The sequence below is a fragment of the Lithobates pipiens genome, unplaced genomic scaffold (genome assembly GCF_037356315.1).
Source record: "Lithobates pipiens isolate NorthernLeopardFrog02 unplaced genomic scaffold, aLitPip1_a1.2 Scaffold_22, whole genome shotgun sequence".
NCBI classification, from domain to species: Eukaryota; Metazoa; Chordata; class Amphibia; order Anura; family Ranidae; genus Lithobates; species Lithobates pipiens.
The window spans coordinates 12,583,098-12,655,186 of NW_027507784.1; the positions used below are offsets into that span (position 1 = coordinate 12,583,098).

Consider the following 72,089-nt stretch of genomic DNA (forward strand, 5'->3'; position numbering starts at 1 on the left):
GTTAGTGCAAATAAAAAAAGTATCACGGACAGTACTCAAGTTTCTCTGTCACAATTGCACTGATACGGCTACAATCACCTCAAGTAGGTTTACATCAGGAACTGAATACAAAGTCTGGAAGGGATATTTTCCAGGAAGACCCAACAGATTTAGGCCCCTTTTCACCTTGGGGCGGTGCAGCCGTCGGCGGTAAAGCAGCGCTATATTTAGCGCTGCTTTACCCTAATGACCAGGCCATCTTTTGCAATATTTTTTTTACGATTCGGCACTGCGTCGCTTTAACTGACAATTGCGCGGTCGTGCGACGTTGTACCCAAATAAAATTTCCCTCTTTTTCCTCACAAATAGAGCTTTCTTTCGGTGGTATTTGATCACCTCTGCGATTTTTTTTTTTTGCACTATGAACAAAAAAAGAGCGTCAATTTTGAAAAAAATTAATAAATAAATAAATATTTTATATTTTGTGTATGCAACACAAGTTTCGGACAAAATCCGTCAGGCAAAATCCGATGGATTTTGTTGTCAGAATGTCCGACCCGTGTGTACAAGGGCTAAGAGGTGAGAGCATAAGTGGTGGCACGAGACTTATAGGCCACTTTGTGTTGGTCTATCACATAAAATCCCAATAAAATACATTTACATTTTTGGTTGTAACATGACAAAATATGGAAAATTTCAAGGGGTATAAATACTTTTTCAAGGCACTGTATATCGAATCACATTGCAATATCGTCTGTTGGTGTGGGTGTTTAACCATCACAGGCGGCACTTATTTTGAACATTTGTTCAAATCCGAGCCGCAAACTCTACTAAAGTCTATGGGACTTAAAAAATCAAAAGTTTTGAAGGCTTATATGCAAGCAATTGGCCATAAAAGGGGTATGGGGACTAGGGTTCTGCCCTGGGGGGGCATGTATTGTAATGACAAAAACCCACATCATACATTGAGTCAGTCTGTTTCTTGAACAGATAGAATAGCTTTATTTGAAAAGGTGGAGTTCTTATATTGCAAAACAGATATGTGGAGTGTAGCATGGATGGTACAGACTGGTGTAGGATTATACAAGGATGACGGAATGTGTAATTCGATAGATAACCCGAGACATACTCCTAAAAGGAGAGGCATTCTATCACAAGGAGAGATACATTCCACAGGGAGGAGTGAGGAGTATATTGGTTCTAACATACGTTTCTAGACTCCTAAAGCAGAGTTCCACCCAAAAATGGAACTTCTGCTTTAAATGCTGGTGACCCCCCCCCCCAACATGCCACATTTGGCATGTCATTTTCTTTGGGGGGGAGCGGGTACCCAGTTTTTACAGGCACCCAGCTCCCACTTCTTCCTTTGGCTCCGGGGGGCGCCAGAAGGAAGTTCACCTCTCCCCCTCCCTGCAATCTTCTGGGACACGTCACAGGTCGCAGAAGATTTCCCGGCCGTTCTCAGCGCGGCTTGCGCATGCGCAGTGCGCGCCCGGCTGTGCCTTCACACAGTTAGAAAGCTGGCGCCGTGGAAAAGATGGGAAGAGGAGCGGGGCTTTGTGCACCCGCATCACTGAACTGTGGGACAGGTGAGCGTCTGATTATTAAAAGTCAGCAGCTACACCCCTTTTAGCTGCTGACTTTTAAATGGGTGGAACGCCGCTTTAAGTGGGCTGGGCCGGAAAGGAGCATTTGTCTTGTAGACACGCCCCCCCTTCTATGACAATGCAGTGAGAGGCGTACCTCCCCTGCAGCATTTTTATTGGATAGCTGTGACCAATGGTACTTTACCATTGGTCCAAGGCTCCAAGCTGTCCATTGAGCTCAGTGACTCTGACAAGAAGTGAGGAGAGGCTCTGTGAGATCTCATCCTCTCAGTCTGCTGCAAACAAAGTGTGCCAGCTTGTATTTAACCACTTGCCGACCAGCGCACGCCGATGTACGTCCTATTTTTGAAGAGGGATATCTCGGTAACAGCAGCAGCTGCTGCCACAACCGAGATATCCATCTCTTCAGGCGCCGGTCTGCTGTACGATAACGGTGGTCTCCGTGGCGGATTCGCCATGAGATCACCACTATCGGCAGCGGGAGAGGTGCCAACCTCCCTCCCGCACCTTCCGCCGCTTACCGGAGCCGTCGGTAGCGGCGGAGGCGATCGGGTCCTTTCGTTAGCTGGGTATGGAGACGAGTGAGGCTAAAGCCGCGTACACACGTAGCCGTCTGTCCGACGTACTTAGTCTGGCGGACTTCCCGCCCGACTGTCCGTCGGACTTTCCGAACGGGCTACTTACCCACACACGGCACTTTTTCAGCGGACTAATACGGCGTACTAAGTCCGCCGTACTATCCGCCGTACTTTTGAAATGATCGGACTCGCCCACACACGCGGAGGAAAGTCCGCTCATTTCGAGCGCATCTCCAGGTAGGCGGGGCCCACGAAGGAGACATCGCTGGCCCCGCCGCCTGGTATGTACTTAAAGGGGAACCCCAACGCCAAAAAAAAAATCGGCGAGGGGTCCCCAAGTTGACAACAGACCCTTGTCCGAGCACGCTACCCGGCCGGGCCAGGAAAGGAGGGGCGAGCGAGCACCCCCCATCCTGAGCCGTACCAGGCCACGTGCCCTCAACATGGGGGGTGCCTTGGGGAAGGGGGGGCCGCGTGGCCTCCCCACCCCAAAGCACCTTGTCCCCATGTTGATGAGGACAAGGGCCTCTTCCTGACAACCCTGGCCGTTGGTTGTCGGGGTCTGCGGGCGGGGGGCTTATCGGAATCCAGGAGCCCCCTTTAATAAGGGGGCCCCCGGATACCGGCCCCCCACCCTATGTGAATGAGTATGGGGTACAATGTACCCCTACCCATTCACCTGTAAAATAAAGTACAAAAAAAAAAAAACACACAAGATAAAATAATTTATTGCACAGCTCCGGGGGTCTTCCGTCTTCGGGGGTCTTCTCGCCGGACTCCTCCGCTATCTTCTTGTAGCTCTTTTACTAGCGGAGGAGCCCGGCATTCTTCTTCGTCGCCGCGGCCTCTTCTTCCGACTTCGGGGGTCTTGTCCTCCTCTTCGGTTCTTCTGTCGCCACCGCCGCCTTCCGTTCTTCTGTTCTTGTCTTCTTCTTCTTCAGATGTTGCCTCGCCGAGTCCTCCGCTCACAATGACGGGGAGCGGGCACGTGGCGACTTATATAGGGACAAGGGGCGGGGTCTTCGGTGGATGTCACATGGGTGGATGTCACATGGTGACCCCGCCCCCTTACAATGTCACAGTCTCGGAGGATGCTGGGACTGTCGCCATGTGACATCAACCCATGTGACATCCACCCATGTGACATCCACCGAAGACCCCGCCCCTTGTCCCTATATAAGTCGCCACGTGCCCGCTCCCCGTCATTGTGAGCGGAGGACTCAGCGAGGCAACATCTGAAGAAGAAGAAGACAAGAACAGAAGAACGGAAGGCGGCGGCGACAGAAGACCGGGCCACCGCCTGTAAAAGAGCTAGAAGAAGGCGCGGTGGCCCGGTAGAAGAACCGAAGAGGGGGACAAGACCCCGGAAGTCGGAAGAAGAGGCCGCGGCGACGAAGAAGAATTCCGGGCTCCTCCGCTAGTAAAAGAGCTACAAGAAGATAGCGGAGGAGTCCGGCGAGAAGACCCCCGAAGACGGAAGACCCCCGGAGCTGTGCAATAAATTATTTTATCTCGTGTGTTGTGTTTTTTTTGTACTTTATTTTACAGGTGAATGGGTAGGGGTACATTGTACCCCATACTTATTCACATAGGGTGGGGGGCCGGTATCCGGGGGCCCCCTTATTAAAGGGGGCTCCCGAATTCCGATAAGCCCCCCGCCCGCAGCCCCCGACAACCAACGGCCAGGGTTGTCGGGAAGAGGCCCTTGTCCTCATCAACATGGGGACAAGGTGCTTTTGGGTGGGGGGCCGCGCGGCCCCCCCTTCCCCAAGGCACCCCCATGTTGAGGGCACGCAGCCTGGTACGGCTCAGGAGGGGGGGGGGGGGCGCTCGCTCGCCCCTCCTTTCCTGGCTGGCCGGGTAGCGTGCTCGGACAAGGGTCTGTTGTGGACTTGGGGGGGACCCCCATGCCGATTTTTTTCGGTGTCGGGGTTCCCCTTTAAGTCCATACCAGGTGGCGGGGCCAGCGACGTCTCCTTCGCAGGCCCCGCCTACCTGCAGATCCGCTCGAAATGAGCGGACTTTTCTCCGGGCGGGAAAAGTCCGCTCATTTCAAAAGTACGGCGGACTGGCATACACACGGCCGGAATGTCCGCCGAAATGCGAGTCCGGCGGGAAGATTGGAGTGCAAAACTTCTTTCTAAGTCCGCCGTACTTTCGGGTCAAAAAATATGCTGGAGGCTACACACGGGGGGATTGTCTGGCGGACTTGAGTTTGCAGGACTTTTCCACCCGCTTGTTTGATCGTGTGTACGCGGCATAAGATGGCCCCCACTTGTCTCTATACCATAGGAGGGCGGAAGCGACGTCAAAACGTCACTTCCGCCCATACCTCTTAAAGGTATTTTTTTTTTTAAATGTCATTTTTTCTTTCTTTTTTTTTTGTTGCATTTTAGTCCAAATATGAGATGTGAGGACTTTTTGACCCCCCAGATCTCATACTTAAGAGGACCTGTCATGCTCTTTTCTATTACAAGGGATGTTTACATTCCTTGTAATAGGAATAAAAGTGATCAATTTTTTTTAAAAAAACAGTGTAAAAATAAATAAAATCAATTAAAATAAATAAGAAAAAAAAAAGGTTTTTAAATACACCCCGTCAAGACGAGCTTGCGCACAGAAGCGAGCGCATACGTGAGTAGCTCCCTCATATGGAAACGGTGGTCAAACCACACATGTGAGGTATCGCCGCGATCGGTAGAGCGAGAGCAATAATTCTAGCCCTAGACCTCCTCTTTAACACAAAAAATGCAACCTGTAGAATTTTTTAAATGTCGCTTATGGAGATTTTTGAGACTAAAAGTTTAACGCCATTCCACGAGCGGGCGCAATTTTGAAGCGTGACATGTTGGGTATCAATTTACTCGGCATACCATTATCTTTCACAATATAAAAAAAAACTTGGGCTACTGTTGTCTTATTTTTTTTTGTTCAAAAAAGTGAATTTTTTCCAAAAAAAGTGCGCTTGTAAGACCGCTGCGCAAATACGATGTGAAAAAAGTATTTCAATGACCGCCATTTTATTCTCTAGGGTGTTAGAAAAAAAAACAATATAACATTTTTGGGGGTTCTAAGTAATTTTCTAGCAAAAAAAACTGTTTTAAACATGTAAACACAGAATCTGAAAAAGAGGCCTGGTCCTTAAGTGGTTAAAGTGTCCGCTTTGTATTTAGTTACCCTATATCCCTGGAACCATAGGTCTTAGGAGCCAGTGGTGGGGTAGCACTTAGGCTACATACCCCCACATTTGGGGTCTTCATGACTCCAGGTCACCGAGCTATGACCCCCGAAGCTCGATTATTTTTTTTTTTTTTTGCCATAAAAACTCAAACATTTTATGGTTGCTTAAACAGCTCATACGGTTGTCTGTTAAGGTTTACATTTTTTGTATGGATAGATATATAAATAATAAATATATTGTACCTGGGGAAAACACTCTTGGATATTTCGGTATCAGACAATCTGGATTTCAGGAAGACCCCCAACATATTTTTTTTTCATTAAAGCTTTAAAATGTCTTTGCCATTGTCTGGGAATTCAAGAATGAAGATACAGTGGTGTGAAAAAGTGTTTGCCCCCTTCCTCCTGTTCCTTTGCATGTTTGTCACACTTAAGTGTTTCGGAACATCAAACCAATTTAAACAATAGTCAAGGACAACACAAGTAAACACAAAATGCAATTTGTAAATGAAGGTGTTTATTATTAAAGGTGAAAAAAAATCCAAACCATCATGGCCCTGTGTGAAAAAGTGATTGCCCCCCTTGTTAAAACATACTATAACTGTGGTTGTCCACACCTGAGTTCAATTTCTCTAGCCACACCCAGGCCTGATTATTGCCACACCTGTTCACAATCAAGGCATCACTTAAATAGGAGCTGCTTGACACAGTAAGGTCCACCAGAAGATCCTTAAAAGCTACACATCATGCCGAGACCCAAAGAAATTCAGGAACAATTGAGAAAGAAAGTAATTGAGATCTATCAGTCTGGAAAGGGTTATAAAGCCATTTCCAAAGCTTTGGGAATCCAGCGAACCACAGTGAGAGCCATTATCCACAAATGGCGAAGACATGGAACAGTGGTGAACCTTCCCAGGAGTGGCCGGCTGCCCAAAATTACCCCAAGAGCGCAGCGACGACTCATCCAAGAGGTCACAAAAGACCCCACAACAACGTCCAAGGAACTGCAGGCCTCACTTGCCTCAGTTAAGGTCAGCGTTCATGCCTCCACCATCAGGAAAAGACTGGGCAAAAATGGCCTGCATGGCAGAGTTCCAAGGAGAAAACCACTGCTGAGCAAAAAGAACATCAAAGCTCGTCTCAATTTCTCCACAACACATCTTGATGATCCCCAAGACTTTTGGGACAACATTCTGTGGACCGATGAGACAAAAGTGGAACTCTTTGGAAGGTGTGTGTCCAAGTATATCTGGCGTAGAAGGAACACTGCATTTCATAAAAAGAACATTATACCAACAGTAAAATATGGTGGTGGTAGTGTGATGGTCTGGGGCTGTTTTGCTGCTTCAGGACCTGGAAGACTTGCCGTGATAAAAGGAACTATGAATTCTGCTGTCTACCAAGAGATCCTGAAGGAGAATGTCCGACCATCTGTTCGTGTACTCAAGCTGAAACGAACTTGGGTTCTGCAGCAGGACAATGATCCTAAACACACCAGCAAGTCCACCACTGAATGGCTGAAGAAAAACAAAATGAAGACTTTGGAGTGGTCTAGCCAAAGTCCTGACCTGAATCCTATTGAGATGTTGTGGTATGACCTTAAAAAGGCCGTTCATGCTCGAAAACCCTCTAATGTAACTGAATTAGGACAATTCTGCAAAGATGAGTGGGCCAAAATTCCTCCAGGACGCTGTAAAAGCCTCATTGCACGTTATCGCAAACGCTTGGTTGCAGTTGTTGCTGCTAAGGGTGGCCCAACCAGTTATTAGGTTTAGGGGGCAATCACTTTTTCACACAGGGCCATGATGGTTTGGATTTTTTTTCACCTTTAATAATAAACACCTTCATTTACAAATTGCATTTTGTGTTTACTTGTGTTGTCCTTGACTATTGTTTAAATTGGTTGGATGTTCCGAAACACTTAAGTGTGACAAACATGCAAAGGAACAGGAAATGAGGAAGGGGGCAAACACTTTTTCACACCACTGTATAACTAACACTTTTACTGTAGTTAACTCAGAAATGGAAGTGCGGGTTACAAACATCCCAATCTGCTCTGTTATACCTACATCTCCTCTGCATGATGGGGCAACCAAAAACAAGGGACCTTATGACATAGGAGTGACAGTTGAAATAAAAAATTTCTTAAAGTGATACTAAAGTCTAGTTTTTTGGGTAAAAATAACAAACAAGTTATACTTACCTGCTCTGTGTCTTCTCTTTGGTCATTCCTGGCCCCTCCCCTCCTGTTGAGTGCCCAGCAGCAAGCAGATTCCTATGGGGGCACAAAGACCCGAGCCGCAACTCCCTGTGTTCATTCAGAGACAGAATTATGGCCCGGCCCTTCTCTCTCCTCATTGGCTCACTGAATTAGTGTGACAACAGCGGGAGCCAAGGGCGCCACGGCGCTATCTCAGCCAATAAGGAGGGAGAGTCCCGGGCAGCTGAGACACTCCTACAATATCGCTGGATCTAGATGGGGCTCAGTTAAGTACTGGGGGGCTAAGGGGGGTTGCTGCACACATATTTTTTATCGTAATGTATAGAATGCGTTTAGCTAAAAAAAACTTCTACCTTTACAACACCTTTAATGGTAATTTCATTATTTTCTATTAACCGGTTCCCGACAGGAACATGCCGATGTACATCGGCAGAATGGCACGGGCAGGCATATTGGCTTACAGGTACGTCCAATCTATAATGCCGCCCTGCCATCGCGAGCGCGCCGCCAGCGGCACGCTCGCGTGCTGCTCGGAACCCCCGTGAGTCCGGTTGTGGGTACCTCAATGACAATGGTCTCAAAAATGTGTCAAAAATGTCCGATGTGTCCGCCATAATGTCGCAGTCACAATAAAAAAAATCGCTGATCGCCGCCATTACTAGTAAAAAAAAAAAAATTATTAATAAAAATGCCATAAAACTATCCCTATTTTGTAAAAGCAATAACTTTTGCGCGAACCAATCAATAATCGCTTATTGCGATTTTTTTTTTACCAAAAATATGTAGAAGAATACGTATCGGCCTAAATTGAGGGAAAAAAAATGTTTTTTTATATATTGTTGGGGAATATTTATTATAACAAAAAGTAAAAAATTATGTTTTTTTTTTTTTCAAAATTGTCGCTCTATTTTTGTTTATAGCGCAAAAAATAAAAACCACAGAGGTGATCAAATACCACCAAAAGAAAGAAATGAGGACACCGATAGAAATAAAGAAGCCCCTTCCTCACCCCAAAAAACCTTCCCCTACCATAAGAGGCCTATAGGTATTTATTTAATACTTACCTATCTTTAGATACCTTCAGTTCTGTCACATGTAGAGTTGCCACCTGGGCTGAAGTCACAAGGCCGGTACTTTTTCCCCCCAGAAAATGTGGCAACCTTAGTCACATGACATACAGGGTCTTCTTCTTCTTTGCCTCTTCTTTAAAGCTAAGAAGTGCTCAATGATGGAGAGGTCATGAGGACATCAGCACTGTCCTCTGTATTATTACAGGGCTCCATTGTGACAACCCCCTGGGGAGATTCCTTGATGCTCTGTACTGAAAGTGAGGATTGAATGAAAGTGGTCTCTATGAATCTTGGTGTCCTCCAACTCAGAAGACCAGTGCTGGATCACAGGACGTTGAGTCTGCAGTGGATAGCACTAGAAAGGGGCAGTTGGGCTGCAAATCATGAAAAAAAATTAAGAAAACAAACTGCCTTTAACCACTTAACAACCGCCCTATAGCCGAATGATGGCTACAGGGCGGTTTCTTAACTCTGGGAGGCCATCATATGACGTCCTCCCAGAATTCCGCTCTCGCGCACCCCCTGGGGCGCGCACTCGAGAGCATCCATGACCGCCGGGTCAAATGACGGAGTGATCACTTGTAAACAAACATGACGCCGGTTCCTCCCTCCCCCTCTCTGTACCGATCGGAACAGCAGAGGGGGAAGAGATCAGTGTCAGCAGCGATGTGGGCTGCATCTGCAGTGCCCACATCGCTGCTCACCAAAAATGAACCCCTCAATTCCCTGCCAATACTCTGCAATACCCTGCAATACTCTGCAATACCCTGCAATACTCTGCAATACTCTGCAACACTCTGCAATACCCTGCAATACCCTGCAATACTCTGCAATACCCTGCAACACTCTGCAATACCCTGCAACACTCTGCAATACCCTGCAACACTCTGCAATACCCTGCAACACTCTGCAATACCCTGCAATACTCTGCAATACCCTGCAATACCCTGCAACACTCTGCAATACCCTGCAACGCTCTGCAACACCCGCCAATACCCTGCAACACTCTGCAATACCCTGCAACGCTCTGCAACACCCGCCAATACCCTGCAACACTCTGCAATGCTCTGCAACACCCGCCAATATCCTGCAATGCTCTGCAACGCCATACTCTGAGATACCCAGCCATACTCTAAGATACCCAGCCATAGTCGGTGATACCCTGCAATACCCAGCCATAGACACCCCCCCCCCCCCCGCCGCCCTCCGGTGCTTCTACCGATTCGCCAATACGATCAAATCCAGAATCTTTTTATTTTTTTTCAGGCTTGCCAGCTTAGAGGTGAGATGTGGGGTCTTATTGACCCCATATCTCACTGTAAAGAGGATCTGTCGTGCCATATTCCTATTACAAGCGATGTTTACATTCCTTGTAATAGGAATAAAAGTGATCAAAAAATGTATTTTTGGGGAAAAAAATGTCAAACTAAAATAAATAAAGTAAAATTAACAATACATTTTTTTTTTTTTAAAGCGCCCGTCCCCATGTGCTTGCATGCAGAAGCGAACGCATACGTAAGTCCCACCCACATATGAAAACGGTGTTCAAACCACACATGTGAGGTATCGCTGTGAACATTAGAGCGAGAGCAATAATTCTAGCCCTAGACCTCCTCTGTAACTCAAAACATATTACCAGTAAAAAAAAAAAAAAATGAATCGTCGCCTACGGGGATTTTTAAGTAGCGATGTTTGGCGCCATTCCACGAGCCTGTGCAATTTTGAAGAGTGACATGTTAGGTATTGATTTACTCAGCGTAACTTCATCTTTCACATTATGCAAAAATTGGGCTAACTTTACTGTGTTTTTATTTTTTTTTAAGCACAAAACTGTTTTTTTTCCAAAAAAAAAGCATTTGAAAAATTGCTGCGCAAATACCACGCGAGATAAAAAGTTGCAACGATCACCATTGTATTCTCCAGGGTCTTTGCTAAAAAAACATATATAATGTTTTGGGATTCTATGGAATTTTCTAGCAAATAAATGATGATTTTTACATGTAGGAGAGAAATGTCAGAATTGTCCTGGGTGCTCCAGATGCCTGATGGCGCTCCCTGCATGTTGGGCCTCTGTATGTGGCCACACTGTGTAAAAGTCTCACACATGTGGTATCGCCGTACTCGGGAGTAGGGATGAGCCGAACACCCCCCGGTTCGGTTCGCACCAGAACTTTCGAATGGACCCCAAATTCGTATGAACGTTAGAACCCCATTGAAGTCTATGGGACTCGAACGTTCGAAATTAAAAGTGCTAATTTTAACGGCTAATATGCAAGATACTGTCCTAAAAAGGGTTTGGGGACCTGGCTCCTGCCCCAGGGGACATGGGTCAATGCCTAAAATGTTTTTAAAAATGGCCGTTTTGGCGGGAGTACTGATTTTAACCACTTAAGGACCGCCGCATTGCCATTCTACGTCATCAGAATGGCACAGGCAGGCACAAGCACGTAGATGTACGTGCCTGCCTTCCAGCGGGTGGGGGGTCCGATCGGACCCCCTCCCGTTGGCTACGGCGGTCCGTTTCCCTCCGGGAGCGATCCGTGATGAGGGGATGGCCGTTGGTTTCTGGCCACCCCCTCTCGATCGCTCCTGGCCAATGACGAACTTCCTCCCACTGTGTATTGTTTACACAGGAAGGAGGAAGTGATGTCATTCTCCTCGGGGCGGTCTTTTTGACCGGACTACGAGGAGAAGACACAAAGTAAGTGCACCAAAACACTACACTGACACATAGGTACACGTAGGTACACAAACCCCCCCCCCCGTCACAGTGTCACTGATTGCATTGATCATTTCTTTAGTGATCAATGCATTCAGTGTCAGTTGTAAAAGTAAAAACTGTCAGGGCAGTTAGTGTTAGGTCCAGGGTAGCCCCCTATCACCCCCAATAAAGATTTAACCCCCTGATTGCCCCTAGAGTTAACCCTTTCACCCCCTTTTGCCAGTGTCACTAAGCGATCATTTTTCTGATCGCTGCATCAGTGTCGCTACTGTCGCTAGGTAGCTAGTTATTTTTTTAGGTTCACCGCCAGGTTTTTATAGCGCTAGGTACCCCGATTTACTACCCAATAATGGTTTTAACATCCTGATTGCCCTTAGTTAACCCTTTCACCCCCTTTTGGCAGTGTCACTAAGCGATCATTTTTTCTGATCGCTGCATCAGTGTCGCTACTGTCGCTAGTTATTTTTTGAGGTTCACCGCCAGGTTTTTATATCGCTAGGTACCCCGATATACTACCCAATAATGGTTTTAACATCCTGATTGCCCCTAGTTAACCCTTTCACCCCCTTTTGCCAGTGTCACTAAGCGATAATTTTTCTGAACGCTGCATCAGTGTCGCTACTGTCGCTAGGTAGCTAGTTATTTTTTTAGGTTCACCGCCAGGTTTTTATAGCGCTAGGTACCCCGATATACTACCCAATAATGGTTTTAACCCCCTGATTGCCCCTAGTTAACCCTTTCACCAGCGATCACAGTATAACTGTCACTGTTGACGCTGGTTAGCCAGTTAGTTATTTAGGTTCCCCGTCAGGTTTTTATATAGCGCCAGGGACCCCCATATACTACCTAATAAAAATTTGAACCCCCTGATTGCCCCTAGTTAACCCTTTCACCACTGATCACCGTATAAGTGTTACGGGTGGCTCTGGTTAGTTTGCTTTTTATAACATCAGGGCACCCACCATTTATTACCCAATAAAGGTTTAACCCCCTGATCACCCAGCGGGTGATATCAATTAGGTTTTAGGGTCAGGGTCTGCGTCGCCCCAGGCAGCGCTAGGTTAGTGCCAGTACCGCTAACACCCACGCGCAAAGCATACACCTCCCGTAGTGGTATAGAATCTGAACAGATCAATATCTGATCTGATCAGATCTATACTAGCATCCCCAGCAGTTTAGGGTTCCAAAAAAACGCATTGTTAGCGGGATCAGCCCAGATACCTGCTAGCACCTGCGTTTTGCCCCTCTGCCCAGCCCACCCAAGTGCAGTATCGATCGATCACTGTCACTTACAAAACACTAAACACATAACTGCAGCGATCGCAGAGTCAGGCCTGATCCCTGCGATCGCTAACAGTTTTTTTGGTAGCATTTTATATTTAAATCCGGAAGGCAGTGCTTGGTTTTCGGGGTCCCGTACGTGGCTAGGCTCCCAAAAAGTCCCCCACATGTGGTATCCCCGTACTCGGGAGAAGCAGCAGAATTTTGGGGTGTAATTTGACTTCTGCCCATAGCATGTGTGAGCAATATATCATTTAGTGACAACTTTGTGCAAAAAAAAAAGTTTGTAATATTCCCGCAACTTTTGGCAAAATATAAAATATTCCATGGACTCAACATGCCTCTCAGTAAATAGCTTGGGGTGTCTACTTTCCAAAATGGGGTCATTTTGGGGGATTTTGTGCTATTTTGGCATTTTATGGCCTTCGAAACTGTGATAGGTAGTGAGGAGTTAAATCAAAAATTTGCACCCTTAGAAATCCTGAAGGTGGTGATTGGTTTTTGGGGTGCTGTGCGCGACTAGACTCCCAAAAAGTCCCACACATGTGGTATCCCCATACTCGGGAGAAGTAGCGGAATATATTTTGGGGTGCAATTCCACATATAACCATGGCATGTGTGAGCAATATATCATTTAGTGACAACTTTTTGTAAAAAAAAAAAACATTTTTGTCATTATTCAATCCCTTGGGACAAAAAAAAAAATATTCAATGGTCTCAACATGGCCCTCAGCAAATAGCTTAGGGTGTCTACTTTCCAAAATGGGGTCATTTGGGGGGGTTTTGTGCCATCTTGGCATTTTATGGCCTTCAAAACTGTGATAGGTAGTGATAGGTAGTGAGGAGTAAAATAAAAAATGTATGCCCTTAGAAATCCTGAAGGCGGTGCTTGGATTTCGGGGGCCCGTACGTGGCTAGGCTCCCAAAAAGTCCCACACATGTGGTATCCCTGTACTCAGGAGAAGCAGCAGAATGTATTTTGGGGTGTCATTTCACATATGCCCATAGCATGTGTGAGCAATATATCATTTAGTGACAACTTTGTGCAAAAAAAAAAAAAAAAAGTTTGTAATATTCCCGCAACTTGTGGCAAAATATAAAATATTCCATGGACTCAACATGCCTCTCAGTAAATAGCTTGGGGTGTCTACTTTCCAAAATGGGGTCATTTTGGGGGGTTTGTGCTATTTTGGCATTTTATGGCCTTCGAAACTGTGATAGGTAGTGAGGAGTTAAATCAAAAATTTGCACCCTTAGAAATCCTGAAGGTGGTGATTGGTTTTCGGGGTGCCGTGCGCGACTAGACTCCCAAAAAGTCCCACACATGTGGTATCCCCATACTCGGGAGAAGTAGCAGAATATATTTTGGGGTGCAATTCCACATATAACCATGGCATGTGTGAGCAATATATCATTTAGTGACAACTTTTTGTAAAAATTTTATTTTTATTTTTTTTGTCATTATTCAATCCCTTAGGACAAAAAAAATAAATATTCAATGGGCTCAACATACCCATCAGCAATTTCCTTGGGGTGTCTACTTTCCAAAATGGGGTCATTTGGGGGGGGGGTTGTACTGCCCTGCCATTTTAGCACCTCAAGAAATGAGATAGGCAGTCGTAAATTAAAAGCTGTGTAAATTCCAGAAAATGTACTCTAGTTTGTAGACGCTATAACTTTTGCGCAAACCAAAAAATATACGCTTATTGACATTTTTTTTACTAAAGACATGTGGCTGAATAAATGTTGCCCTCAATGTATGACTAAAATTTAGTTTATTCGATTTTTCTTATAACAAAAAGAAGAAAATATCTTTTTTTTTTCAAAATTTTCGCTCTTTTTCCATTTATATCGCAAAAAAAAAAAAATCGCAGAGGCAATCAAATACCATCAAAAGAAAGCTCTATTTGTGGGAAGAAAAGGACGCAAATTTCGTTTGGGTGCAATATTGCATGACCGCGCAATTACCAGTTAAAGCAGCGCAGTGCGAAATTGGAAAAAGACCTCTGGTCCTTAAGGTGTTTATTGGTCCGGAGCTGAAGTGGTTAATGACGATTAAAGTGAAAAAAAAAAAGTGAAATATTCCTTTAAATATGGTGCCTGGGGGGTGTCTGTAGTATGCCTGTGAAGTGCCACGTGTTTCCCGTGTTTAGAACAGTCCCTGCACAAAATGACATTAAACGGAAATAACACCATTTAAAACTGCTTGCAGTTTTAATCTTATATCTGGTTCCTGCAATATGGTTGAAAATCATTGAGAAAAATGGCATGGGTAGCCCTCCCTGCCCATTACCAGCCCCTTTGGGTCTTGTACGCATATTAAGGGGAACCTGTACTCATATTAAAATGTGTGTGGCCCCCAGGCCCTATATACTCAAAACAGCAGTATTCAGGCGGTGCAAACAAGACAGGGACTGTGTAGGTTTGTTGTGTTAAGTTGAATCTGTTTGTAATTTTCAACTGGTACATTTTTAAAGTGTAGCTCCAGTCCAAAGAACTATTTTTAAGCTTTTTGGAAAACATAGGGAAGGGTTATCACCCTTGTATAATTGTATTGTATAATTTGTATTGTCGTCCATCTTTTTTCATCTCACTTGCTGTTGTCTTCTTCCGTTTGCAAGTAGGAGATGTTTGTAAATTGGATATTTGAAAGTAGGGGCCTGCCCTATATGCTCTGCAGAAATGGCGGAACAAGGTGTTGGTTTTGCCACAACATTGTAAGCCCTCAAAGTGACTCTTGGTGGGCGCTGGAGCGCCCTGCTGTGAACGATTATATCAAGAATTGTAATTACATGCCATTGTTGAACAGTGGTAGAAAAATTTACCTTTGGTGGTTGTGGTGCTGGTGCCACAACACTATAAGTCACCTCACCGTTACTCTGGGTTTGCACAGGAAGGGGCCCTCCTGTGAAATATTATATCAAGAATTGTAATTACATGTCCCTGTTAAACAGGGGCAGAAAAATTTGGCCTTAGGCACTGGTGCTGGTGCCACCACACTGCAACCTCTCCCATATACTCTAGCTTTATTGCAGGAATTAGCCCTGCTGCAAAGCATTGCATCAAAAATTGTAATTAAACGCCCCTGTTAAACAGGGGCAGAAAAATTGGGCCTTAGACACTGGTGCTGGTGCCACGACACTGCAACCTCTCCCATATACTCTTGTTTGATTGCAGGAATTAACCCCGCTGCAAAGCATTGCATCAAAAATTGTACTTAAACGCCCCTGTTAAACAGGGGCAGAAAAATTGGGCTGCTGGCATCACCCAGAACCAGAAATGTTCTTCCAACATATCAGCGGAGGAGGAAGAGGATAGACAATCAACATAACAGGACAGTCACTCAGCATCAGCATAGGCAGTCTTGAAGGGATGTGATATTTCAAAAAAAATTATTCTGTTACATCAGCTTCAGGTGCTTGGTAGCTGTGGGTGATCCAAGACTGATTCATCTTGATGAAGGTCAGTCGATCAACTGATTCGGTGGACAGGCGCACCCTGTGATCGGTAACAAAGCCACCAGCAGCACGCTGGATGCAGGACAGGCCAGTTGCTCAATTGCATACTGTGCAAGCTCTGGCCAGTGATCCATCCTCAAGACCCAGTAAGCCAGAGGATTTTCGGTGGGAAAGGTGTCCAAGTCTGACCTTGCCCCTAGGTATTCCTGCACCATGTAAATCAGACGCTGGTGATGGGTGCTGGAACCGATCATACCTTGGGGCTGCGGACTAAAAAATTGTCTGAAAGCATCAGTCAGACGGCCACCTTCTCCACCGCTCCTTCTGACCGATGCCTCAGCAACACGTTGTCTAGGACCAGGAGTTTGTAACCTCCCAGTCTCTGGGAACGCGTTGCACAGACCTTTCTGCAAGGCCTCCCGGAGATGTCTCATCCTCTGCTCCCTCTGCGATGGCAAGATAAGGTCGGCCCTTACCCTTGTACCGTGGATCAAGGAGAGTGGCCAGCCAGTAATGGTCCCTCTCCTTGATCCGAAGAATACGAGGATCCTTCCGCAGGCTTTGCAGGATCAGGGAGGCCATGCAGCGTAGGTTAGCTGAGGCATTCGGTCCAGAGTCCTCTGGGTCACTAAGGACAACATGATCCGCAGCTACCTCCTCCCAGCCACGTACAAGTCAACGTGTTTCTTGGGACTGTAAATCATCCCTACAAGACTGCTGCTGCTGCTGATGCTGAGTGCCAGCCTCCACCTCCATGCTGACACAATCATCCTCCTCATCCTCTTCCTGTGTGATGGGTGGCACAGCAGGAACACTGTCTGGATAAAGGGGGCCTTGAGAGGCAAGGAAGTCCTCCTCTTCCTGCCTCTGTTCTGCCTCAAGTGCCCTGTCCATTATTCCACGCAGCGTATGCTCCAAGAGGTACAGTGTCACTGATGCATGCACTGTCACTGCTCACCATCCTTGTGGCCTCCTCAAACGGTGACAGGACAGTGCATGCATCCCTGATCATGCCCCACTGGTGTGGTGAGAAAAAACCGAGCCCCCCTGACCCTGTCCTGGTGCCGTAGTCGCACAGGTACTCATTGATGGCCCTCTGCTGTGTGTGCAGCCGCTGCAGCATGGCCAACGTTGAGTTCCATCTGGTGGGCATGTCACATATAAGGCAGTTCTTGGGCAGGTTCAACTCCTTTTGGAGCTCAGCCAGCCGAGCACAGGCATTAAATGATTGGCGGAAATGCACACAGACTTTCCTGGCCTGCTTCAGGACATCCTGTAAGCCGGGGTACCTGCCCAAGAACCGCTGCACCACCAGGTTAAGGACGTGAGCTACACAGGGCACATGGGTCAGTTGTCCCTGTCGGAGGGCGGAGAGGAGGTTGGTGCCATTGTCACAAACCACCATTCCTGGCTTAAGCTGGCGTGGCGTCAACCATCTCTCGGCCTGCCCCTGCAGAGCTGAAAAAACATCCGCCCCAGTGTGGCTCCTGTCCCCCAAACAAAGCAGCGCAAGCACGGCATGGCATCGTTTTGCCTGCGTACTTGCGTAGCCCCTGGAACGCCTACAAAGCACAACTGGTTCTGAGGACAGAGCACTGGAAGAGGCCATGGAGGAAGAAGAAGAGGAGGGGGTGGAGGAGAGAGGTGTGTCACAACCAATAGTAGCATTTTGGAGGCGTGGTGGAACAACCTCCAACACTACTGCACCTTGTCCTGCATCCTTCCCAGCTACCAGAAGAGTGACCCAATGGGCCGTGAAAGACAGGTAACGTCCCTGTCCATGCCTGCTGGACCATGAGTCAGCGGTAATATGCACCTTAAAGCCGCGTACACACGGGCGGACTGTCTGGCCAACTAAGTCCGTCAGACAATCCAACAGACAGTCCGTCCTACTTTCGAATGAACGGACTTGACCACACACGATGAACAAACAGTCCGCTGAAAGCTTGCGCGATGACGTGTACAGCACGTACGACGGGACTAGAAATACGACGTCCAATACACTGCAATGCAACCTTTCGCCGTGTAAATCCTTTCTGAGCATGCGCCATACTTAGTCCGTCCAACTTGCCTACTCACGAGCGGACTGTCCGCTGAAACCAAAGTTGGACGGACTGTATTACGGAAATTCCGAAAGACTTAGTCCGCCAGACTGTCCGCTGAAAAAGTCCGCTGAAGCCCACACACGAGCGGACTGTCCGCTGAAATGTGTTTCAGCGGACTAAGTTGGACAGACAGTCCGCCCGTGTGTACGCGGCCTACCGCTGACCGCCCTGTCCAGCGAGGCAAGGACATTGCCTTCCACATGCCGGTAGAGAGCCGGAATCGCCTTCCGTGAGAAAAAGTGGCGTTTGGGGACCTGCCACTGAGGAACCGCACATTGTACAAACTCACGGAAGGGGGCCGAGTCTACCAACTGAAAAGGCAGCAGTTGAAGTGCTAGCAATTTAGCCAAGCTAGCATTCAACCGCTGGGCATGTGGATGGCTGGGAGTGAACTTCTTTCGCCGGTCCAGCAGCTGGGGCAGGGACATTTGCCTGCTATAATTGGACGTGGGTGTACTGCTAGCAGAGTGCCCGGAAGCACTTGGCTGTGACACACCTAATTCTACACCTTCATTCCTCTTAGAGCAGGTTTCAGAGAGGACTGAAAGTCTAGTGGGGTTGGAGATGCCAGCTGATGAGGAGCAAGGAGAGGTCCGCTTTGTTCTTTGGTGTGGGTCTTTGAGGTACACTTGCCAACGAGCTGCATGGCAGGTCAACATATGTCTGGTCAAGCATGTGGTACCCAAGCGGCTGATGTTTTGGCCACGCGAGATACGCTTGAGACATATGTTGCAAATAGTAGCGGTGCGATCTGATGCACTCGTCTCAAAAAAGGCCCACACCAAAGAACTTTTAGAATAACGCGCAGAGGCAGCGCCCTGCACAGGCGGAGCTCTGCGGTGTGATTCAGTCAGTGTGCTGCCCCTAAGCTGGCCCCCGGAGGGCATCCTGCCTCGTTGGACATGTGCCTCCTCCTCCTCCTTCCAGGCACCCACGTGGAGTCAGTGCCCTCATCATCCCCTCCCTCTTCATCGCTGTAGCAAACCTGGCAGTATGCTGCAGCTTGTGGAACATGACTGCCAGATTGCTGTCCTTCTTGAGCATCCCCTCTCTCTGCGCTCACGTTACTGCCTTCCTCTAGCTGAGTGTCATCATCAGAGCCCACAAAACACTGGGCATCCTCCTGGAGCATGTACACAACACTGTGCTCAAAGAGTTTAGGAGACTCCTCAGGAGGACGTGGTGGGTCTAGGGAAGGAGTCACTGATGATGACATTGAGAGGAGGGAAGACGATGCGTTGGCAGCTGCTTTGCTAGTACCCTGAGACTGGGTGAGAGAGGATGAGGAGGATGAAGAGGGCTTGGTCATCCACTCTACCAAGTCGTTGGCATGTTGCGGTTCAACATGTCCAGCTGCCGAAAAGAAGGACAAGCGTGTCCCATGGCCACGAGCTGATGACAATGCACCGCGTCCACGACCAGCACTGTTGTCTCTAGACACAGAGCCTGCTTGCCCTCTTTTATCGGCTCGTGCCTGTCTGCCTCTCCTTGCTGGCCTTCCAGACATGGTAATGGCCTGAAGGGAGTTGGGTAAAACAGCAGTGTAATGGAGTCACACAACACCCACCAAGCCCTGCAGATGGCTCTATTAGAGAACAGCAATAAACGGTAGATACCGGTGTATATTGTGCTGGAGTCACACAACACCCACTAACTCCTGCAGATGCCTTTATTATAGAACACCAGAGATAAAGGGGTATACTGTAATTGAGTCACACAACACCCACTAAGCCCTGCAGATGGCTCTATTAGAGAACAGCAATAAAGGGTAGATACAGGTGTATATTGTGCTGGAGGCACAAAAAACCCACTAACTCCTGCATATGCCTTTTTTATAGAACACCAGAGATAAAGGGGTATATACAGATGTATACTGTGCTGTGCTGGAGGCACACACAACTTCCAATAACTCCTGCAGATGGCAAGTGGGCTCAAATAGAGAAGAGCTATGTAGGTGGATATAGCGGTGTGTACTGGGTACAGAGCTCTATTATAAAAGATAGATCACTAGCTATATAGGTGAGGTGAATATAGCGGTGTATACTGCGGTCAAGGTACACAGACAACAACCACTACACAACAGCAAGATCGAAAATCGGCCGAAAACAATCGGTGTGTACTGTGTTGAAGGTACACAGAACACCCACTAACTGCTTCAGACGCCAACACACTACACTAGGCCGCCGCACTGGCGGCCTTATATAGTGTGGGGCGTGTACTACACAGCCTGAGCTATAATTGGCCACAGGCATCCTGCCTGTGGCCAATCATGGCTCTCCTCTCTGCTGGCGCTGTGATTGGCCAAGCATGCGGGGTCACAGTGCATGCTTGGCCAATCATGAGCCAGCAATGCACTGCGATGACGCAGTGCATTGTGGGCCGTGAGCGCAACACAAATTTGGCGCGAACGGCCCATTACGTTTGGAATTCGCCGAACGGGCGAACAGCCGATGTTCGAGTCGAACGTATGTTCCACTCGAACACGAAGCTCATCCCTACTCGGGAGTAATAGCAGAATGTGTTTTGGGGTGTAATTTGTGGTATGCATATGCTGTGTGTGAGAAATAAACTGATAATATGACAATTTTGTGAAAAAAAAAAGTAAAAAAAATCTTGATTTTGCAAAGAATTGTGGGAAAAAATGACAACTTCAAAAAACTCATAATGCCTCTTACTAAATACCTTGGAATGTCTTCTTTCCAAAAAAGGGTCATTTGGGGGGTATTTGTACTTTTCTGGCATGTTAGGGTCTCAAGAATTGAAATAGGCCATCAGTACTTCAGGTGTGATCAATTTTCAGATATTGGCACCATAGCTTGTGGACTCTATAACTTTCACAAAGACCAAATAATATCCACCAATTTGTACTTATTTTTACCAAAGATATGTAGTGGTATAAATTTTGGCCAAAATTTATGAAGAAAAAATTACTAATCTGCTAAATTTTATAACAGAAACAAAGAAAAATTAATTTTTTTACAGAATTTTCTGTATTTTTTCCTTTATAGCACAAAAAAATTAAAAACTGAGCGGTGATTAAATACCACCAAAAGAAAGCTCTATTTGTGTGAAAAAAGGACAAAAATTTTCATATAGGTCCAGTGTTGCATGACTGAGTAATTGTCATTCAAAATGTGAGAGCACCGAAAGCTGAAAATTGGTCTGGTTATTAAGGGTGTTTAAGTGCCCAGTGGTCAAGTGGTTAATGCACCTTATTTGTATGCACTACAAGTTATGACTACAAGCACATACTCTGGTCTTTGGTAAATTAGTATTTATATTGTTTGGCAGACATTTTGTTCATGCTTTCCTCATATGCTAGCATATAGTGATTTTTTTTTAACTAACAGAAACATCTAAATGTAAAATCCTAAGGATGTCAAGCATATTCTATTGACACAGATTTTTGTTTGTTTTACGCATGTGATTCAGCAGGTCAGTATTATAAGGATATTCAGATCTCAAAGACTGTTTTCACTTTTTCTTATATTTTCTCCCCAAAGGTTATCTGAAAACTGGGAACATGAATAACAGCAAAGTGAAAGTGGCTGTGAGGGTCCGTCCTCTGAATCAGAGGGAAGATGGACTAAACTCAGAGTGTGTTGTTCGGGTCAGTGGAAACCAGATTACCCTTCTGCCACCCATTTCCTGCAAGGAAAAAGAGAGAAAAGAACCTCATATCTTCACATATGACAACTGTTTCTGGACAAAGGATAAATATGATACTGGGCAGGAGGACGTTTTTGAACATCTCGGAGATGGAGTTCTTGAGAACATATGGCTTGGTTACAATGTGTGTATCTTTGCTTATGGCCAAACAGGATCAGGAAAAACATTTTCAATGATGGGGACAGATGACCAACCTGGTATTGTGCCAAGAATCTGCACTGCTTTATTTAATAAAGAGTCCAGTGACTTGGAAGCCATCAGGATTGAGGCCTCTTATTTAGAGATATATAATGAAGAGGTGAGAGATCTTCTCAGGTTGGAAAAAAAGCAAACAAAACTAAGAGTTAGAGAAGATCGACTACTGGGTCCATATGTAGAGGAGTTATCTTGTCATGCTGTTCAAAGCTATGAAGAGATAAAATTGCTGCTGGACCAAGGTAACAAACACAGGGCCATTGCAGAAACCAAGATGAATGAGCAGAGCAGTCGTTCTCATGCCATACTAGCACTGACCGTTACACAAACACGCCACAAAATGTCACATGATCACAAGTCTGGAGCCTCCAGAGAGTTGGTGAGTAAGGTCAGCCTGGTAGATCTGGCAGGAAGTGAGAGGTCCTCCAAATCTGGAGCCCAGGGCAGTCAGCTTAAGGAATGTTTTAATATCAACAAATCCCTCTTAACTCTCGGTCTAGTCATAAATTCATTGGCTGAAATCTCAGAAAATAAAAGGAAGAGTCAACACGTGAAATATAGAGACTCTGTGCTCACCTGGCTGCTAAAGAACAATCTTGGAGGAAACAGCAAGACGATTATGTTGGCCACAGTCAGTCCTGCAGCAGATAATTATCAGGAAACGCTTTCTACCCTAAAATACGCAGAGAGCGCCAAACGAATAGTCAACCAAGCCGTGGTCAATGAGGATGTGAAATCCAAAGCCATAGAGGAGCTACAGGAGGAAATAAAAAGACTCAGAGAGCAGCTTACAACAACAGAGCACGTGAAGGCAGAAGTAATAAAACTCAAGTCACAGTTGGAGGAAAAGGAAAATCTTCTCAATGTTCTGCAAACCTCATGGGAAGAAAAGCTGAAAAGGACCGAGGTTGCCACAAAGGAATGGCAGAAGAATTTAGAGAACATGGGCATCATTCTTAAAAAACAGAATGTCACATTTAGTAATGAATGCTATCTTATCCAACGTGATACATTAATTATCCATAATATAAATGATATCACCAAGATTGGCTCTGGACCTTCTCAAGACATCCAGATCTCTGGTCCTGAGGCTGAATGTGAACACTGTGTGATCAGGAAGACAGAAGAAGGAGAGGTTTTTCTAACTCCAGTCAACAACTCAAAAATCTATATCAATGGCTGCTTATCTAAGACAAAGACCCAGCTGTGGCATGAAGATAAAATACATATAGGAACAAATGTATTTGATTTACAGCAACCTAGCAGACCAAAGCCAGAATATATGAAGACAAATGTTTCATCCGAAGCTGAGGCTCAAACATATGATGAACTGAATACAGAAAAGGGCAGGTCATCCATATTATCTGAAAGAGAAGGCAGGAATAGTAACATGATTGAGAATGAGAAATCCAAGACTAAATCAGCATTTTACAAGGCAACTGAAAGCTCCGCACCAACCATTCCAGCCTCTGATGATGACCTTAACTCTAATGAGTCAAACAGTCAACCTATTGATATGAAAGTTAATACCGCCAAATCGGAATATCTGGAGATAGGTGATGGCACAGAAGTACAAGACTTCATGGTTCCATGTTCACCGCAGTATGGTGAGGCCAGTTCTCAAACTTCTGAAATTTTAGGAAACAATAATTGCTTGCAGAGCACTCAAGATCTGGAAGATAATGCTAATTTACCAAGGTATTTTATTTATTTATTTTACTGACACGTGTAATAGTAAATTGCAGGTGACACAGTATATGACCCATAAAGGCATATATCAGAAATTAATTTCATTTTGGGTATCCTGTAAATACTGGTGAAAATTCTTACTAAACTAGGCAGCAACTAAGTCAGATCTTTGTATCTGGGCAACCATATTGCTAATTTTCTTAAACTCCAGTATTCTAATGGTTTAACTTGAAGATATTTTGCATGGGTGCCACAAAAAACATGAAAAAAAAGTTAAATACATGCAGTTATGAATTGAAAAATGCAAATGAGTGCTAAAACTACCATCATAGCAGCCAGTTAATTTGCTCTGGGGGTAGTGTGGGCACTGAGGGCTTGGCTATCTCTAACAGTACCAAGGCGTTAACTTGATTTTTTTTTAATTATAACTAACTCCTGTAGGAAGACCTGTTTTCTTGCTTGTAAGTGTAAAGTTTATGTCCATAGTATTCCACGTCTGATTTGCAATTTTTTTGATTTCATACTTAAAGCATAGAATTGTAGATGTTCTGTCCGTTTTAAGGAACAATGGGAAACGTCGCTCCAGACTCATTTTACGGACCTGCAGTGGCAAAACGCATGTATTTTGGCACATAAGTGCTCTATTAGCACTAGGCTACAGGAAAACTCTTATAAGCTCTTGTCACAATGGTATGCCACCCCAGAGAAAGTAAAGAGATGGTACCCTGCTTCCACAGACCTTTGCTGGAGGTGTGGTGAGGCTAAAGGAGACATGTTGCACATATGGTGGAATTGCCCCCGGATTTCTGTATTTTGGGGAAAAATTTGTGATCTAATTTTACGCATTACGAACACGACCCTACAACTGACACCGGCATGTTGCCTGCTACATATTTCTGATTGTCCCCTTGGTAGATACAAAAGGTCCTTAACAAAGCACCTCCTTATTGCTGCTAAGTCCCTGATCCCTAGGTATTGGAAGTCGACTTCAACTCCATCAGTTGAAGAATGGCTGAGGGAAGTAAACCATATATTTGCACTGGAGGAGACTCTGGCTATAGCCAATGAATCTTCTGAAAAATTTCACAAAACTTGGTCCCCATGGGTTCAGTTTAAATATTCAGATGCATTTGATAGCTTGTCCACGGGTTGAGGGCTCCTCGACCTTAGCAGATCGTCTAACTAGGCCTCTGGCCCATATCGGAAGGCGTTGGTGAGAACTCCTCTGTGAAGGCTGCCTTGGAACACAGTCTTGCTCCTTCTTTATTTCTATTTCTTCTCTATTCTTTTCTATCCTCCTTTATGTCCCCCTATACCTCCCCCCCTCCCTTATTAACCACTTGCTTACTGGGCACTTAAACCCCCCTCAGTCCCAGACCAATTTTCAGCTTTCAGCGCTGATGCACTTTGAGTGACAATTGCGCGGTCATACAACACTGTACCCAAATGAAATTTTTATCATTTTTTTCCCACAAATAGAGCTTTCTTTTGGTGGTATTTAGTTACAGCTCAGAGTTTTATTTTTTGCTAAACAAACAAAAAAAGATGCAAAAAAAAAAAAATCATGTTTTAATAGTTTGTTATAAAATTTTGCAAACGGGTAATTTTTCTCCTTCATTGAAGTGCGCTGATTAGGCGGCACTGATAGGCTGCATTGGTGGGCACTGATGGGCTGCATTGGTGGGCACTGATGGGCTGCATTGGTGGGCACTGATAGGCTGCACTGGTGGGCACTGATAGGCATAGTTAAGGCGGCACTAATAGGCACAGATAAGGCGGCACCGATGGGCACAGATAAGGCGGCACTGATGGGCAAAGATGGGCACAGATAAGATGGCACGGATGGGTGGCACGGATAAGTGGCACGGATGGGTGGCACGGATGGGCACTGATAGGTACCACAGATAGATGGGACTGATGGGCACTGATAGGTGGCACTGATAGGTGGCTCTGATAGGTGGCACTGCTGGGCACTGATGGGCGGCACTGCTGGCCACTGATGGGCGGCACTGATGGGCGGCACTGGGGTGCAGCACCTTTGAGGCAGATTTTGGGTGGCACTGTGGGTGGTACTGCTGGGTGGCACTGTGGGTGGCACTGTGGGCACTGCTGGGTGGCACTGTGGGCACTGCTGGGTGGCACTGTGGGCACTATGGGCACTGCTGGGTGGCACTGACAGGGGGGCACTTACTTTATTTCAGGATGGCACTGCGGGTGGCAGGTGGGCACTCGCAGGGGGCAGGTGTCCGCTTGAATTGTTGGCCGTGATCGGGACTAATGTCCCGAACACGGCCGCCGGCGATCGGCTTTTTTTTTTTCTCCTCGCGCTGTCAGCGCGAGGAGGAATACTAGCCGATTACCGGCTCCGTTTTATCACATGATCAGCTGTCATTGGCTGACAGCTGATCACGTGATAAGGGGTCGGGATCGACCCCTTACACGGATCGGTGATCAGGCGAGTCTCACGGACTCGCCGATCACAGAGCGCGCCGCGCGCGCCCCTCAGGGGGCGCGCAGGCCGCTCGTAACCGGGACGACGTCAATAGACGTAGTCCTGGCAATCTAGGTCCGCGCTAATGCCGTCATTTGGCAATAGCGCGGATCTGTAGTGGTTAAACACGTAACCTACAGATAAGTTGTGTTATCAGTTCTCAGGATATTGTACTGTTTATGAAGGCGATGTTACATAAGTCTTTCCGGTATTCCTTTTTACGAGTGATGTCTCAGTTGGTTTCAGATCCAGAGTCCATGTTTATGTCAAAGTAACCGGAAGACATTTATAATTGTCATGCAATATTTGTTTACTGAAATTGCATAATGTGATTTCTTTTGCCTGTTATGTTACTTCACGTGAATAAAAAAAATGTTATTGGAAAAAAAAAAAAAAGAAGAATTGTAGATGTTCCTGGCCTCTGCTGTGTCCCGGCCAACCACAGCATGAATACCTAATACAGAAAAAAATAAAATTAAATAAAGATAAATGTGTATGAACATAACAATTAAAAAACATTACTACTATGGTGTAGCACAGGCCATAAACCGATGGAAAGAGTAGATTTTTGTGAACGTACCCCCTTAAAATCAGCAGATTCTAGGCCAAACACTGATAGTGGGTGGATCCTAATGGGGATAGATGTTCCACAAAAAAAGTTAAAAGCTGTTTTACTTGCCAAAAGATTTGCATGCCTGTCCACCTAGGCCTGTTGCTTTGCACTTTTTACTCTGCTTAATCAAATTATGGTCTCTTATTTCTTGATTGAAATTACCATGCCATGTGCCATTAGTATGTAGCATTTTCCCCCGGAATGAGCCGCTGGGGTTTGGGTCCCCTGACACCGAATTACATTGACCCTTCCAGCAATTCCACACCCCCCACCATACCAAGGCTGAAGAGAGAATATTTATTTGTGCAATGCACACAGCAAATTAATAAACACAATGGAAATAAGAGAAAAAAAAAGTACAATAACAGATACCAATGTAGCGCTGGCTCCTGACGAGCACACACTATGTGTTTTTCAAAGTTAATGTTCCTGAAACCACAGTTGGGTTTTAGGGCCAATTATGTTAAATTATGGTCTGTGAGGGGTTAGCTCGGCAGCAGGTGTGTGTGACCCCCTGGATGGGTTCACAACACAAAATCAGGCACAGCAGACAGCGTTGTAGGTGCAAAAAACAAAAGATCCGGTTTATTTATGCTACATGCAGTGATACATATAACAGCCAAACAAAAATAAAACATGAAAATAAATCCTGGTCAGCTTGACCTCTAACTACACACTTAGATTCCCTGTCTAACAACTGGGTGCAGCCTTGTGCTGCACCAGTCCCTGTCTCTGTTGTAGAGGTTTGCCACACAGGCGTTAACTCACCGCACAGAACAGATATCACACTCCCCAGTCTATACAACACAAAACTGGTTCCAGGATGGAGCATCTCCCTAAGCATGCTGGGGTTTTTTGTAGAGGTCTTAATGAGCCCATTTACTTCAGCTGGGCTCATTAACTCTTTCCCTCTAGTTGTACAAGTCTGCATAAAGCCTGAATCTAGGGCACACAAATTTCCCATCCTGGATACAACCAGGTGACTTTACCTGCCTGCTGCCACATACCCCCCCCCCCCCCCCCCCTCTTGTTTCAACCTTGGGGTTGTAACACAAGCAGCCAGACACGCATGTATCCGAGACAAAGCATCCACATTCCCCATTTTAACACCAGGGCGATGCTTAACTGTAAAGTTAAATTCTTGTAGGGCCAGGAACCCCCTATTTACCCTTCTATTGGTCTCCTTGTTCTGAGCCATCCACTTTAAAGGAGCGTGATCAGTCACCAGGTCAAAGTGCCTACCTAGCAGATAGTACCGAAGGGAATCTAGAGCCCACTTCACTGCTAAACATTCCTTCTCAATCGTGGAGTAATTTACCTCATGGGACTTCAACTTCCTGCTGAGGTAAATGACTGGGTGCTCTTCCCCGTTCCAGACCTGGGATAACACTGCTCCTAACCCAACGTCTGATGCATCAGTTTGTACAACAAAGTCCTTAGAGAAGTCTGGTGAGTACAACACTGGCTGGCTACATAAGGCTGTTTTTAAGGACTGAAATGCTTCTTCAGCCTCTGGGGACCATTTAACCATAACAGACTCTTTCCCTTTTGTCAGGTTGGTGAGGGGCACAGCCTGAGAAGCAAAATGGGGAATGAATCGTCGATAATAGCCAGCGATTCCCAGAAAGGCTCGTACCTGTTTCTTGCTGTTGGGACGTGGCCAACTCTGTATGGCCTCGACTTTATTGACTTGGGGTTTTATCACCCCCCTCCCAATAGTGTACCCAAGATATTTGGCCTCCTCCTGTCCAATGGTACACTTCTTTGGATTGGCCGTAAACCCAGCTTCCCGGATAGAGTCTAGGACTGCTTGTACTTTTGGCAAATGTGAGACCCAATCTGTGCTATGGATAATCACATCATCCAGGTAAGCTGCAGCATATTTCTGATGGGGCCTCAGAATCTTATCCATTTTCCGTTGAAATGTTGCCGGTGCATTCTGTAACCCAAACGGCATTCTCTTATATTGGAATGCCCCATCTGGGGTTACAAACGCAGTTTTCTCCTTGGCCGACTCGGCCAGGGGAATTTGCCAATACCCTTTGGTGAGATCAAGAGTTGTCATATATCGGGCTGTTCCCAGCCGGTCAATCAACTCATCTATACGCGGCATGGGGTAGGTGTCAAATTTTGTAACTTTATTCAGTTGTCGAAAATCGCTACAAAACCGCCAGCTCCCATCAGGTTTGGGCACTAGTACGATAGGACTGGACCAGTCACTCTGGGACTCCTCTATCACACCCAATTCCAGCATCCTTTGAACCTCCCCACGTATTGCCTCCCGTCGGGCCTCTGGTATTCTATAAGGTTTTAGTTTTACCCTTTCTCCTGGCGGGGTGATAATGTCATGCTCTACGCCAGATGTTTGTCCCGGCAGCTCAGAGAAAATCTCTTTGTTACGAAGTACAAACTCTTTAACCTCCTGTTGTTGGGCTTTCGATAAGGTGTCTGCTATTCCAACCTCAGGAACTAAGCAATCAGGCTGTGCTTGTGACAAAGTCTCTGCGACTAGGGATTCCCTATCCCTCCAGGCTTTCAGCAGATTGACGTGATAGATCTGCTCCGGCTTTCGCCTTCCTGGCTGTCTAACCCTGTAGTTCACCTCACAAATTTTTTCAATTAATTCGTATGGACCTTGCCATTTGGCCAGAAATTTGCTTTCAACCGTAGGGACTAGCACCAAGACCCTATCCCCTGGGGAAAAAGTACGGGTCTTGGCCCCACGGTTGTACACTCTCTGCTGTGCTAACTGCGCTTGGGTCAAATGTTCCTTTACGATTGGCATTACCTGTGCAATTCTATCTTGCATCAGGGCGACATGCTCAATCACGCTCCTGTGAGGAGAACTCTCATTTTCCCAAGTTTCCTTGGCGATATCCAGCAGCCCTCTGGGGTGTCTCCCATAGAGCAACTCGAAGGGTGAGAAACCCGTAGAGGATTGGGGTACCTCCCTAATGGCAAACATTAGATAGGGTATTAGACAGTCCCAATTCTTTCCATCTCTATCCACCACCTTCTTTAACATTTGTTTAAGGGTTTTGTTGAATCTTTCAACCAACCCATCTGTTTGGGGGTGATACACAGATGTACGCAATTGCTTCACTTTGTACAACTTGCATAGTTCTTTCATAACCTTGGACATAAAGGGTGTACCTTGGTCCGTAAGCAGTTCCTTACAAATACCCACGCGGCTAAAAACAAGAGATAGCTCTTTGGCTATGGTTTTGGCCGAGGTATTTCGAAGAGGAATTGCTTCCGGATAACGGGTGGCATAGTCCAATATAACCAAAATGTACTGATGCCCCCTAGCAGACTTCATTATCGGACCTACCAAATCCATTGCGATCCTCTCAAAGGGGACCTCAATGATAGGAAGAGGTACCAGTGGGTTACGGAAATGTGGCATAGGTGCCGACTTCTGACACACAGGGCAGGAGGAACAATAATTTTCTGTTTCCTTCATGACCCCAGGCCAATAGAATCTCTGCAGTACCCTCTCTCTGGTTTTCTCGGCCCCCAGATGACCTCCCAGAATGTGCCCATGGGCCAATTCTAACACCAACTTCCTGTAAGGTTTGGGCACTACAAGTTGCTCAATGGTTTTTTCTGCCCTTTGAGCCACTCGATACAGCAGGTCCCTTTCCATAGTGAAGTAAGGATAAGTGCAAGTCTTATCTGGGTTCACTAACTCGCCATCTATTTTCACCACATTTTCCCGTGCCTTTATTAGGGTGGGATCTTTTAACTGTTCTTTGGCAAAATTTTCCCTGTGAACCTCAAGATCTGAAAATTCCACAGACGGCATGTTTTCATCTGAAGATGTTGGCTCCTCCCCAGTTTCTCGAGTTTCCCCCGCCAATACCGACAAGGGAAATTCAGGAGAGTCCTCACCACTCCCAGAGGAATTCTGGTCATCTTCCTGGTCTATAGGGGCACCAGTGGGGGGCTCAGGACAATCCCAGAGTTCCCAGAATTTTGGAAAATCCCTTCCCACAATAGCATCATGTGGTAAGTGAGACACTAACCCCACTTGATGAGAGAGGTTACCTTTGGGGGTCTCAAAAAACACCGAAGTTACAGGATACTCTCGGGTGTCCCCATGTACACAAATAACAGCCACCCTGTTCTTCCCAGAGACCTCTGTAGTAACTAATTCAGCTTTTATCAATGTTACCAGGCTACCTGAATCCAGCAACACATCAACATTTCTGCCATTAATACACATTTTACATAAATGTTTCTCAGGTCCCCGAATGGCAGTGCATGCAACTGTCGCAAACAGCGACTGACGTCTCTCCCTTATAAAGTCACATTGCATAGGTTCATCCACAACGGGGCAATTGGCTGCAATATGTCCCTCTTGCCGGCAACGGTAGCAAATAATCTTTTTCGCTGTCTCTTGCAGCATGGGCTTCCTGGGCTGCTCCCGCCAGACCTTAGGTAGAACTCCCACCCTCTCACTCTCTCCACCCTCACCCCTTGGAGTCATCTTACCCGCCACTGGGGATGATCTGGTCTTAGGATGGAAAGTCCATGAGTCCCTGGAAGAGGTGGTCAAGTTCTCTGTAGCCAAGTACCTCTCAACCAGATCCACAAGTTTATCTGCATTTTCTGGGTCTCCATGGCTTACCCATTTTTGGGTGGCAGTAGGAAGAGCTCTCAGGAAACGATCCATAACCACACGTTCCACAATGTTTGGTGCGGTCAAAATCTCTGGCTGCAGCCACTTCCTGCTCAGGTGAATGAGATCATACATTTGAGATCTGGGGGGTTTTCCAACCTGAAAAGTCCAATTATGCACACGCTGAGCCCGGACGGCCAGGGTGACACCCAGCCTTGCCAATATTTCTGTTTTTAGTACCACATAGTCTTTTGCTTGGTCAGGCTCTAGGTCATAATAAGCTTTCTGCGATTCCCCAGTTAACAGAGGGGCCACCAGTCCAGCCCATTGTTCCTTAGGCCACTTTTCCCTTTCAGCAGTCCTTTCAAATGTGGTCAAAAACACCTCCGGATCATCCTCTCCAGTCATTTTTGTCAGTAAACGGCTCACACCAAAGGATGCGGTATTATTGTAACCACTTGCTTCATTGGTCTGCGGACGTTGCTGTATCAATGTCTCTATTTGCTGTTGAAAACTCTGCTCTTGCTTCTGCAACAGGTCTATGAAGCGGGCTTCAGATCGCTGCTGGGCTTGTTGCTGAGCTTCCAAACTCTGCTGCAAAGTTGCATTTGTCTGCTGCTGATTTGCATTTGTCTGCTGCTGGGCTTGTTGCTGAGCTTCCAGACTCTGCTGGTGAGCTTTCTGCTGAGCTTCCAGACTCTGCTGGTGAGCCTTCTGCTGAGCTTCCAGACTCTGCTGTTGAGCTGCAAGGCTCCTTTGTAAACCCGCATTTGTTTGCTGCTGATTTGCATTTGCTAGAGCCAGCTGTCTCAGTATCTCTTCCATGCTGGCCTTAAAAAAAACCTGCCAAAATTCTCCACCAACTGTGAGGGGTTAGCTCGGCAGCGGGTGTGTGTGACCCCCTGGATGGGTTCACAACACAAAATCAGGCACAGCAGACAGCGTTGTAGGTGCAAAAAACAAAAGATCCGGTTTATTTATGCTACATGCAGTGATACATATAACAGCCAAACAAAAATAAAACATGAAAATAAATCCTGGTCAGCTTGACCTCTAACTACACACTTAGATTCTCTGTCTAACAACTGGGTGCAGCCTTGTACTGTACCAGTCCCTGCCTCTGTTGTAAAGGTTTGCCACACAGGCGTTAACTCACCGCACAGAACAGATATCACACTCCCCAGTCTATACAACACAAAACTGGTTCCAGGATGGAGCTTCTCCCTAAGCATGCTGGGGTTTTTTGTAGAGGTCTTAATGAGCCCATTTACTTCAGCTGTGCTCATTAACTCTTCCCCTCTAGTTGTACAAGTCTGCATAAAGCCTGAATCTAGGGCACACATATTTCCCATCCTGGATACAACCAGGTGACTTTACCTGCCTGCTGCCACAGGTCTCAGTATCAGTCTAGCTGGAACTGCACTGAGTTCTCTTGGGCCGCAGGTGTTGCTGTCACCGCCGACAAGTATGAGAATGCAGTTTAGCTAGGTGTATTGGATACCCTTCTTTCTCTCAGAACCAGCCTAGTGGGAGTGTTTATCCTACTGTGCATTCCAGGAGAAGGTATTTAAGGTACTGAGATCACGTGTTTCGGGGTTCCGGTTCAGTCCAGAAGATACTTTCTGTATGTTTGGTCCTGGTCCTCCTGACCAGCTCTCATGGCCCTCCTGGCCTGGGGTGTGGATCCATGCAATTCCAAGTCTCGGGCTGGATAGCCCGAGGCGAAGCAACTGCAGGGACAGGCCCGAATGGATATCGGGGCTTAATCATCCAAAAGTGGTCTGGTGCCGTCTCATTTAAGGAGAGGCCCAGAAGCACTCAGGGGAAGACTCCTCGGGAGAGGGCCATGCACAAGGCTGGTTTCTCTGAAGTAACCTGGAGGCTGAGTTGAAGGACACTAAATGGATTTACACTATGATAGCTCTCTAAAATTTGTCTAAGTCCCTCAGTTACATACTGTACAAGTCTGTGGCAGAGACTTTTGCTCAAGTGTTCTACATACAATTCTGTGACAGAGACTTTTCATTTACTTAACACCTTTCCGGCTGCTAGGCCTAGTGAGAGGAGGTCTATCCGGGGGTGGTGAGAAGCCAGCTGTGAAATGGTAATTCTCTGGATTTTTACAATAAAGGGACTTTCTGATTTTGCAGTTCCAAAGTACCTGAACTTTCTTGCTAACCCTCTACCCTAAGTAAAAAGGAAGATAAAGTATCAGTTTCTACATTTCTTTGGGCCATCTACCACGGGAAACCCTAGATGGAGACGAGGTGAAGAAGGTAACGATAAGCCCAATAAAACCAGCAGCTCCTTCGGGGGTTAGTGCTACACCAATATTGGGTAACTTTATAGATACCTGGAAGACCAAATGTCTCTTCTCCATAAGCCCTAAAACCAGGGAGGTCCTAACTAAGGATTGGTTCTAAAAACTAAAGGTCTGTTAGGATCTCTAAACCCCCCCCCCCCCACTGGACATTGGGGCCCAAAGTTCCAGCGTTGGAGCACCTAGACTTGAGTGAAGCCCACAATACTGGGTGTAAGTACCCAAACTATATCCTGAAAATAGGTGACACTGTCCCTTTAAGCAGCATGCAGGAATTTTTGGCCAGTGGCCTCTCACCATTAGTGATAAACCAAAATGCCCTAGGTGCAGAAGTTTGGATGCCAAAGCAGAATCAGAAGTTTGAATGCTAAGCTTTAAACCCCCTTTGAAATCAATGGGAGATAAATCTGCCAAATTAAAAATACCAATTTTCTGGGCTATTAGTCAGGGGGGAGTCCAAAAATAGCATGGTGGTTGGGCATTACCCTGAGGAACATGAAACAATGCAATACATATGTAAAAAGGTCCATAGGACCAGAAGCAGCACATTTTTTTTTATTTTTTTTAAACGCTTAAAGTGGGAAAAAAATACCCATTTCCTTTAAATAACGTGCCTGGGGGTGTCCTAATCCTTCCTGTGAAGGGACGTATCTCTGTGATTTACAGAAAGTGTTGCAGCAGCGCTGACATTTACAAAGGAATACAGTAATGCAATTAAATAATTGGGTGACCTTTGGAAGGGTCTTTCTTTTTTTTTTAAATAAGCTGGTAATGAATGTCATTTCCCGGCAACTTAAACTCTATTATATTTTTCTCTGTAAATATCACTTTTGCAGTAGCACATTACATAGCAATAATGAAAAAAATAAAATTTGCTTAGAGTCTCCCTCCAAAATACATACCAGACCCTTTGAGTCTGGTATGGATTTTAAGGGGTTGCTTGCAAAAAAAGGGTGAGGTCCCCCAGGAAATCAATACCAGACCCTTATTTCAAAAATGCAGCCTAGCTGTCCAGAAAAGGATGGAGAGGAGGAGCATCCCCCCCCTTTCTGAACCATATCAGGCTACAAGCCTTCCTGCCCTCAGAAGTTGGCACCCCCTTCCCTAGCAAATCAACTTGACCCCATGTTGACGAGGATAAGGGCTGCCTCTGGAAGCCCCCTTTAATACTGTTTATTTGCCATATGTGTCCCATAGGGGAGATTTTCATTCACTTCCTGTCCCATAGGCAAAACAGGAAGTGAGAGAAAATCCCTCCAAAGTCTGGGAATCCCAGGCTGTCACCAGAACTAGTGTTCCCAATGGAAAGTTTCTCCTCTACTGTTCTGGTGTCAACAAAAAAATTGAGATTTTCTTTACTTTCACTTTAAATGATTTGACATGGATAATTTAGTGGAGCAGCACAGAAGGTAGTTTAGACTAGGGCTACTCCTTTTTTCCTATATTTGTTTTTGGTATTTCACCAAAATATGACAAATATGTGACTCATTTCCCAAATATTTTCCATGGAGCTTTAGTTTTTTTATAGAATCTATAGGGAAGATGTGCTTTGTTATCCCACAAGGGAGAACTGTCAGGGCTGACACCACAGATTGGGATTGCAGTTCATCAGAGGCACCATTTTCAGCTCAAACAGGAAGTGAAGACCACACTGGATTGCTGCCGGGATTGGCAGGCATTTTGCCTGTACATTTAGTATTTATCTCCATATCAAATCCGTGGGAGATGTGCATGGGTTGCAGAGATGTACTGAATGTTTTTTTTTTTTTTCTTTTTTTAATTGGCCCTGACACATTATAAACTTTAAGGTCCAAAATTTCAGTAACAATTTCGTTCAGATAGTTTTAGGTTATCGTAATTAAATACTCTGTCCTTTTTTTTCAGTGATTTTTCAAACAAATCAAGAAAAGAAATTCAAAATGGTGAGTTATAAATAATTATGAAATCAACAGAGAACTACAAAATACAGAATAATTGATGAAAAACAACAATATGGTATAATTTATGAAACTAATTATTAAATACCACTTACAAAAAAAAACTATTATTCAAGCCCTAAAGACTCTATAAAAAATCAGAAATGATGTACAATCACCTGGAGGTGCCTGATTACATAGCATAAATACAGAAATAGGGTGGTGAGGGTCTGGATCCTAATGTTCATAAGTGCCAACAATAGGTCTGATGCAATATACTGATTAGGGATGAGCCGAACCCCCCCAGTTCGGCTCGCACCAAAACATACCGAACAGGCAAACATTTGGCAGAACACATGAACACCGCTAAAGTCTATGGGACACGAACATGAATAATCAAAAGTGCTAATTTTAAAGGCTTATATGCAAGTTATTGTCACAAAAAGTGTTTGGGGACCCGGGTCCTGCCCCAGGGGATATGTATCATGCGGAAAAAAAATGTAACCACTTAAGGGCCGAGCCTATTTCTGAGATTTGTTGTTTACAAACAGTTAAAAACTGTTTTTTTGCTATAAAATGACTTAGAAGCCCCAAACATTATACATTGTTTTTGAACACCCTAGAGAATAAAATGGCTGACGGCTTCGGTAAGAGGCAGAGGGCAAGGGATATATAGGCTATAGAAGAATTTTAATGTTGGTTGGCTAGTAATAATAATTAATACAATTATTACTAGTGTCATACAACATTAGAATTCTACTATAGCTTGTAGGCGGAACATTCCACCGGACATGTACGCTTGCGGTGTCGTACAGTTTAGCTGCTCCGTGGAATCTTCTTAGAACATTCGACAGACACCATAAGCCTTCAATGACAGATTCCACCTTAATTATTTCGGATTTTCAGATGAATGCATTTTTTTAACAAAAGGAACTAAATAAAAAGGAATTTAGGGAGTAACTAAATAAATGTATTTTTCGGATGAAAACGAAATTCTGAAATTAAATATTTTGGTGTGCACATATCTAGAATTTTCTGGCTTTGATGTCTATGGGAGGAAGTATGCCCTGGAGTTGGCATCTATGGAACAATTTTCATTAACAGAAAAAAAAGGGGCTAATGGCAAAAGATGTGCGTGTTTCTTTGGGTGCCACATCCAAGAATGCAGAATCAGAAAGTGAAAAAAAAATTTACTTTCTGAATTTTCATTAACAATACCATTACTTTAGGGCATTCTCCAGATTTGCTCAGGCATTCTTCATCCCATTGACCTGCAAGACTGGGACATTGTTCTTAGCCCTTGTACACACGGTCGGACATTCCGACAACAAAATCCGTTGGATTTTGTCCGAAACTTGTGTTGCATACACACAGTCGGACAAAGTTGTCGGAAAATCCGATCGTACGGAACATGATGACGTAATATCATTACGACGGGACTACGTTCAGGCTAGTAGCCAATAGCTTTGGTCTAGGAATTTGATCTGAGCATGCGTGGCACTTTGTCCGATCGGAATTCTCTACAAATGATCGGATGAAGTCCAATCGGATCATGCTGTCGGAAAATTTTATAGCCCATCTCTAAAACTTTGTTGGTCGGACATTCCGACGGAAACAGTTCGATGGAGCCCACACACGGTCGGATTATCCGACAATACAATCCGATCGGACATTTTCTGTTGGAATGTCCGACCCTGGGCTTACACTAACCATGAAGGAAGAGCATTTTTCCTGACATGGACACTGTTACCAGGGCATTCTTTCTCCCACAAACACAGACACTGGGGTGGTATCCATGGGAGAAAGAACATCTCAGCGTTGGTGTCCTTTGGAGAAAGGAATGTCTAGGTGTTGGTGTCAGTGGGGAACCCTTTCTTAGCCTAGGCAACTTCCCCTGTGTGGAGGCTCCATATTTACGTTGCTGAAGCTAATACTGATGTAGGTGTCAGACCTATGTAGAGATAGTTACAGGAGATCACTCTGTTTGACAGTGCTGGCACAGGTCCCCTCAATCAACTGGAAAACAGCCCAGGTCTATTAGATCCAGAGTTGTAATGAAATCCTGGGACACTCATTTATTTTTTATTGATTACATTTAATAAATACCAACCTACAACTCATAATATGTACAAAAGTGTTCCTGATGTTATTTTTATTGAAGATAATTACATCTATTTCCAGAGAAAGAAATTCTGTTCAAGGAGAAGATGAAGATGCTGTTGGAGAAGATGAAGATTGGCACTGAACAAACCTCAAAACTGACTCTACAGAAAGTTCTTGAAATTGGCCCAGAAAGTTTAATGACAGATGAGCCTTGTGATGATAACGCATTATGGTATTTTGTAAGAAGGTTGATGTCACTAAATGGGGAAGCCAGAAACATAAATACGCTTTTTATTAAATCGGAGGAGAGTGAGAGTGAGAGTGAGAGTGAGAGTAATAAGGATGACAGCTTTACATTGCTTTTTGAAAATGATTTACAAAATGATATCCACCCTCTTGATGTGGTTTTTGTTGCCTTTCATTGCTCAGACCATTTCCTGCAGCAAGAAATGATATCCAAAATGTCAATGTGTCAGTTTGCTGTCCCTCTGCTGCTGCCTGATGTTGATGGCCCAGAATGCACCTTCATGCTGTGGGCAATGAGAGGCATAGTAAAGAAATGGAGACCTCAGTCATTATCAGACAGCAAAGGATTTATGGAGGACAGCTTGGTTAATGTCTCGATGCCAACGATCTCATTTGTAAGACTGGGGAATTGTAGGCTATCCAAGTCCAAAATGTTAAATCACCTTCTGGGCACATCACAACACCAACATGAACATTTTATCCACAGGGATATGGAGGGTGGAAATGCTCCAAGAAAAATATCAGACGGGTTGGTGGAAATTTCCTGGTATTTTCCTGGTGGTAAAGGTAAATTTCCAGAGCCGGTGGCTTTTACAAATCTTCGAGGAGAACTTGAGTCTAATGTGAAGAAGTTTGACTTTCTGACAGAAATCTCATCAGTCGTTGTGATTCTTACAGATGGTATCAGTAAGGACCAATACGAGCTGTTAAAGAAGTATAACAGCCACAATACAAAATATCTCTTGATAATTAGCCCAGAGGACACCAGGATGATGGAGGACACACGGGAAAGACTAAATCTCTTGACACCTGTGCTAAATTTAACCAAAGACAATGTTTTATCAATTCCAAGAAATGCAAATGAGACAAAGGCTGTTTCGAAGATTTATTCATCACTTCTGTCAAAAGTTCAAAATAATATCAAAACTCTCAGTCTAGAAACACTGGCAAAACAAGCCTCCAGACATGGGATCCGAATAGATGAGGACTTTGAGGAATGTCAGAAAGCACAATTGACAGCAAAAGAAATAACAGATGAAATAGAAGATGTTGAGAAATACAAGAAAGAAACAATGAAACTACAAGCAAAGCCGCTGAAAGAAATGGCCAAATTAGAAAAGGAGATGTGCCAAATGAAACGACAAGGGAATAGTAATGGGGAGAAATACAAATCTGACCTCAGAAAAAAATGTGAAGTAATAAGACAAGAGCAATGGAATTGTAACATTTCTAGTGGAATATCCAAATTTGTAAATGCAATCACCTCAATAAATACATCAGAAAAGTTCTATTTTTTACAGTGGTTAAAATTTCATCTTGATGTTAAGGCAAGAAAATGCCTTTACCCTTTACGAGCTCAATATAAAGAAACATGTCATTTGCCTGACAAGCAGGCGGAGCTGACCAAATTGGATCAGAGGATATCTGACAGTTCTCTGGGCATTGAGCACTTTTTGAGAGAAGTGAGTCAGTTCTATGAAGCCTGGTATTATATGGGAAGAAGAGGGAAATTAGACATAAACTTTGCATCTCTTCCAAGGATAGCTGCAGATCTTCTGTTGGATGGGTTTCCTCTGGAGCTTATAGATGGAGATGCGTCCAGAATTCCCTTACAATGGGTAAAAGATGTACTGTGTGAGCTGAACAAGAAAGTCAAAGGAAAAGACAGTCTGAGAGTGATAACAGTTCTTGGGGTGCAGAGTACAGGGAAATCCACCCTTCTGAACACCATGTTTGGGTTGCAGTTCCCGGTGGCCAGCGGACGATGTACACGAGGAGCCTTCATGACTCTTCTGAAAGTGAAGGAAAATTTCCAGAGTTACTTTATGTGCGAGTTCATTTTGGTGATTGACACTGAAGGATTGAAAGCTCCAGAGTTGGATTCTCTTGATGGCAGCTATGAACATGATAATGAATTGGCGACTCTAGTGATTGGATTGAGTGACATCACCCTAATTAACATGTCCATGGAAAATACAAGTGTAATGAAAGATATTTTACAAATTGTCATCCATGCTTTTCTTAGGATGAAACAAATTGGGAAAAAACCCAACTGCCAATTTGTCCATCAGAATGTGAGTGACGTATCGGCTCATTCCATGAACATGAGAGGGAGGAAGAAGCTGATGGACCAGTTAGATGAAATGACCAGAACTGTGGCAGCTACAGAGAAAAATACACAGTTTAAAAGTTTTTCTGATATCATGGAGTATGACCTAGAACACGACAACTGTTATATTGCTGGTCTGTGGCATGGAGTCCCACCAATGGCTTCAGTCAACAGTGCATACAGTGAAAATGTCAATGAACTCAAACAAAAACTGCTAAAGCTAATGCGAGACAGGCATAATAAGACACAAAACATTAATGAATTCATTTCATGGGTATCTGACTTGTGGAGTGCAGTAAAACATGAAAACTTCATATTTAGTTTCAGAAACAGCTTGATAGCAAAAGCCTACAACCAGTTATCTATAAAATATTCTGAACGTGACTGGAAATTCAATAAACTGATGTATGAATGGTTAACCGAATCTGAGACAACGATCAAGAATCAGTCTGCTGCAACTCTGGAAGCCAAAGCCAATGAGTGTAAAAAAGAAGCAGAATGTATTCTCACAAGAGAGGGGGGAGAGATTGTAGCTTGGCTGGAAGAGTTTTTCAGTAAAGAGACAGATGGGGCCCAACTAATAAAATACAAATCGGACTTTGTGATCAGTGCTCAGAACTTGAGAAAAAGTCTTGAAATATCTTCAATCACCAAACTTAATGAAACTATTCAGATCCGAAAAGATAACATCCGTGTAGAAGATGTATGCAGTCAGCAAATTGAAAGAATTGAACAGCAGGTCTCCAACTTTATAGAAGAGCGTAGACAGAGAAAACACGAGCCGAGCAATGCTGAACTGGAGAAGGAACTTGAAAGAATCTGGAATAATACAGCAAAAGATCTAAAGGTTAGTAATCGGAAAGAGCGTGACATTGAGGGAGAGATGTTACTAGTGCTCACCAAGGACATGAAAGAAAGAGGTTCTGCTGTTAATGAAAAAATACAGAAGACAAAACATTTTCCCAAACCCAAAAAACAACAGAATCCATCATTGTTTAGCCAAGAGTACACAACTGTAAGTTACCAATACAAGAAATGGAAAGGGGATTTCCGATATGAAGATTTTTTCCAGAATGTGTTGCATAAATGTATTAATTATTATTCAAAAAAGAAAACACAAATAGACGCCGATTATGATGACACATACTGCAGGGAAATATTGAAGATAATTGATGAACACTGTAAAAATGATGATGCAATGAATTATTTTTCAGCTGATCGTGAATTCGATTTGAAGTTGACCATTTTGGGACACGTTCTTGATGGTTTTCAGCAGATGCATTTCAATTTTTTACAAAAGGATGACCCCCATGCTAGGCTCAATTCACTGAAACCAGTATACTTTGATTCATTCAAAAATGCTTTTCAGAAAAAAAATGAGAGCAAGAGCCTCGCTGAACGAGTCTGTGAAAACATTTTTAAACCATCGCTAACTGATCACATTAACAGAAAACTGGGAATAGAAATGGTAGATGACATCGTAAATAGCAAAGATTCAGAAAAATACACCTCTCGAATGTTTTTCCAGTTGATGGTTCTAGAGAACCTCCTGGAGGAAGACAATTTCAAAAACTATGTAAACTATTCAAGTGACTATAAAAACTTTGCAAAATCCTGGATAACTAACTATATTGTAAAGGAATATAAAAATATAAGTACTTTACAAGTCAGAATTCTGTCTAATATCATGGGACGGGTCAGATCTAGTCTTAACAATCCTCCAGCTTTAAACCTTAAAGATGTTTCAGATTTTTTGTCCCATCTGTGTGAGAAATTGAACAGTGATCTGGTGATACCACAGCAGACAATGAAGGCGATCATTTCTCAAAATTCGGCAGCTATTGAGGATTTTATTCATTATATGAGGCTCAGTCTGACTGATACAGAAGCAGAGATCCGAGCAGAACTGGAATCTCTGAGTACAGAAGATGTTCTTTCCAGACTTGTAGTGAAGCCTCAGGATGAACTGTTCAAGAAGGTGTTTGGGTGCGGGAAGCAATGTCCTTTCTGCAAAGTCCCCTGTGAGGCTGGAGGGACAGACCATGAGGAGCACTTTGCATCCGTACATCGCCCAGATGGACTAGGACGTTACAGATGGAGCGCAACAGAAGTTCTTAGTCATGACATTTGTACTACCTCTGTGGTTGGCAATGGGACATTTAAGAATGAGCTCACAGAATGGAATCCTCATCCCTACAAGGATTATAGAGATTTCTACCCAGACTGGAAAATTCAACCTGATGAGAGTATAGAAGCTTCTGACTACTGGAAATTCATTCTCAAAGAGTACAATGAGCAGTTTGCAGCAGAGTATAATGCTAAACCAGCCAACTATCCTGAAGAATGGAACAAACTGACCAGAGAGATGGCAAAGAAAAGTCTCCAGAAAACCTTCAATATGTAATGGGACACAATGAAACATATGTCTCTCATCTAATATGTGTGCAATGCCCCGTTTATGAAGAAAGCCAGAGTGACATTAATTTGATTATTCACATGAAAATCTACTTCAGGCTCAGACTTATGTTTTCATTGTGTTTCACTTATTGCTCTTTCTCCTTCATGTTTATGTTTATTTGAAGTCCATTTAAACATATGGCCAATAGTTTGCGGACTACTTATAACTACACCTATATTGGCTTGTTGAACATCATATTACATCGCAATGGGGGGTTGTTTACTAAAGGAAAATCCACTTTTCACTGCAAGTGCACTTGGAAGTAAAGTCACTGTAGATCCGAGGGGGACATGCAAGGAAAATATAAAACATCATTTTAGCTTGCACATGATTGGATGATAAAACCAGCAGAGCTTCCACTCATTTCAGATCTACCCCTTAAATTCAGAGCGACTGCACTTCCAAGTGTATTGTCAGTGCACTTGGAATTGCACTTGCAATGCAAAGTGGCTTTGCCTTTCGTAAATAACCCCCCATGAGAATTAATAAACAGTTACCCACTTTCCCCTCTTCTGGGAAAATATTTCACATGATTTTGGAGGGTGTCTGTGGGAATCTGTGGTGCCATCAGTGAGGTTAGGTACTTATGTTGATGAGGATCACCATCAGCATTCAAATTCCTTCCGTGGGTGTTCAGCAGGGTTGAGGTCAGGGCTCTGCGTAGGACACCCAAGTTCACCCACAACAAACTGGTCAAATCATTTTTTGTAATTTTGTATTAGTGATTTTACAATGTTACAAAGCAACCTTATAACAAATAAGCATAGCCATTTGACATATATTCATAAAAAAAAAAAAAAAAAACTGAAAAAACTCAGAGACCAGAGTAGGACATTAATGTGCCACATGCCTTGATGAATAACATTTAAGGAAGCATAATATATTACACATCACATGTACTGGATTAAAAGATGAAGACAGTAAGACATGGACAATTCCAATGCAAAAGGTATTAAACGTGGGAACTAAATCCCCTGGGAGAAGGGGGGTACACCAGAAAAATAAAGGAGGCCCAAGTAAATTGAGGCAAAACATTACAATCAGAAGAGTTCAGAGTGAATGCGTAAAAACCAAAGGGTGAATAATCCAATAGATGCCATTTGTCATTGAATAAGTCTCACTCCATTCTCTGTATTGTCAAAAGTTGTGTCAGGGACAAGGGTGTAGCAGACACCCAGTGAAACTGTATCAGTTGTTGAGCTCAAACCTTGTCTTTATGGAGCTTTGTGCAGAGTCATCCTGGAACCAAAAAGGACATTACAAGACTTGCCACAAGGCTGAAAGCGCAGGGGAAGTCTACAACCACCATCATCCAAAAGAACATCTGTGAGGTCAGGTACTGGTGATGATGAATAAGACCTGGCTCACGAATGGTGCAAAAGTCCAGAGAATCACAAGAGAGATATACACCACCACTCAAAGGCAGGTCCTGGGAATAATTGCTCCAGGTGAAGGGATCCGGGTACCAGCTATGAGTAAGCACTAGCCTTAGTGTGAAACGCGTCAGCTGTTAGCATCTTTCACAGTGATGTCATTTGCTGTGTCCTAAATATTATTTGAATAAAGCATTGTTTTAGCATTGGAGTGCGGCCGTCTAGAGTTCTGTCATTATCCACATTATTGGCTCGCAAATGGTGTTCCAGTTCATCCCAAAGCTGTTCCGTAGGGTTGAGGTCAGGGCTCTGTGCAGGACACTTCAGTCCCTCCGCACCAAACTGGTCAAACCATGACTTTACGGAGTTGGCTTTGAACACAGGGGCACAGTCAGTCATACTGAAACAGAAAAAGGGCTTCTCCAAAGTATTACCACGGGGGTTGCAAGAGCACAATTGACTACAACGTATTTGTATAAGGCATTATCAACAAAAGCCTTCACTGGAAACACCAGAACTTTTTTTTTTTTTTTTTTTTTTATGGGAGGGGGTGGAAGGGGCACATCCCTTTGCCTGTATATTGTGGCTTTTAATTGGTAACACAATTATGAAGACTTTGATTCTGATTTTAACATGAATGGTCTACGTAGAGTACTTGCTATTAATATACATCAACTGATCACACTTATGCAAATGCTGAGAATGATTTTTGTGCTTGCTTTAATTATTATATCAAAACATAATATGAGATTACAATTAGATATGTGTGTACTAGCCGATCATTAAATCACATGGCAGTTCTTGTTTCTGTGCTAAGACTTTATATAGTATTTTCTATTATGCTCCGTACACACGATCAGAAATTCCATCAGGAAAAATCTTGGATTGGTTTTTCCAGCGGAATTCCGCTCAAGCTTGGATTGCATACACAACGGTCACACACAAGTTCTCTGAACTTTCGACCGTCAAGAACGCGGCGACGTACAACACTACGACGAGCCGAGAAAATTAAGATCAATGCTTCCGAGCATGCGTCAAAATTGTTTCCAAGCATGCGTGATTTTTTTGCGCGTCCCAATTGCATACAAACGAACGCATTTTCGGATACGAACTTTTTCCGACCGAAAATAGAGAAGCTGCTCTCAATCTTTTGCTGGCTGGAATTCTGCCAGCAAAAGTCCAATGGAGTCATACACACAGTCGGAATTTCTGACCAAAAGCTCAAATCCGACTTTTACTGGCGGAATTTCTGAGCGTGTTTATGGGCCATAAGACATTTTTCTATTGCAATAAAGTTTGAGTATTTACAGCTGAGCACAAACTGATATAATCATACAAATGTATCTATTCCCTGTGTATGAAATATAAAGGCTTGCCAATATATACACGTGTATGACTTTTATTTTTCTCAACACATTCATGACTTGTTAAAGTGGACCTTTGCTCAACTTTTACCAGTTGTATATTCTTGCTCCTCCTTTTTACACATTTGAAAACTTTTTTGGGCGGTAGCACGTACTTTTATCCTAGAGGTACTTGTTTCCGCATCCTCTTTCCTCATATTGGCTAGGATGTTAGTGTGCTGGATCCACAACCCCCACATCCCCCCCCCCAAGCCTCCTGGGATCCCATCACATCACACAGTCGGGGTCTGGCAGTGACTGATCATATAGCTGCAGCCAGATCCTGAATCCAGGATGGCAGAACAAGAACAAAGATAGTGGTGAAAACTTGAAAGAAGACTTTTTGGGCTGGAGAATATATGTTTTTTAAAAGTCAGCAGTGAAGTTTGTCTTTAACGGCTTTTCGACCAGCCACCGCAGTTACACTGGAATGGCACGGGCAGGCGAATGTTACATCGGCTCCAAAGGTGGCTACTAGGGGCGTGCACGTGCCTGCTGCTCATCCGCTGCTCACCCCTGGAGCCAATGGGAGTGCTCGGCACTCTCGATGACCGCCAGGCTTCCGCAATCGCTCGTAACATGACGAGAACCAGGAGCTACGTGTGTAAACTGAAGGGAGAAGTGACAGATCGTCTGTTCATTCAAAGTATGAACAGAGATCTGTTATCTCCCCTAGTCAGTCCCCCCTCCCCCTTCAGTTAGAACACACACTAGGGAATACAATTAACCCCTTGATCGCCCCCTAGTGTTAACCCTTTCACTGCCAGTGACATTTTTACATGAATCAATGCGTTTTTATTTCACTGATCGCTGTATTAATACCAATGGCCCAAAAAATGTGTCAAAATTGTCCGCTGTGTCCGCCATAATGTCATAGTCCTGATAAAAATCACAGATCGCCGCCCTTACTAGTAAAAAAAAGAATAATAAGAAAAATGCCATAAAACTATCCCCTATTTTGTAGATGCTATAACTTTTGCGCAAACCAATCAATATACGCTTATTGCAATTGTTTTTTTTACCAAAAATAAGTAGAATAATACATATCAGCCTGAACTGAAAAAAAAAAAAAAAAAAAAAGAAAATTTTTTGTTTTTGTTTTTTTTCAAAATTGTCGCTCTTTTTTTGTTTAACCACTTAAGGACCGTCGCATGGCAATGTACGTCGGCACAATGGCACCGACAGGCACAAGCAGGTACATGTACGTGCTTGCCTTCCAGCGGGTGGGGGGTCTCCGTGGCTGCGGCAGTCCGTTTCGCTTCAGGAGCGATCCGGTATGAGGGGATGGCCGTTGGTTTCTGGCCATCCCCTCTCGATCGCTCCTGGCGAATGAGAAGCTTCCCCCGCCTGTGTAGTGTAAACACAGGCAGGGAGGAAGTGATGTCATTCTCCTTGGGGCGGTCTTTTTGACCGGACTACGAGGAGAACACATAGTAAGTGCAACAAACACTACACTGACATGTAGGTACACACAGGCACACAAATCACCCCCTGCCGCCCCCCCCCTGTCACAGTGTAACTGATTGCAGTGATCATTTATTTACTGATCACTGCATTTAGTGTCAGTTGTGACAGTAAAAAGTGTCAGGGCAGTTAGCGTTAGGTCCAGGGTAGCCCCCTACCCCCCCTAATAAAGGTTTAACCCCCTGATTGCCCCTAGAGTTAACCCTTTCACCCCCTTTTGCCAGTGTCACTAAGCGATCATTTTTCTGATCGCTGCATTAGTGTCACTGGTGCCGCTAGGTAGCTAGTTATTTTTTTAGGTTCACCGCCATTTTTTTATAGCGTTAGGTACCCCGATATACTACCCAATAAAGGTTTTAACCCCCTGATTGCCCCTAGAGTTAACCCTTTCAACAGCGATCACCGTATAAGCGTCACTGGTGACGCTGGATAGCCAGTTAGTTATTTAGTTATTTAGGTTCCCCGTCAGGTTTTTATATAGCGCTAGGTAACCCCATATACTACCTAATAAAGGTTTTAACCCCCTGATTGCCCCCAGGTAACCCTTTCACCCCCTTTTGCCAGTGTCAATAAGCGATCATTTTTCTGATCGCTGCATTAGTGTCACTGGTGTCGCTAGGTAGCTAGTTATTTTTTATGTTCACCGCCAGGTTTTTATAGCATTAGGTACCCCCATATACTACCTAATAAAGATTTTAACCCCCTGATTGCCCCTAGAGTTAACCCTTTCACCAGCAATCACCGTATAAGTGTCACTGGTGACACTGGTTAGCCAGTTAGTTATTTAGGTTCCCCGTCAGGTTTTTATATAGCGCCAGGGACCCCCATATACTACCTAATAAAGGTTTTAACCCCCTGATTGCCCCCAGGTAACCCTTTCACCAGTGATCACTGTATAAGTGTTACGGGTGACTCTGGTTAGTTAGTTTGCTTTTTATAGCATCAGGGCACCCGCCATTTATTAACCAATAAAGGTTTAACCCCCTGATCACCCGGCGGGTGATATCAATTAGGTTTTAGGGTCAGGGTCTGCATCGCCCCAGGCAGTGCTAGGTTAGTGCCAGTACCGCTAACACCCACACGCAAAGCATAAACCTCCCGTAGTGGTATAGAATCTGAACAGATCAATATCTGATCTGATCAGATCTATACTAGCGTCCCCAGCAGTTTAGGGTTCCAAAAAAACGCATTGTTAGCGGGATCAGCCCAGATACCTGCTGGCACCTGCGTTTTGCCCCTCCGCCCAGCCCACCCAAGTGCAGTATCGATCGATCACTGTCACTTACAAAACACTAAACACATAACTGCAGCGATCGCAGAGTCAGGCCTGATCCCTGCCATCGCGAAGAGTTTTTTTGGTAGCATTTTATATTATTTAAATCCTGAAGGCAGTGCTTGGTTTTCGGGGTCCCGTACGTGGCTAGGCTCCCAAAAAGTCCCCCACATGTGGTATCCCCGTACTCGGGAGAAGCAGCAGAATTTATTTTGGGGTGTAATTTGACTTATGCCCATAGCATGTGTGAGCAATATATCATTTAGTGACAACTTTGTGCAAAAAAATAAATAAAAATTTAATATTCCTGCAACTTGTGGCAAAATATTAAATATTTCATAGACTCAACATGCCTCTCAGTAAATAGCTTGGGGTGTCTACTTTCCAAAATGGGGTGATTGGGGGGGGGGTTTGTGTTATTTTGGCATTTTATGGCCTTCGAAACTGTGATAGGTAGTGAGGAGTGAAATTAAAAATTTGCACCCTTAGAAATCCCGAAGGCAGTGATTGGTTTTCGGGGTGCTGTACGCGGCTAGGCTCCCAAAAAGTCCCACATATGTGGTATCCCCGTACTCAGGAAAAGCAGCAGAATATATATTGTGGTGCAATTCCACATATAGCTATGGCATGTGTGAGCAATATATCATTTAGTGACAACTTTTTGTAAACATTTTCTTTGTCATTATTCAATCACTTGGGACAAAAAAAATAAAAAATATTCAATGGGCTCAACATGCCCCTCAGCAATTTCCTTGGGGTGTCTACTTTCCAAAATAGGGTAATTTGGGGGGTTTTGTACTGCCCTGCCATTTTAGCACCTCAGGAAATGAGATAGGCAGTCATAAATTAAAAGCTATGTATTCCAGAAAATGTACTCTAGTTTGTAGACGCTATAACTTTTGCGCAAACCAATAAATATACGCTCATTGACATTTTTTTTTTAACTAAAGACATGTGGCTGAATACATTTTGGCCTAAATGTATGACTAAAATTTAGTTTATTTGATTTTTCTTATAACAAAAAGTAGAAAATATCTTTTTTTTTTAAATTTCAGTCTTTTTCCTTTTATATCGTAAAAAATAAATATCGCAGAGGCAATCAAATACCATCAAAAGAAAGCTCTATTTGTGGCGAAAAAAGGACATCAATTTTGTTAGGGTACAATGTCGCACGACCTCGCAATTGAAGAAAAGGACGCAAATTTCCCTTGGGTACAACATTGCATGACCGCGCAATTACCAGTTAAAGCAGGGCAGTGTGAAATTGTAAAAAGACCTCTGGTCCTTAGGCTGACAATTGGTCCGGGGCTTAAGTGGTAAAGCGTAAAAATAAAAAAACGCAGAGGTGATAAAATACCACCAAAAGAAAGCTCAATTTATGGCGAAAAAAGGACGTCAATTTTGTTAGGGTACAATGTCGCACGACCTCGCAATTGTCAGTTAAAGTGACGCAGTGCCAAATTGCAAAAAGTGCTCCGGTCAGGAAGGGTGGTCAAATTTTCCGGGGCTGAAGTGGTTAAAGTGGACCTAGCATTAGAAAGATCTTCATGCTCACTGTAGCATGCTGAGTAGGGATGAGCCGAACACCCCCCGGTTCGGTTTGCAACAGAACTTTCGAACGGACCGCAAATTTGTGCGAACTTTAGAACCCCATTGAAGTCTATGGGACTCGAACGTTTGAAATAAAAAGTGCTAATTTTAATGGCTAATATGCAAGATACTGTTCTAAAAAGGGTTTGGGGACCTGGTTCCTGCCCCAGGGGACATGGGTCAATGCCTAAAATGTTTTTAAAAACGGCTGTTTTTTCGGGAGCACTGATTTTAATGATGATTAAAGTGAAAAAAAAAGTGAAATATTCCTTTAAATATCGTGCCTGGGGGGTGTCTGTAGTATGCCTGTGAAGTGCCACGTGTTTCCCGTGTTTAGAACAGTCCCTGCACAAAATGACATTTAACTGAAAAAAAGTCATTTAAAACTGCTTGCGGTTTTAATGTAATATCTGGTTCCGGCAATATGAATGAAAATCATTGAAAAAAATGGCATGGATAGCCCCCCCTGCCCATTACCAGCCTCTTTGGGTCTTTTACGGATATTAAGGGGAACCCCCGAACCCATATTAAAAAAAAAGAAAGGCGTGGGGCACCCAGGCCCTATATACTCAGAACAGGAGTATACAGGCGGTGCAAACAAGACAGGGACTGTGTAGGTTTGTTTTGTTAAGTAGAATCTGTTTGTAATTTTGAACTGATACATTGTTAAAGTGTAGCTCCAGTCAAAAAATTTATTTTTAAGCTTTTTGGAAAATATAGGGAAGGGTTATCACCCCTGTATAATTTTTTTGCCCGTCCGTCTTTTTTCATTTCCCTTCCTGTTGTCTCCTTCCGTTTGCAAGAAGGACACGTTTGTAAGTTTGATGTTTGAAAGTAGGGGCCTGCCCTATATGCTCTGCAGAAATTTGCGCCTAAGGTGTTGGTGTTGCCACAATACTGTAAGCCCTCAAAGTGACTCTTGGTGGGCGCTGGAGCGCCCTGCTGTGAACGATTATATCAAGAATTGTAATTACATGCCATTGTTGAACAGTGGTAGAAAAATAGGGCCTTTGGTGGTTGTGGTGGTGGCACTAAGTCCTCACAGTTAGTCTCAATGGGCGCAGGAACAGGCCCTGCTGTGAAATATTATATCAAGAATTGTAATTACATGCCCCTGTTAAACAGGGGCTGAAAAATTGGGCCTTAGGCACTGCTTGCTGGTGCCACAACACTGCAACCTCTCCCAGATACTATAGTTGGAGTGCAGGAACGAGCCGTGCTGCAAAGCATTGCATCAAAAATTGTATTACATGCCCCTGTTAAACAAGGGCTTAAAAATTGGGCCTTAGGCACTGGTGCTGGTGCCACCACACTACAACCTCTCCCATGTACTTTATTTGTAGTGTAGAAATGAGCGCTGCTGCAAAGCATCGCATCAAAAAATTGTAATTACACGTCCCTATTAAATAGGGGCTGAAAAATTGGGCTGGTGGCATCACCCAGAAACAAAAATGTTCTTCCAAGATATCAGCGGAGGAGGAAACGGATACAGTCAACATAACAGGACAGTCACTCAGCATCAGCATAAGCAGTTTTGAAGGGATGTGATATTTCAAAAAAAATTATTCGGTTACATCAGCTTCAGGTGCTTGGTAGCTGGTGGTGATCCAAGACTGATTCATCTTTATGAAGGTCATTCGATCAACCGAGTTGGTGGACAGGCGCACCCTGTGATCGGTTACAAAGCCACCAGCATCACTGAAGGTGCGTTCCGAAAGAACGCTGAATGCAGGACAGGCCAGTAGCTCAATTGCATACTGTGCAAGCTCTGGCCAGTGATCCATCCTCAAGACCCAGTAAGCCAGAGGATTTTCAGTGGGGAAGGTGTCCAAGTCTGACCTTGCCCCTAGGTATTCCTGCACCATGTAAATCAGATGCTGGTGATGGTTGCTGGAATCGATCATACCTTGGGGCTGCGGACTAAAAAATTGTTTGAATGCATCGGTCAGACGGCCACCTTCTCCACCGCTCCTTCTGACCGATGCCTAAGCAACACTTTGTCCAGGACCAGGAGTTTGTAACCTCCCAGTCTCTGGGAACTCGTTGCACAGACCTTTCTGCATGGCCTTCCGGAGATGTCTCATCCTCTGCTCCTTCTGCGACGGCAAGATAAGGTCTGCAACCTTACCCTTGTACCGTGGATCAAGGAGAGTGGCCAGCCAGTAATGGTCCCTCTCCTTGATCCGAAGAATACGAGGATCCTTCCGCAGGCTTTGCAGGATCAGGGAGGCCATGAAGCATAGGTTAGCTGAGGCATTCGGTCTGGAGTCCTCTGGGTCACTAAGGACAACATGATCCGCAGCTACCTCCTCCCAGCCACGTACAAGTTCACGGGTTTCTTGGGACTGTAAATCATCCCTACAAGACTGCTGCTGCTGAGTGCCAGGCTCCACCTCCATGCTGACACAATCATCCTCCTCCTCCTCCTCTTCCTGTGTAATGGGTGGGACAGCAGGAACACTGGATAAAGGGGGCCTTGAGAGGCAAGGAAGTCCACCTCTTCCTGCCTCTGTTCTGCCTCAAGTGCCCTGTCCATTATTCCACGCAGCGTATGCTCCAACAGGTGGACAAGAGGTACAGTGTCACTGATGCATGCACTGTCACTGCTCACCATCCTTGTGGCCTCCTTTAAACGGTGACAGGACAGTGCATGCATCCCTGATCATGCCCCACTGGCGTGGTGAGAAAAAAACAAGCTCCCCTGACCCTGTCCTGGTGCCGTAGTCGCACAGGTACTCATTGATGGCCCTCTGCTGCATGTGCAGCCGCTGTAGCATGGCCACCTGGTGGGCATGTCACATATAAGGCGGTTCTTGGGCAGGTTCAACTCCTTTTGGAGCTCAGCCAGTCAAGCACAGGCATTAAATGATTGGCGGAAATGCACACAGACTTTCCTGGCCTGCTTCAGGACATCCTGTAAGCCCGGGTACCTGCCCAAGAACCGCTGCACCACCAGGTTAAGGACGTGAGCCACACAGGGCACATGGGTCAGTTTTCCCTGTCAGAGGGCAGAGAAAAGGTTGGTGCCATTGTCGCAAACCACCAATCCTGGCTTAAGCTGGCGTGGCGTCAACCACCTCTTGGCCTGCCCCTGCAGAGCTGACAAAATATCTACCCCAGTGTGGCTCCTGTACCCCAAACAAACCAGCGCAAGCACGGCATGGCATTGTTTTGCCTGCGTACTTGTGTAGCCCCTTGAACGCTTATGGAGCACCACTGGTTCCAAGGACAGAGCACTGGAAGAGGCCATGGAGGAAGAAGAAGAAGAGGAGGGGGTGGAGGAGAGAGGTGTGTCACAAGCATTTTGGAGGCGTGGTGGCAGTACAACCTCCAATATTACTGCACCTTGTCCTGTATCCTTCCCAGCTGCCAGAAGAGTGACCCAATGGGCCGTAAAAAAGACAGGCAACGTCCCTGTCCATGCCTGCTGGACCATGAGTTAGCAGTAATATGCACCTTACCGCTGACCACCCTGTCTAGCGAGGCAAGGACATTGCCTTCCACATGCCGGTAGAGAGCCGGAATCACCTTCCGTGAGAAAAAGTGGTGTTTGGGGAGCTGCCACTGAGGAACCGCACATTGCACAAACTCACGGAAGGGGGCGAGCCTACCAACTGAAAAGGTAGCAGTTGAAGTGTTAGCAATTTAGCCAAGCTAGTATTCATGTGGATGGCTGGGAGTGAACTTCTTTCTACGGTCCAGCAGCTGGGGCAGGGAAATTTGCCTGCTACAATCGGACGTGGGTGTACTGCTAGCAGAGTGCCCGCAAGCACTTGGCTGTGACAAACCTAATTCTACACCTTCATTCCTCTCAGAGCAGGTTTCAGAGAGGACTAAAGGTCTAGTGGGGTTGGAGATTCCAGCTGATGAGGAGCAAGGAGAGGTCCGCTTTGTTCTTTGGTGTGGGTCTTTGAGGTAAGCTTGCCAACGAGCTGCATAGCAGGTCAACATATGTCTGGTAAAGCATGTGGTGCCCAAGCGGCTGATGTTTTGGCCACACGAGATACGCTTGAGACATATGTTGCAAATAGTAGCAGTGCGATCTGATACACTTGTCTCAAAAAAGGCCCACACCAAAGAACTTATAGAATAACGTGCAGAGGCAGCGCTCTGCACAGGCAGAGCTCTGCGGTGTGATTCAGTCGGTGTGCTGCCCCTAAGCTGGCCCCCGGAGGGCATCCTGCCTCATTGAACATGTGCCTCCTCCTCATCCTCTCTCCTACCAGGCACCCACGTGGAGTCAGTGCCCTCATCATCCCCTCCCTCTTCATCACTGGAGCAAACCTGGCAGTATGCTGCAGCTTGTGGAACATGACTGCTAGATTGCTGTCCTTCTTGAGCATCCCCTCTCTCTGCGCTCACGCTACTGCCTTCCTCTAGCTGAGTGTCATCATCAGAGCCTACAAGACACTGGGCATCCTCCTGGAGCATGTACCCAACACTGTGCTCAAACAGTTCGGGGGACTCCTCAGGAGGACGTGGTGGGTCTAGGGAAGGAGTCACTGATGATGACATTGAGACGAGGGAAGAGGATGCGTTGGCAGCTGCTTTGCCAGTACCCTGAACCTGGGTGAGAGAGGATGAGGAGGATGAAGAGGGCTTGGTCATCCAATCTACCAAGTCTTCAGCATGATGTGGCTCAACATGTCCAGCTGCCGAAAATAAGGACAAGCATGTCCCATGGCCACGTGCTGATGAAGATGCACCGTGTCCACGACCAGCACTGTTGTCTCTAGACAGAGAGCCTGCTTGCCCTCTTTTATTGGCTCGTGCCTGTCTGCCTCTCCTTGTTGGCCTTCCAGAAATGGTAATGGCCTGCAGGGAGATGGGAAAAACAGCAATTGGGTAGTGTATACTGTGCTGGAGGCACACAACACCCACTAACTCCTGCAGATGCCTTTATTATAGAACACCAGCCATAAAGGGTAGATATAGGTGTATACTGTGCTGTGCTGGAGGCACACAACACCCACTAACTCCTGCAGGTGGCTCAATTAGAGAACAGCAACAATGGCTAGATACAGGTGTATTCTGCAGTGCTGGCACACAGACAACACCCAGTTGCCCACTAACTACTGCAGATAGCAGATGGCTCAATTAGAGAAAAGCAACAATGGCTAGATACTAGAGGTGCACATCTTCACTGGTCTCATGATTCGATTCGATTACGATTATCTGGTCAACGATTCGTTTCGATTCGATTCCACGATGCATCCCGATTACTGACGAACTCCCATTTCTGCTTGGGCCGCCTAGGCGGCCCTTCCACCCTGCAATCTTCTGGGACACATCACAGTTCCCAAAACATTGCGCGGCCATTCAGGACAGCGCAGTGAGACATTCTCACCCGGCTGTGAAGCTGTAAGCTGTCACAGCCGGATGCCCACAGTAGTATTGCCAGCGCCGGGGAGAGAATGGAGGGTTTGGGTGGCCACGTCGCTGGATTGTGGGACAGGTGAGTGACTTTTTATTAAAAGAAGATATACTTTTTTTGTAGCTGCTGACTTTTAATAAAGAGATTTACTGGAAATTTGAATTAAAAATAACCTCACTCCCTTAAAGAGGAAGTAAACCCTGATGATTCCCTGCAAAGGTAAAGCATAATGGACTACTATCACATCGCATCGCATAGTAGTCCATTATGTGTCACCAGGGCTGGTGCAAGGATTTTTGACACCCTAGGCGAAACCTCATTTTGGCACCCCCCCCTTTTCCCTGCCCATGTATATGGTGAAGATGGTGGGGGGAGATTTTTGCAGCAGCTCTCCACCTTTTCTTCAGCCATGAAGCACAGGCCCACACCTGTGCCTCTGGACCTGGCCTGAAGACAAATAGTGGCGGCATCGGCTGGCTTCCTTGCGCCAGCCATGGTACACAGGTATAGGGTAGTATATAGACAGGCTAAATGTATAACTGCCTGTCCGTACGAGCAGACAGATACACTGACAATGACTAAAATAATAATAAATGCACATTTTTTTTTACCTTTTTGCAAAAAGATCTGCATTTATTATTTTTTCACAAAGGTGAACTTGAACTGCACTGGCGCCTCTGGTACTGTATGGGGGGACTCCGGAGCAGAGCGGCTGCTTGTTAGGTTAGTTGCTGAGGGAGAGAGGGAGTAGAAACACCAGTGGCCGGGCGCCCTAGGCGGTTGCCTAGTTTGACCCTGCACACCTCAAATCACCCCAATTCCTGTATTTTCAGCAACTCAGATCACCCCAATTGCTTCATCAATCCCCTGAACACCTGTTCCCCGCTGCACCCCACCCCCCCTCACAACTCTGTTGATCTCTGTACCCTTCCTGCACCTCTGTAGCCTCCCCACACTTCTGTTTATCTTTTGTACCCCCCTGCACCTGTGTTCCCCAATATATGCCACACATCTGTTCCCCTCTGTAACCTCCTCCCCCACACACATATGTTCCCCTCTGCCCCCCTACACACATACGTTCCCTTCTGTGCCCCCACACATATGTTCTCCTCTGCCCCCCACACACACATGTTCCCCTCTGCCCCCCCACACACATGTTCCCCTCTGCCCCCCCCACACACATCTATGTTCCCCTCTGCCCCCCCACACATATGTTCCCCTCTGCCCCCCCCCACACACATCTATGTTCCCCTCTGCCCCCCCACACATATGTTCCCCTCTGCCCCCCCCCCCACACACACACATGTTCCCCTCTGCCCCCCCCCACACACATGTTCCCCTCTGCCCCCCCCCCCCCACACACAAATATGTTCCCCTCTGCCCCCCCCCACACACATATATGTTCCCCTCTGCCCCCCCCACACACACATGTTCCCCTCTGCCCCCCCCCACACACATGTTCCCCTCTGCCCCCCCCCACACACATATATGTTCCCCTCTGCCCCCCCCACACACATATATGTTCCCCTCTGCCCCCCCACACATATGTTCCCCTCTGCCCCCCCCACACATATGTTCCCCTCTGCCCCCCCCACACATATGTTCCCCTCTGCCCCCCCCCACACATATGTTCCTCTCTGCCCCCCCCCCCCCACACATATGTTCCTCTCTGCCCCCCCCCACACATATGTTCCCCTCTGCCCCCCCCACACATATGTTCCCCTCTGCCCCCCCCACACATATGTTCCCCTCTGCCCCCCCCACACATATGTTCCCCTCTGCCCCCCCCCCACACATATGTTCCCCTCTGCCCCCCCCACACATATGTTCCCCTCTGCCCCCCCCACACACATATGTTCCCCTCTGCCCCCCCCCCACACATATGTTCCCCTCTGCCCCCCCCACACACATATGTTCCCCTCTGCCCCCCCCCCCACACACATATGTTCCCCTCTGCCCCCCCCCCCCACACACATATGTTCCCCTCTGCCCCCCCCCCCACACACATATGTTCCCCTCTGCCCCCCCCACACATATGTTCCCCTCTGCCCCCCCCCCCACACATATGTTCCCCTCTGCCCCCCCCACACATATGTTCCCCTCTGCCCCCCCCACACATATGTTCCCCTCTGCCCCCCCCACACATATGTTCCCCTCTGCCCCCCCACACATATGTTCCCCTCTGCCCCCCCCCACACATATGTTCCTCTCTGCCCCCCCCCCCCCACACATATGTTCCTCTCTGCCCCCCCCCCCCCACACATATGTTCCCCTCTGCCCCCCCCACACATATGTTCCCCTCTGCCCCCCCCACACATATGTTCCCCTCTGCCCCCCCCACACATATGTTCCCCTCTGCCCCCCCCCACACATATGTTCCCCTCTGCCCCCCCCACACATATGTTCCCCTCTGCCCCCCCCACACACATATGTTCCCCTCTGCCCCCCCCCCCACACATATGTTCCCCTCTGCCCCCCCCACACACATATGTTCCCCTCTGCCCCCCCCCCCACACACATATGTTCCCCTCTGCCCCCCCCCCCACACACATATGTTCCCCTCTGCCCCCCCCCCCCCACACACATATGTTCCCCTCTGCCCCCCCCCACACATATGTTCCCCTCTGCCCCCCCCCCCCACACATATGTTCCCCTCTGCCCCCCCCCCACACATATGTTCCCCTCTGCCCCCCCCACACATATGTTCCCCTCTGCCCCCCCCACACATATGTTCCCCTCTGCCCCCCCCACACACATATGTTCCCCTCTGCCCCCCCCACACATATGATCCCCTCTGCCCCCCCCACACATATGTTCCCCTCTGCCCCCCCCACACATATGTTCCCCTCTGCCCCCCCCACACATATGTTCCCCTCTGCCACCCTCCACACATATGTTCCCCTCTGCCCCCCCCCACACACATATGTTCCCCTCTGCCCCCCCACACACATATGTTCCCCTCTGCCCCCCCCCACACATATGTTCCCCTCTGCCCCCCCCCACACATATGTTCCCCTCTGCCCCCCCACACATATGTTCCCCTCTGCCCCCCCCCCCACACACATATGTTCCCCTCTGCCCCCCCCCACACACATATGTTCCCCTCTGCCCCCCCCCACACACATATGTTCCCCTCTGCCCCCCCCCCCCACACATATGTTCCCCTCTGCCCCCCCCACACACATATGTTCCCCTCTGCCCCCCCCACACATATGTTCCCCTCTGCCCCCCCACACATATGTTCCCCTCTGCCCCCCCCACACACACACATTTGTTCCCCTCTGCCCCCCCCCCCCCACACACATTTGTTCCCCTCTGCCCCCCCCACACACACACACACACACACACATTTGTTCCCCTCTGCCCCCCACACACACACACACATTTGTTCCCCTCTGCCCCTCCCACACACTTGTTACCCTCTGCCCCCCCCCACACACACACACACACACACTTGTTCCCCTCTGCTGCCCCCCCCCCCCCCACACACTTGTTCCCCTCTGCCCCCCCCCACACACAATTGTTCCCCTCTGCCCCCCCCCACACACAATTGTTCCCCTCTGCCCCCCACACACATTTGTTTCTGTCTGTAACCCCCCACATAAACACACATATCTTTTCTCCTCTGCCCCCCCCAGCACTTCAGTTCCTCTCTGTGCCCACCCCCCCACGTCTGCCCCCCTCTGTACATAATACAATATAAACCTGACAGCAGAAAACGTTTTTTGTTTTTATTCAGGGGTGCTGTTTTTCCACTACCTGTGCGAATGCTCTGGTAACCTCACTCTGAGCAGAGTGGCGCTGCTGTCTGTCCTCACAAACTATCCCGATGGTCCAGGAGGAGGGGAGTGGGGAAATGGCGCCAATCCTGAACTTACATGCAGCCGGGGCTTCCATCTCATCTGCCCCGGCCGGTTCCATCCCATGTATCCTGCAGGCAAGCACTTCAGGGCCGGCCGGCGCTGCTCTTTGCCCGGGCTCTCTCCCCTCCTCTTCTCATTGCCGCTGCTAGGGAACATCAGAGACGGTGATGATGTGACCGCGTATGGTGATACAGACACAGGTCACACTCACTGGCACTGTGATCATCAGGCACTGTCATCATCATCAGCGCAGGGGATGTTTCCTTTCCTTAATGAATACAGTACCCCGCCGCCGCTGCACAGGCGCCTCTGGTACTGTATGGAGGGACTCGGGAGCTGAGCGGCTGCTTGTTAAGTTAGTTGCTAAGGGAGAGAGGGAGTAGGAACACCAGCGGCCGGGCGCCCTAGGCGGCAGTGCGCCCTAGGCGGCTGCCTAGTTTGCCTAGTGGTAGCACCAGCCCTGTGTGTCACTTACCTGACACAGGAGCCAGCAAAGTCACCGCTGTCCCCTGTAGTTCCGAGTGTCCATCTTCTTGGTGGGTCTCCGTGGGTCTCACTGCTCTGGCACATTGGGCATGGGAGCATGCGCATGGGAGCCGACACTCGTGGCATATCTGCGGCTTAGGGGACCTACAGGTAAGCCTTAATCTAGGCTTACCTGTAGGTCAAAGTGGTTTGTAAGGGTTGACAACCACTTTAACCACTTCAGCCCTGGAAGATTTGGCTGCTGAATGACCAGGCCATTTTTTGCGATTCGGCACTGTTACTTTAACTGACAATTGCGCAGTCGTGCGGCGTTGTACCCAAACAAAATTGACGTCCTTTTTGATGTCCTTTTTCCCCCACAAATAGAGCTTTCTTTTGGTGGTATTTGATCATCTCTGTGGTTTTTATTTTTTGCGCTATAAAAAAAAAAAAAAAAAAAAAACAAAGCAACACTTTTGAAAAAAAAACAATATTTTTTGCTTTTTGCTATAACAAATATCCCCATTTTTTTTCAAGGAGGACAAAGGGGATCACTGGTGCTCAATTAAGGGGGTCCTGGTGCTTAGTGGGGAGAGATTGGGGTGATTAGTGGGGAGAGATGGGGGGTCCTGGTGATTAGTGGGGAGAGATGTGGGGTTATTAGTGGGGAGAGATGGGGGGTCCTGGTGCTTAGAGGGGAGAGATTGGGGTGATTAGTGGGGAGAGATGGGGGGTCCTGGTGATTAGTGGGGAGAGATGGGGGGTGATTAGTGGGGAGAGATGGGGGGTGATTAGTGGGGAGAGATGGGGGGTCCTGGTGATTAGTGGGGAGAGATTGGGGTGATTAGTGGGGAGAGATGGGGGGTCCTGGTGATTAGTGGGGAGAGATTGGGGTGATTAGTGGGGAGAGATGGGGGGTCCTGGTGATTAGTGGGGAGAGATGGGGGGTGATTAGTGGGGAGAGATGGGGGGTCCTGGTGATTAGTGGGGAGAGATTGGGGTGATTAGTGGGGAGAGATGGGGGGTCCTGGTGATTAGTGGGGAGAGATGGGGGGTGATTAGTGGGGAGAGATGGGGGGTCCTGGTGATTAGTGGGGAGAGATTGGGGTGCTTAGTGGGGAGAGATGGGGGACTTGGTGCTTAGTGGGGAGAGATGGGAGGATTCCTGGGGCCTAGTGGGGAGAGATTGGGGTGATTAGTGGGGAGAGATGGGGGTGATTAGTGGGGAGAGATGGGGGTCCTGGTGCTTAGTGGGGAGAGATGAGGGTGATTAGTGGGGAGAGATGGGGGGGTCCTGATGATTAGTGGGGAGAGATGGGGGTGATTAGTAGGGGCAGATGGGGGGTCCTGGTGATTAGTGGGGAGAGATTGGGGTGATTAGTGGGGAGAGATGGGGGTGATTAGTGGGGAGAGATTGGGGTGATTAGTGGGGAGAGATGGGGGTGATTAGTGGGGAGAGATTGGGGTGATTAGTGGGGAGAGATGGGGGTGATTAGTGGGGAGAGATGGGGGTGATTAGTGGGGGGAGATGGGGGTGATTAGTGGGGAGAGATTGGGGTGATTAGTGGGGAGAGATGGGGGTGATTAGTGGGGAGAGATTGGGGTGATTAGTGGGGAGAGATTGGGGTGATTAGTGGGGAGAGATGGGGGGGTCCTGGTGCTTAGTGAGGGGAGATGGGAGGGTTCCTGGGGCCTAGTGGGGAGAGATAGGAGGCTAAAGTGCTTAGTGAGGGGAGATAGGGGTCCTGGTGCCCAATGGGGCAGTTTGGAGGCACTGCCAGTCAGTGGGGGAGGGGGGCACTGGTGCTCCTTACCTGGCTGCTTGATCCATATGGAATTCTGTAGAAGAATCATCCCCCTCTCACTTTTCTTGTGTGTTGCTTTTTCTCATCTAAAGGGATGCTGGGGATGCCAGTGCAGTGATAGCTCAGACATTTCACAAAAGAAAACTTCCTCTGCTCACTTCTCTGCCCGGCTCTGACTGATGACATCATCTATTGCAGAGCCAAGCAGAGGAAGATCACGGTACAATGAATGTGATGGACAGGCCGCCCTGTGCACCCATTGGCTGAGTAGGCAGCAGCTCCTCTGCCAATGGGTATCTCAAGTTCCCTCATTAGTCCCTCCCTACTGTGTCCTGACATTGCCCGCCTCTCTGCTCTCAAGGCTCCCGTCTCTCCTGATGTCAGCAGGAATTCTCAGCCCCGCCCGCCTCTTCTGATTTGATAGTGACAGTCAGCGGGCGGGGCTGAGAATTCTCCGCTGACGTGAGGAGAGCTGGAAGTGAGCCGGAGAGCATTTTAAACAACGGGGGATACACTTGGAGCGCTGTGCCGGGACAATGACGTCACGGTAATCGATTAAAGTGGAAGTAAACCCATGGATTTAAACAGTTAAAAAAACTGGGGGGGGGGGCGTGGCGACCGAGCTCCATGCAGCAATTATTTTATTTTTTTTATATTATAAACTATAGATATATTTTGTTATTAAATAACATTTCTAATGATATGTAATTAATAACAAGAGCCCCCTTTACATCAGAGTCCGCAGAGTTCCCCTTTTTACATCTGAACTCATAGAGTTTCTTTTCACTGTAAGGGGGGACTCTGCAGACTCTGAGGATAAGGAGAACTCTGATTTAAGGAGTGTTAGGTGTGACCTCAACAAGTCACCTATTTGTCAGGTTATGTTACCGTTTCCCAATTGTTAGTTAGAGTTCTTATCCAAGCAAAGAGACACGGAGGTATTATTCAGTATTTCTGCTCAGAAGTCCGTCGTTAACTCTGACTGTCTCTGACTGACTCTGGCTCTGAGGCTTCTTTATTACATCTTTTATAGACAGAAAAGAGCAAACATCAGCAAATGTAAAGAAAACAACATTTTCAAAGAAAAGACAATTCTCCAGGTGTTATCAGCTGATAAGACAATCTTCTGGGCGTAGACTGCTTTTTAGGGCTGATGCGGCCTCTTCTTGATGAGTACGTGACAATAGATGACGAATCCTTATTTTACAAAGAAGGATAGAAAAATACATGTATTTAGTAAGACATACGGTCAACCATATTTTGTTTAGACACCCCTTAATCCTTACATTTCCCCCTTTGACATCACCCCTCCCTCTTGCCCTGGGTCCACCTGAACAAGTTCTAGTCGGCCTATATCCAGAGTACTCTCCCTGACCGCGAGTTGTCAGAGGGGTATACACCCATCCCCCTGGACAGTACCAACATCTAAAATTCAGGAAGAGTGGCTTTTCTGACAGATGGGTGATGTCAAGAAACTAAATCTACCTATCTTCACAAAAGTTCCATCTTTTCCGCATTATTTACCTTGGCTTTCTTGCAAAAGCACATGAGCAGTTTAAAGCATGCATAAAAGAAAAATACGAATAAGAGCACCACTATAATCGTCATTGCTGCCTTCTTAACCCAAGAGAATAACCCTGAGAAACTAAAAGTTCCACCAAACGGATCCCAGTCGCGACCAATATTTCGGGCCTTCTCTTGTAAATTCTTTACTTCCGTACGGTGTTGTGCAATGATGTCATAATAGTCAGGTACCTCAATGCTGGTGTTATGTATCCAAGTACAGCACTCATAGTCCTCAGTAGTTTCACAGAGTCCTGTCAGTGCTGCACTCATACTTTCAATTGCTAATTCATGTAATTCTAATTGTTGTCTGATGGCTCTGGTCTCCAGATTTAACTTAGTAATGTCATCAGAGTTTTTCTCCAAAACATCATTAATAATTCCTGTATAGTTATTTAGTCTTTTCATTAAGTCTATACCCCATCCTGTCCAGGACGGGAACCAAGCCCATGCCATGTCCTTCTTCAGGAATATTTCTCTTTTACTACGATACCTGAGGGGATATCTAGGATGCATGCTAGCTTCTAATAGGTGATCACCTCGTTCATCACCTACTACTCCCATTACTGGTACTAAACTTGCGAGGTAGCACCATCCCTGAGCTCTTCTAGGTATCCAAGTATAACATTTATCCTCACAACAGATGTATATATTGTTTCCTAGAGCTACTGATCTTGAACTGATATCATTTCTATAACAAGAGGTGTATCCATAGAGGGATAAGTTGGATACTAACCACCTGGTGTTGTTGTCTGAAATATTACCGAGGAACTCAGCTAACGATTGGTGTGTGTGGGTTATACTAGGGTAGAAGACCGTGTTTTTCCCAGGAGTAGCTTTTGGTATGAAAATGGACAAGTTAAATTTGCTGTCTTGGCATTCTCCATTTCCTCCCGTTGTGTTCCCTAGGTTGAAACACCAATCAGGGGAAAAGGCGAGACCATTTGACTTAAACATTACTGTCTCGCTGGTATTTGTTCTAATTATGTTAATGCTACTGTTAGCAAGATCAGTATAGTTTATAGGAACTGCCATCAGTGGTATACTTGCTGTGCTGGGGTGTAATTTGCTACAAATCCAACATTTCTCATATCATGACTTCTGGGCATAAGCATATTTAAACTTCAGTAATAACATTTTTTTAGAAAATCCTTCATCCTTGTGTATTTTATTCTGTGAGGTAACCAAACTATTAGCCAGAATTACTGAAACAATAAAAAGATACATGTTGTCATTTGCCAACTGGCTCCTTTTTACAATGAGAAGCGTGGATCCAGGTAGGTTTCCCTTCCAATTTCACTGAGGTTGCTGTAATCAATAGCACCTGGAAAGGACCTTCAAACCTTGGTTCCAGTGTCTTTCTGGTATGTTTCTTTACATACACATAGTCTCCTGGTTGTAGATCGTGTGTACCTGTGACAGAATTAGGGTCTGGAAGAGAAGAATACACACTCTTGTGGATTTTAGTCAGACGTTGTTGCAACTGTATTACATACGTAGTTAACCTATCACATTGTAATTGCATACTTTGAGGAAAATATAAACCTAATCTAGGTGCACTTCCAAACAGTATTTCATATGGGGATAACCCTGTTTTTCCTGTTGGGGTGTACCTAATAGAGAACAAAGCTAAGGGTAGGCACTCAGGCCATGGTTTGTTCAACTCCTGCATAGCTTTTTGTATTTTCAGCTTGATTGTACCATTTACTCTTTCTACTGATCCTGAACTCTGTGGATGGTAAGGAGTATGAAAACTTTGTTGAACCCCTAACATTGCCATCACATTTTGCATTATTTCTCCCGTGAAATGTGTCCCCCTATCTGATTCTATTGTTTCTGGGAGACCAAACCTAGGTATCAGCTCAGTAATCAGTTTCTTGGCGGTGGCTTTTGCCGTAGCTGATTTCACAGGATAACTTTCGGGTCAGCCTGAAAATAGGCAGATGCACACGAGAACAAATTCAAAGGGGCCGCTCTTAGGCATTTGTATGTAGTCAATCTGCAGTCTCTGAAAGGGATATTGGGCCCGGACCTGATGTTTACGTGGGGTTTTCACTCTCTGTCCTGGGTTATTAATCAGACAGATTTGGCATGCAGCACAGTAGTTCCTTGCAGTACTACTGAATCCAGGGGCTAGCCATCCTTGGCTTACAATCCTATACATAGAATTGGAGCTGACATGAGTGGGTAAGTGAACAGCCGCTGCCATTGCGGGGTATAGAGAAGCGGGTAGACATATTTTGTCTCCTTCTCTCCATACATTGTCAAGGCCTGGTGCAGCTCCCTCCTTAACCCAACGGTCCTTCTCAATAGCCCCTGCTTGTTCCTGTAGTTCGATTAGCTGCTGCCATGTGGTTTCAGGCATACTCACCTGTACCGTGGCTAAGGTCTCAGGGCTTACTTCCCCTAGAGCTGCCTTCTTTGCAGTTAAATCTGCAAATGCGTTTCCTTTTGCCTCAGTTGTTTTTGCGCTCGTGTGTGCCGCTATCTTCATGATGGCTACTCTTATAACCTTTTGAAGATTGTTCAGGACTCTTTTGATTCCTTCACCATGTTTAACAGGTGTGCCTGCTGCTGTAAGGTAACCTCTAGCTTTCCATATGTGGCCATAATCATGTGCCACACCGTAGGCGTATGCGGAATCAGTGTAAATGTTCCCTTCTTGTCCCTCCAAGTGTTCTAGGGCTTTCTCTAGAGCGGTTAGTTCCGCTTCTTGTGCCGACATGTGTGCTGGTAGTGACTTTGCCTCAATTACCTGTGTGTCCGTTACCACAGCATAACCTGTGTGATATTTACCTTTGTCATCGGCAAATCTACTACCATCTATGTACAGTGTGTGTTCTGCATTTGCAATGGGTATGTCTGTGACATGTGGGAACCCCGTGGTTTCTTGTTCCATAAGTTGAAAACAATCGTGTTCATCAGATGTTATGTCCTGAAATGAAAGTGTGTCAGAATCCTGAGTATCTTGTGCTGTATCTACACCATTATCATCATTACTCCCCCCTGTCAAATCTGTCTGTAATGGTAAAAGCTGTGCTAAGTTAAAAGAAGTGCATCGCTGAAAGGTAACATTGGGGGGTAGGAGCAAAGTGCATTGTAGACGCAGCTGCCTTGCCATTGATATGTGTTTTGGTTGGACCTGTGATAAGATGGCGTGTATGTCATGTGTGGTATGTACCACTACAGGATTGTCTAAGACAATTTCTGAGGATTTGTCAATGATAATTGACACTGCTGCAACTGCTCGTACACAGGACGGTGATCCTCTAGAGACAGGATCGAGAGCCGCCGAGAAGTATGCTACCGGCCTTTGTTTGATGTGTTGTTGTGTCAACACCCCTGTTGCGTGTCCCGTGATTTCAGCAATGTACAAATGAAATGTTTTGGTATAATCAGGGATCCCGATCGCAGGTGCCGAAATTAGTAACCTTTTTAAGGTGCTAAAAGATTCATGACCTGCTTCTGTGAGTACATAGGGTACTATTTTCAAGCAATCATATAATGGCTGCATCAGAGAACTGGCATGTGGTATCCATTGTCTACAATATGATACCATTCCCAGAAACATACGAAGTTGCTTAAAGTTGCGTGGGATATTCATTTGTCTTATGGCCTGGACTCGGTCTTCAGTGAGATGTCGAGTACCCTGGGATATACAGTGGCCCAAAAAGACAACCTTTTTCTGACATACCTGTAACTTAGTTCTATTCACCTTGCACCCTTTTTCAGCCAGGAATTGTAACAATGAGAGAGTGGCTTTTAAACAAGTATCGTTATCTGGACAACATAACAATAGGTCATCTACATATTGCAACAATACACAAGTGTCAGGCGGTAGCCATTCTCCTAACACTGTCTGCAGGGCTTGTGAGTATAGAGTTGGCGAATGCGCCATTCCTTGAGGTAGGCGTGTCCAGGTTAGCTGACGGTTTCGAAGGCGGAACGCGAACCATGGTTGACATTCCTCCGCCAGGGGTACAGAAAAGAAAGCATTTGCCAAGTCTACAACTGTAAATGAGGAGCTATCTGATGGTATTTCTGACAGTAAGGTATGCGGGTTCGGTACTAATGGCGTTATTGGGGCCAATATTTTGTTTATTGCCCTTAAGTCCTGTACCATCCTATACCTTATTGGGCCATCCCCCAATGTCTTTTTCTTAACTGGATACAATGGGGTATTGGCTGGTGATTGTATTTCTTTTAATGCTCCACTTTTAAGTAGAGCCTCCACTTGTAGTTCTATAGCTGCTTCCTGGGGCGCACTGAGTGGGTACTGTTTCTGCTGAGGGAGAACTGCTCCTGGAATCAGCTGTAGAGTAACCGGGGGTATGGGCAGAAGCCCAACGTCTGCTGGATGTGTTTCCCATAACCCTTCCGGAAGGCTAGACAGAATTTGGTCTATTTCCGGTGAGGGCGTATTGGACGGTTCTGGTTCTTCTTCCAAGCATTGTATTTTACTACAGATTTCTATACCCTCTGGGTCATCTCCTATTGCTAGGGTGACCATGCCATCTGGGTGATAAGTAATGTTCGCTCCTATTTTCTGAAGAATGTCTGCTCCTAATAAATTAGTGGGAGCTCCTCTGGAAATCAAAAAGCGTGACAAAAACATGTGATTTCCTATCTTTACTTTTAAAGGTTTAGTCAGCGGGGCATCAGTCAGGAGTCCGTCATAACCACTTATGGGTATGGTGTCACGGGACGTCATGTGTGGAGGGACTACTGAATCAGACAACAGACTGCGTGACGCTCCTGTGTCAACCAAACAAGGAATATGTTTACCTTCCACCTTCATCAACATGTGGAGCATTTTGTTCTCTGATTCAGCTAGGACTGGGGCAAGTCATGCGGTCGGATCGTCCCTATCATTGGTACGCCCCTGTCTGTAGTCCCTCGTGTCTCTGTCCGTGTTTCCTTCCTGTTCGTCTTTTATCCTTTTCCTACAGTCTCTTTTTATATGTCCCACCTTGTTGCAGTAATAACAGGTAAGAGGTTTACGGGAGGAATTCCCTCCTTCATTGACCCGGGCAACAGTGTTAACTCCCGGTGTCCTTCTGGGTTTAGTTTCTGCTAAATCAGCCTCTATGCCTTGTGCTTTCTGCAACAATGTTCCTCTGTCCCGTATGGCTCTCCATTCGGGAGTACATGCCTTCAGTTTGTCACCTATTTGGGGTACTAGTCCTTCCATAAACTGTCGATTGAAAGCCCTAATGGTGACGGGTAAGGCTAAATCTAGACCTTCGTCAGCCATCATGCTTTCCATGTTGAGGTAAAATTCTGTAACAGTCTGACCTGGGGCCTGTTTTATGGGCGCTGTCGAACCCCTTTCCTGCTGTTTCCCTTGGCAAAATTCTCGTAACTGAGCAATAAACAGGGGTCTAGAGTCTATATGACGGGGATGTACTCCTGGCGGATCTGCCGCTGGATCCCCTTGTGGTCTATGTGGAGCAATTTCATTCATAAATTGATTAAACATTGTCAGTGTCATTTTATGTCTACATATATCTTCCCCATCTTGCCAAGTTGCTTCATGTGTGTCTAGTAATTGTGTCACGAATCTACAGAATGCGGCAGGTTTTGCTACGGGATCAGGAGCATTCTGTATTAATGCCATAAGAGTGTCAGCCGACCAAGGTGTCCATGTCCTCAGAACGACTTGTCGGGTCACTGTAGGTGGCTGTCCTGCTTGACCCGCATTTGGATTATTTACTTGTATTACCCTAGTCCGACTATGGACTGGAGCTACGGGCTCTGGTCTTTGAGCGCCGCAATGTACACATTCCTGTGCCCAGTCTGTATTCTGGGTACCGCATACTCGGCATACCCATCCTCTTCCTCTTAAGGAAGGATAAAGTTTTGGTCTTTCGCTACCTGGTGTGGTAGTGTTATAAGGAGGTGGAGTATCTCCCGTATTAACCCTATCGCCGGGAGCAGAAGGAAGACTTTTGTGTCGGACCTTCATATCCCATCCACCCTTTTCCTGACAATACTCCCATCCCTCCTCTTTAGCCCTGTTGGAAACCTTAATTAAACATTGTATTTGTGATACCCATCCGTTTTTCAATATCTCTCCCTGTCTGTCTCTCTTTATTTCTTCCCAACCTTCTACACTTAGCCCATTTTCTCCATCCATCCCCAATTTCTTGAGAATCCTATTTGTGCCCTGTGCCTTATCCTTCCCATACAACATTGTAATTATGTCTTTAACAGCATAACATTTCTGAGATTCCTCCTGGGGTTTACCATGTGTCTGGCCCATTTTGACAGTCCTGCCTAGGTGGCGTTTGGATCACTTACTAAGTGTCTCGTTGCCTTCTCCTCCTAGGGTGCCAAAATACTAAAAACCTCTCCTGGATGAGATTTCTGAAATCGAATTACCTTATATGCTAGCCAACTGACAAATATTATGACCAGACTGACGGCTACAACATATACAAGCATTCCCTTTTGGTGGCCAAACACATATGACTAGGTCTCCGGGACTTTGTGGAGACCTTATTTCCGTCCCATTACCATGGAATCTCTCAGCATTCGTTTCTTATTCCTGCTTTATTGAGGCAGTCAGGACTTATACTTTCAACCCGTTTTTAGGCTCATGAATCAAAAAGCGTATATCAAACTTAAGTGTCGGACCCCCAAAGTACTCTTACGAGTTAAGGGCGCATTCCGTTACCCATTGGGATGATATATGTTTCAATTCACACCATACAAACAGGGCTTATCTCATTCACAACAGACAGATGACAAGTAGACAGACAAGAAACAACGGTAACATAAGCCAAAATATTAAGTTCAAGACCCGCTTACTACAGAGGTTGGTTTTTACCTGAAGAACAATTCAGACAGATCAGGTGGGCACAAATCTAAGAAGCACAGAGTTTATAAGAAAATAAAGCTTTTCTTACCTGCGCAGGATTTGTCTGTGGTTCTTGATGTGCCCGACCATTTCGTTCCATCCTTATGTTCGTTCGCCTCTTGTAGTTTCTTCAGCGAGTCCGTGTTCGCGGCGCCAGAAATGTTAGGTGTGACCTCAACAAGTCACCTATTTGTCAGGTTATGTTACCGTTTCCCAATTGTTAGTTAGAGTTCTTATCCAAGCAAAGAGACACGGAGGTATTATTCAGTATTTCTGCTCAGAAGTCCGTCGTTAACTCTGACTGTCTCTGACTGACTCTGGCTCTGAGGCTTCTTTATTACATCTTTTATAGACAGAAAAGAGCAAACATCAGCAAATGTAAAAAAAACAACATTTTCAAAGAAAAGACAATTCTCCGGGTGTTATCAGCTGATAAGACAATCTTCTGGGCGTAGACTGCTTTTTAGGGCTGATGCGGCCTCTTCTTGATGAGTACGTGACAATAGATGACGAATCCTTATTTTACAAAGAAGGATAGAAAAATACATGTATTTAGTAAGACATACGGTCAACCATATTTTGTTTAGACAGCTATAAAAAAAACAAAAAAAAAAAAACAAAGCAACACTTTTGAAAAAAAAACAATATTTTTTGCTTTTTGCTATAACAAATATCCCCATTTTTTTTCAAGGAGGACAAAGGGGATCACTGGTGCTCAATTAAGGGGGTCCTGGTGCTTAGTGGGGAGAGATTGGGGTGATTAGTGGGGAGAGATGGGGGGTCCTGGTGATTAGTGGGGAGAGATGTGGGGTTATTAGTGGGGAGAGATGGGGGGTCCTGGTGCTTAGAGGGGAGAGATTGGGGTGATTAGTGGGGAGAGATGGGGGGTCCTGGTGATTAGTGGGGAGAGATGGGGGGTGATTAGTGGGGAGAGATGGGGGGTGATTAGTGGGGAGAGATGGGGGGTCCTGGTGATTAGTGGGGAGAGATTGGGGTGATTAGTGGGGAGAGATGGGGGGTCCTGGTGATTAGTGGGGAGAGATTGGGGTGATTAGTGGGGAGAGATGGGGGGTCCTGGTGATTAGTGGGGAGAGATGGGGGGTGATTAGTGGGGAGAGATGGGGGGTCCTGGTGATTAGTGGGGAGAGATTGGGGTGATTAGTGGGGAGAGATGGGGGGTCCTGGTGATTAGTGGGGAGAGATGGGGGGTGATTAGTGGGGAGAGATGGGGGGTCCTGGTGATTAGTGGGGAGAGATTGGGGTGCTTAGTGGGGAGAGATGGGGGACTTGGTGCTTAGTGGGGAGAGATGGGAGGATTCCTGGGGCCTAGTGGGGAGAGATTGGGGTGATTAGTGGGGAGAGATGGGGGTGATTAGTGGGGAGAGATGGGGGTCCTGGTGCTTAGTGGGGAGAGATGAGGGTGCTTAGTGGGGAGAGATGAGGGTGATTAGTGGGGAGAGATGGGGGGGTCCTGATGATTAGTGGGGAGAGATGGGGGTGATTAGTAGGGGCAGATGGGGGGTCCTGGTGATTAGTGGGGAGAGATTGGGGTGATTAGTGGGGAGAGATGGGGGTGATTAGTGGGGAGAGATTGGGGTGATTAGTGGGGAGAGATGGGGGTGATTAGTTGGGAGAGATTGGGGTGATTAGTGGGGAGAGATGGGGGTGATTAGTGGGGAGAGATGGGGGTGATTAGTGGGGGGAGATGGGGGTGATTAGTGGGGAGAGATTGGGGTGATTAGTGGGGAGAGATGGGGGTGATTAGTGGGGAGAGATTGGGGTGATTAGTGGGGAGAGATTGGGGTGATTAGTGGGGAGAGATGGGGGGGTCCTGGTGCTTAGTGAGGGGAGATGGGAGGGTTCCTGGGGCCTAGTGGGGAGAGATAGGAGGCTAAAGTGCTTAGTGAGGGGAGATAGGGGTCCTGGTGCCCAATGGGGCAGTTTGGAGGCACTGCCAGTCAGTGGGGGAGGGGGGCACTGGTGCTCCTTACCTGGCTGCTTGATCCATATGGAATTCTGTAGAAGAATCATCCCCCTCTCACTTTTCTTGTGTGTTGCTTTTTCTCATCTAAAGGGATGCTGGGGATGCCAGTGCAGTGATAGCTCAGACATTTCACAAAAGAAAACTTCCTCTGCTCACTTCTCTGCCCGGCTCTGACTGATGACATCATCTATTGCAGAGCCAAGCAGAGGAAGATCACGGTACAATGAATGTGATGGACAGGCCGCCCTGTGCACCCATTGGCTGAGTAGGCAGCAGCTCCTCTGCCAATGGGTATCTCAAGTTCCCTCATTAGTCCCTCCCTACTGTGTCCTGACATTGCCCGCCTCTCTGCTCTCAAGGCTCCCGTCTCTCCTGATGTCAGCAGGAATTCTCAGCCCCGCCCGCCTCTTCTGATTTGATAGTGACAGTCAGCGGGCGGGG

At 46.0% G+C, this 72,089-nt stretch overlaps 1 protein-coding gene across 1 annotated transcript; it reads left to right on the top strand.

Annotated features, from left to right (window-relative positions):
* The first annotated feature begins 21,711 nt into the window (after positions 1 to 21,711).
* Positions 21,712 to 43,682, top strand: LOC143925602 (interferon-induced very large GTPase 1-like). Its single transcript, XM_077450075.1, has 2 exons — positions 21,712 to 23,771; positions 37,897 to 43,682. The coding sequence occupies exons 1-2, from the start codon at positions 21,725 to 21,727 to the stop codon at positions 42,576 to 42,578; spliced, it is 6,729 nt and encodes a 2,242-aa protein (XP_077306201.1). The 5' UTR covers positions 21,712 to 21,724; the 3' UTR covers positions 42,579 to 43,682.
* Positions 43,683 to 72,089: the final 28,407 nt, after the last annotated feature.

What these genes read in the sequence shown, in the direction of transcription:
- LOC143925602 (XM_077450075.1), top strand. Translation starts at nt 21,725, where the DNA reads ATGAATAACAGCAAAGTGAAAGTGGCTGTGAGGGTCCGTCCTCTGAAT. An exon ending in TAATTTACCAAGGTATTTTA is followed by an intron (nt 23,772 to 37,896) that starts TTTATTTATTTT and finishes ATCTATTTCCAG; the next exon opens with AGAAAGAAATTCTGTTCAAG.